This window comes from Corythoichthys intestinalis, chromosome 7 (genome assembly GCF_030265065.1).
Source record: "Corythoichthys intestinalis isolate RoL2023-P3 chromosome 7, ASM3026506v1, whole genome shotgun sequence".
NCBI classification, from domain to species: Eukaryota; Metazoa; Chordata; class Actinopteri; order Syngnathiformes; family Syngnathidae; genus Corythoichthys; species Corythoichthys intestinalis.
In genome coordinates, this window is record NC_080401.1 from 2,625,262 (window position 1) to 2,686,209 (window position 60,948).

Genomic DNA, 60,948 nt, shown 5'->3' on the forward strand with positions numbered 1-60,948 from the left:
TCTGGATCATCCAAATGCTCTCTAGCGAACCGTAGACGGGCCTGGACATGTACTTTCTTCAGCAGGGGGACACGTCTGGCAGTGTAGGTTTTGAGTCCCTGGCGGCGCATTGTGTTACTGATAGTAGCCTTTGTTACTGTGGTCCCAGCTCTCTGTAGGTCATTCACTAGGTCCGCCTGTGTGGTTCTGGGATTTTTGCTCACCGTTCTTTTTATCATTTTGACGCCACGGGGTGAGATCTTGCATGGAGCCCCAGATCGAGGGAGATCATCAGTGGTCTTGTATGTCTTCCATTTTGTAATAATTGCTCCCACAGTTGATTTCTTTACACCAAGCATTTTACCTATTGCAGATTCAGTCTTCCTAGCCTGGTGCAGGTCTACGATTTTGTCTCTGGTGTGCTTCAACAGCTCTTTGGTCTTGGTCATAGTGGAGTTTGGAGTGTGACTGACTGACTTTGTGGACAGGTGTCTTTTATACCAATAATGAGTTAAAAACAGGTGCCATTAATACAAGTAACGAGTGGAGCCTCGTTAGACCTCGTTAGAAGAAGTTAGACCTCTTTGACAGCCAGAAATCTTGCTTGTTTGTAGGTGACCAAATACTTATTTTCCACCATAATTTGCAAATAAATTCTTTAAAAATCAAACAATGTGATTTTCTGTTTTTCTTTTTTTCACATTCTGTCTCTCATGGTTGAGGTTTACCCATGTTAACAATTACAGGCCGGTCTAATATTTTCAAGTGGGAGAACTTGCACAATTAGTGGTTGACTAAATACTTATTTGCCCCACTGTATTTATATGTATATATTAGGGCTGTCAAAATTATCGCATTAATCGCGTTAAAATATTTGACGCAATTAACGCACATGCCCCGCTCAAACAGATTAAAATGACAGTACAGTGTAATGTCCACTTGTTACTTGTTTTTTGGTGTTTGGCACCCTCCGCTGGCGCTTGGGTGCGACTGATTTTATGGGTTAGTACCATGAGTGAGCATGGTGTAATTATTGACATCAACAATGGCGAGCTACTAGTTTATTTTTTGATTGAAAATTTTACAAATTTTAATAAAACAAACATTTATCTTTTAAGAACTACAAGTCTTTCTATTCATGGATCGCTTTAAGAGAATGTTAATAATGTTAATGCCATCTTGTAGATTTATTGTTATAATAAACAAATACAGTACTTATGTACCGTATGTTAAATGTACTGTATATATCCGTCTTGTGTCTTATCTTTCCATTTCAACAATAATTTACAGAAAAATATAGCATATTTTATAGATGGTTTGAATTGCGATTAATTACGATTAATTAATTTTTGCTGTAATTAACTCAATTAAAAGTTTTAATCGTTTGACAGCCCTAATATATATATATATATATATATATATATATATATATATATATATATATATATATATATATATATATATATATATATACATACATACAAGGCCGGCCCAGCCTATACGCAGACTATGCAGCTGCTTAGGGCCCCTGATCAATAGGGGGCCCCCAATCTGGCAACCTCCTTTATTACGTTGTTAATAGAGCATTGTGAATAATATGGCGCACATTGCCGTCTCTCTAGCCAAACATTCATTTTCTTGTCATTACAATCTGGCAACCTGGGGAGTGACATTGAACCTGCTTTGCGATGATTGGTGCTCAAACTTGCTTGGAAAATAGAAAAATAGATGGAAAAATATGTCGAAGAGAATTTATCTTTCTGGAGCAGAGAAACGAAAGAAGAAGAAAATCAGAGAAGAAAAGAAACAGCAGTATCAAGGCAATAGAGCATGTTGTTGATGTTGTTGTTGTTGTTGTGCAAGACACTCCGACTTGAACGTTGTTGTCAGCTGAGCTTGTCAATATGTTGTACTAGTAATTACCATTAGCCGCAGGGGAATGCCCGGAGCGAATCAAGTAAAGCCGAGTAAGTTGTCACCTGTCGGCAACGGCAAATGTACTGCTTCCGCTGATTGTAGTAAAACGAAATATTGGCATAATATGCATTTGAAATGGTGGGCCAAAAATATGGGCCCCTTGGCATTATTTTGCTTAGAGCCCCCAAATGGCCTGGGCCGGCCCTGTATATATACATATATATACTGTATATACACATACACACATATTTCATTATGAAAAATTGTTCATTTTGCCTATGTGTTCTAATTATTTTAGTTGAGTTTTATTTTTTTCTTTGACCACATTTATATCTCCATTCATCAGACGCACTCGTTTTATGTTGTTTAGTTTCTTGTCATAATCTTTTTCTTTTTATTTGAAGTAGCTTAAACGGACATTTTTGTCCGTCCCTTGACAATTTAATTAGGTTTTTACAAATCATAATTTTGAACCTTCCTGTCTAACGTTGACAATGGCAGCACAATAAACAATCCGACAGACGCACTGCTATTTAGATGTTTGGGGCTTGGCACTGCCAGTGACCATGGCTGGAAAATGTCATGCAAGCTGGCATCAAGGAGCTCTTGTTACCTCTAAAATGGGGAAAACCTCAGAGGGCAGTTATACAATGACACACACACGCAAACTCTGATTACACTTGTAGTCATGTACAATTGTTTATTTAACCCTACTTGACACAAGTTCGTAGCTGGATACTGTTCTTACTGGCTCTCATCATTTTGTCATGCAAACCAAAAAATAAACAATTAAACTCATTCAATTTTGTTGTTGGGGGGGGGGGGGGGGGGGGCATATGTCAAAAACTAAAGACCAATGAAGAAAAAAATTGGATTTTTAATCAGTGTAATTTAGTAAAAAAAAAATAAAATAAAAATTAGAGTACAGATTAGTACCAAAAGTTTGGAAATAATGTATGCTTTCCATCATTTTTTATTCTTGAATTATGCTTTGATGCCGAAAAAAAATCCTTCATGTTTTGTGAATTGATAGTGCAGCGAAGTGCCCCTCTGAATAGAATAGAATAGAATAGAATAGAATAGAATAGAATAGAATAGAATAGAATAGAATAGCCCTTTATTGTCATTATACAGTTGCACAGTTAAATTGTGGAACATCTCTCTTTACAGTGCAGACAAGTAAAAATCTTAGAGTGACTTGCAGTATAAAACTATAAAATCTGAATAAATAAAAATGTGTATGAGGTAGTCCTGTGTTCAGGCAGTGCAAATATTAAGTAGCAGCAGTTGACAGTGCAGGCATCGGAATATTGCACGTTAATATTGTACGTAAATAGTATTGCACATAGAATATTGTGAATAGAGGTGATGTAGCAGCAGTTGACAGTGAAATCCTTGAATACTGTACTTTAATATTGCACATAAATAATATTGCACATAGAATATTGCATGTAAATGAATATTGGACATGGTGATGATGTTACATATGGCAGTTCAGGGTGGAGATGGCTTTAGCAAAGAAACTGTTCCTCAGTCTCTTTGTTCTTGCTTTTAAACACCTATAGCGTCTCCCAGAGGGGAGCAGTTCAAACAGCTGGAAGCCAGGATGTGAGCAGTCCTTGAGGATGTTTAGAGCTCTGCTGAGGCATCGGGTAAAGTAGATGTCCATCAGGGAGGGGAGAGGACAGCCAATGATCCTCTGCACTGCCTTGACTGTCATCTGAAGCCTCTCCCTGTCTGCGGCAGTGCTGCTCCCGTACCAGGTGGAAATGCAGTATGTTAGCAGGCTCTCAATGGATGAGTGGTAGAAAGCCAGCAGCAGCTTCTAATCCAGCTTGTGCTTCCTGAGGACTCGTAGGAAATGCAGACTCTGCTGAGCCTTCTTTAAGATAGCTGTTATGTTTGTTGTACACGAGAGGTCATCTGAGATCTTGACTACCAGGAACCTGAAGGTGTGGACCAGAGGTTGCGCTAGACTTTTTCGTTGTCTGTCATTTTGACTGACAGGGTCATAAAAATCCGGTCATAACCCGTCAATTACATTTTTTAAATGTTAATAATGACATATTCAATAGTATTTAGTTTTCATTCATCTTTAATTAATATTCTGTCCGAACAAGCTTAACAGAGAATCCACACCGCGCCATCACACATCAAGCAGCTGTGCGTTATTAGTGCCTAGCTTGCCTTGAACACGGCTTTTTAGGTATGGTCGGACTTGACAAGTCATTAAAAAAAAAAAAAAAAAGGGTTTGAGGGTAAGCCTGAGAATGATCGGTTTTCTCTCTGCTCCATATAAGCAATATTTCAACATTGCTTACACGGCCGAGAGTCAGGGCAAACTGCTCGTATGTGTGTATGACATGCACGAACAGTGCGTGCATGCTATCGATCCATATACTTTGAATATAAACCTGTACAGGGATTATTTATGCCTGTTATTTGTGTCCTCTTTTCAATAAGCAAAATATGATATCCCTGGAATGACGGATGACAGCCAGCATGTGTGATTGCATGCATGGGTCATTTGTTTTGATGCTTCTGCTTATGCGGGTCGTCTTGCTCAGCGCATGTCGGACTGCGAATTAGTGCGCAGATATGACAAAAAATCGGATTCGTGCATTAAGACCAGTAATATGAACGTAGCCATGGGCTTGTTGCTGTTAAAAAGAGGACACAAATAACAGGCATATATAATCCCTGTTTAGGCTTATATTCAAAGTATATGGATCGATAGCATGCACGCACTGTTCGTGCATGTCACACACACATACGGGCAGTTTGCCCCGACTCTCGGCCGTGTAAGCAATGTTGAAATATTGCTTATATGGAGCAGAGAGAACACCGATCATTCTCAGGCTTATCCTCAAACCTATTTTTATTTTTTTATGGCCATTGTCAAGTCCGATCCTTCCTAAAAAGCCGTGTTCAAGGCAAGCTAGGCGCTAATAACGCACTGCTGCATCGCTACCGTAGCTACCGTACTGTCTCTCGCTTTTTGATGACGTAATTGTTGCATTAAATCCGATTTGCGGGACTGGACAGTACAGACCGCCGCGACAGTCTGCAAAAATGTGGCCCAGATCGGATTTAGATCACATACGAAAGTGACCCAGATTGGATTTGAAATGGTCCCGTTCTATGCGACGTGTCACGTTCAGACCGTCAAGTTAATGCCTCACTCGAGTCGGAAAAACACGAAAAAATCGGATTCGTGCATTAAGACCTGTAGTATGAACGTAGCCTTAGTTCGGACGCTCAGTTGCCTTGACATTTTTCCGAGAAAAGGCCAACGACGTCATGCATCAAGAGAGACAATAGCTAATTAATATGCTCACTCGCCACCCTGTGGTCTGGGGTGTGAATTGCAACCTGTCAAAATGACGGATGGACTTCAGTTTTTTCCGTCACTGTTTTAAAAAACCGGTCAACGACGGAAAATATTCGGTTAACGCAACCCCTGGTGTGGACCCTCTCCACACACTCGCCGTTGATGAACAGGGGCGGCGGGTCGGTACTGTTCCTCCTGAAGTCCATGATGACCTCTTGGGTTTGGGTGGTGTTCTGGGCCAGGTTGTTGTCTGAGCACCAGGCTGAGAGTTTGTGGACTTCCTCTCTGTAGGCTGCCTCATCTCCCTGTGTACTGTAAATGTGTACTGGATGATTATTAATCATCATCATCATCATTAGTGATTTGGTAATACTGTGGAATTGCTTGTTTCTATGTGAAGTGGAGGTCAGTCTCAATTATTCTATGGTCAAATGAAAAACAACATCTTTGATGTATTGCAGCCATGGGGAAATAAAGATATGCATGTGTCAAATTTACAATAAGAGTTCATTAAGCTTTTCTATCAGCTTCACTATCAGTTTTTCTATCTATTCTATTTATTCTGGATTACATCTGGAAATTTTGCTTGTGTGTGTAAGCGCGCGTGTGATGTTAAATTCATTTTAACGGCTTTCTTCTTATCAGTGTTTTTTTCTTTTTTTTTTTACACTGACTCATGGCATTATGCAATTTGTGTCCAAAGGTCCATTGTAGAGTAGAAAAAAGGGACACCTTTCAGATGTTGACTTACATGCTCACTAGGTATTTTAACAAAATGTTCACTTAGCTAAGGAAGCGTAGCAGTCGCCAGTGGCCAACTTTGTTGTTGTTCTTGTTAAGACTGCACGCTCTAGTGAGAGGAAGCGGAAATGCAGAGGAAACTGCTGTGGCTTAGATAGACCAAATTTTTTAAATTAAATGTCCCGATTTGAACATTTTTACTATTGTTTTTACCAGAAGCGATTTAGGTTCAAAATCGATCATTTGAACAGCCATAATCTCACTCCCCTAACTGACCAAGCTTGCCCCAACCAGTCAAAAACCCATCAGGTTGATGCGCTATTTAATGGGTTTCAAATTGCTAACCTCAAATAGAACTATTTTGCCAAACAGCTCAAACGATGATGCACTATACTTTACACTGTAAAGCAGTAAAAAACATCAACTGTGGTAACAACAGCAGTGGCTCAGTGACTCTGGACTCATGTAGGACGTTTCGCCGATGTGAGAGATTTTAGCAGAACAACGGTCCTGAAGTTAGCAACGTCAATGGTCAAAACAAGAATAAAATGTGAATAAAAAATTTCTATAAATACAAAAGTTGACCAAGTAATGTGCAAGTTCACAGTTTAGTGCAGCTTACAAACACCAGTTGAAGAGCGTTTATGGAGAATTCCGTTTTTGTGCTTATTTAGGGTAGTAATGGCCGTGTGAAAGAAGCTGTCTCTCAGCCTGTTAGTCCTTGCTTTATGGGACCTGTAGCGTCTGCCAGAGGGTAGCAGGTCAAAGAGGTGGTGGCTGGGATGAGAAGGGTCCTTAATGATGTCATCAGCTCTTTTTTGGTAGCAAGAGGAGGCGATGTCCTCAAGACTGGGCAGAGGGCAGCCGATGATCTTCTGGGCTAGCCTGGTACACCAGACTCACCGCTGTTCCGGCTATAGAGTCTGGCGACCAATGACCAGGGCGGAGCAAGCCATTGCAAACAGACAGCGGAGTGGACCAATCAGCGACGGGAAGACGTGACGTTGGTAAAGAGACAACTCTCGGAGAAGTTTATTTAACAGCCTAGCACGAGACAGACTGTTGTCAATGACTTGTGTCGATGTGTTTTTTGGTAATGTGAAACTGATTTTACCGTGGATTGGAAGATATTCTCGTCTCTCCTGTTCGCCATCTGTGTTGTTGTGGTGACAACTTCCGATGCGGAAGTGTGACGTTGCTCGTTAAGAACACGTCATGCAAATAAACAAATCTTATTGGACGGATGATTTCATACTGGCTCGAGAGGCCGTTAAGCAGGTGGGTCCCAGAGTATTCTCACAGTGTTTGAAAAATACAGGGAGATCAGTCCGGCTGTGCCAGGCAACTTCTAGGCTTTGTTGATGACTCTCTGTAAGGATCTCCTGTCTGCTGCTGTCCACCCAGCATACCACACTGTGATGCAGTATATCAGTATGCTCTCTACCGCCGCTCTGTAGAAAGACACCAGCAGCTACTGTTCCAGGTGGTTCTTCTTGAGCACTCTCAAGAAGTGGAGTCGCTGCTGGGCCTTTCCTACCACTGCTCTGGTATTAGCAGACCAGGAGAGGTCGTCGGAAATATTCACCCCCAGTAGTTTGAAAGAATTGACTCCTCGCAGTCCCCATTGATGGTAAGTGGTGCTGGGTCTGTGCCTTTCTTTCTGAAGTCGAGTAGGACTTCCTTGGTTTTTGTGGTGTTCAGAAGTAAGTTGTTCTCCGAACACCACACTGCGAGTCTCTCAACCTCCTCTCTGTATGCCGCCTCATCCCCCCCAGAGATAAGGCCGACCAAGGTGGTGTCGTTGGCGAACTTAACGATTTCATTGGAGAGATGGGTCGGTGAGCAGTCAAAGGTGTAGTGGGTGAAAAGCAGAGACTCAGTACACATCCTTGAGGGGAGCCGGTGCTCAGCGTAAGAGTAGAAGAGACGTGGTGTCCACGTTTCACAGACTGTGGGCGGTTAGATAGAAATTCCATAATCCGGTGGCAGATGGCAGAGGAGTGTCCCAGGTGAGAGAATTTCTCCACTGGGATAATGGTATTGAAAGCTGAGCTGAAGTCCAGAAAGAGCATCCAGACATAGCTCCCCCGGTTCTCAAGGTGGCCTAGTGCATTGTGGAGTGCAATGTTTATGGCGTCATCAGTGGAGCGATTTGCCCTATAGGCAAACTGATGAGGGTCTAGTGTAGGGGACAGAAGGTCCTTGATAAAACAACGATGACATTTTATTCTGCACATGCAGGCTGCTCGTGTCATCAGCCTTGTGTTTGTTGTATCCGTCACCTTTTTCTTATTCTGAATCTTCCTCCTCCCCAAATACAACTCAAACATATATTGCTGCATGTCACATCTGGATTGACAATAGCGTGCGAAAAATCAACACTTCCCACCCAATCGCTGAAAAATGCTTCCTCCTCCATTGTGCTCAATGCTAAATACTTCACCTAGTAACATCATCACCAAGATGGAGGTGCCGGAGCGCTATGATGACAGGAGGAGCTAATCGGCAGCTTTAAAGACACATTTCTCCTCATCTGCGCTTTGACAAATTTCATATGGTTGAATCGTCCCAATGTATGATTTTATCCAAATAATAATGCTATTTAAGATTTTATTTGTCAAATCATATACATTTTAAATACACAGACAAAGGGTAACGAGACAATGAGGCACAGGTGGATGACACAAGAGGCAACGGATTGGTCAACAAACAAGGAGCCGGCACATCAGGTGAAAACAATGGGTAATCACAAGGACAAGACACACTAGGGCAAACACTTGACAGAACTTCACTCAAACCATGACAAAAAAAAATGAGTGACAGGATCTTCCAGGTAACACGCTTGTTGTCCAGTCCCCCAATGGAACCCAGGACCGAAATCTACGGTTATGAAAATAGAAATGAGAAAAACACAGAAAGAGAAAGATATAAATTTCTTTCAAACACAAGGCCACAATTTGATAATTCCTCTTTGTGAATGTGGAATACAATGGCTTCAAACAGCAGATTCTGCAAAGGTTGCTTGGCAGCATTCATACTCAGAGTGAGGGGAAAAAATGATCATGATAGTGGTTAAACTGTAAGTAGACAACCCAATGCATACCAAGTTTGTTTTCTGTAAGGAGTTGCATGGTTCAGGGGAAACTGAATTCTTTCAGGTACTTTTGTTGGACATCTACAACAGACATGTCCAAAGTCCGGCCCTGGGGCCAAATGCGACCAGTGGTCAAATTTCGTCCAGCCCGCAGCCTCTTTCATAAAATCAATAGCGTCTGGCCCGCACACAGACTTAATAAATTGGGCAGCAGTACTGCTACCAGCATATGAAGTAACTTACACTAAATACTAGGGTTGTTCCGATCATGTTTTTTTGCTCCCGATCGTTTTAGTTTGAGTATCTGCCGATCCAGATATTTCCCGATCCGATTGCTTTTTTTTGCCCCCGATTCAATTCCAATCAGTCCCGATAATTTTTCCCGATCATATACATTTTGGCAATGCATTAAGAAAAAAATGAATAAAACTCAGACAAATATATACATTCAACATACAGTACATAAGTACTGTATTTGGTTATTATGACAATAAATCCTCAAGATGGCATTTACATTATTAACATTCTTTCTGTGAGAGGGATCCACGGATAGAAAGACTTGTGACTTTGTATATTGTGACTAAATATTGCCATCTAATGTATTTGTTGAGCTTTCAGTAAATGATACTGTAGCCATGCCCAAATGCATGATGGGAAGTGCAACCATGACTGTGGGTAGTGCTACTAATTTATATATCTTCTCTGCGTTGGGAAATAACATAGGGTGTTAAGAAAAAGTTCATTTGCTACCTTGCTTCCCCACGTTGCCTTCCACGATATTTCTAATCGTAGGGAGAGGGATTGTAAGGCTTTAGCCAATTAAAAAAAGGCTCCAAAGGCTGCCAAAATTCACTTATTTTACGCTGCCTTTTAGCTCTCTATATAGGTAAAACAGGCCATTACAGATTGAGTGCGACAATGCGTGAGTGGGTCGTGCAGCGCATGCATTAATTGGGTTGAATATTTTAACGTGCTACTTTTTTTTTTTTTTTTTTAATTTACCGCCGTTATCGGGATAAATTTGATAACCCTACCTTAAGCCTAAACTAAAGACTCTGGATGAGTGTAACATATTATGTCTGTAACGTCAAATTAGAAATTAGAAAATTAGAAAGAAAATTAGAAATTAGAAAGAAACAATTAGAAAACGATTTAATTAAAAAAATATATATATATTTAAAAAAGGCATGTCCGATATTTTTTTGCCGATTCCGATACTTTGAAAATGACGTGATCGGACCCGATCGATCGGGACATCTCTACTAAATACTGTTCCTCATTTACCCACTAGAGGGCAGCGGCAGTCTAAGTGACATCACCCCGTGTGACTGTTAACCCCCAATTTTCTAAAATGGCGATGATCAACATAAAAAAGGAAAGGTGACCGCGAGGGCTGACTCCTCAGGATAGGTTGAAATTGGACTGTTTCTTTGTTAAAATTCGTAATGACTCCTTTGCAAAGAGACAGAGGCTGTTTTGTAAAGAGTTCAATGTCAGGCAACATTACCAAACAAGACACGCTAGCTATTTTGGTGCCCTAGGCATAAATGCTTTGTGGTGCCCCCCCCCCCCCCCCCCCCCCCCCATGCCCCCATCCACCAATACAAGACAAAACATTCAGGGATTATACGGTGAAATATTTTTTTGAACCATGGTACAAACATTTTCTAAATTAATTTTAGTATTATGCAGGCCCATATTTAAAACACAGATACATGAAAACTTTAATATTATACCTTTATAGACATGGATTGATAGGGCACTATATAAACATTCTGGACATAATGTGGAAACAATGAATATGAAAGGGGAAATCTACATAGCTTTAAGATTTTTTTTTTTCTAATCAGTTTCACCAGTAGATGTCGCTCTTGGCCTCTGAACCTCTCGAAAATGACTACGGCTTCTTACTAATGGAAAATTTTCGGTATCAACATAGTCGTTGCATAAAACCACTACCGGTATGTCTTGTAACATTCCATTTAATTTTCATTGTGCAATGAATTTGCATGTCACATCATTTCCACCACAGCGTTTTGGAGTGGTTTTTTTTGGTTGTGCACACTAATAAACCAATCATAACCCGATTTCTGGAGTTACCAGATTATTCAAGTGGTCATGTAAAGAACATGATCCGCTATCCTTTATCTGATAAACACCGCTATTTTACATCTCTGAGCATGTGTACAAATGGAAAAACGGATGTCGCTAGAGAGGCCTTAGGGACGCCAAACTGATTTGCTTTCAGCCTATGGGCCTACTCTGCAGTTAGCGAGCTTGTGTAACGCAATCGCCACACTCGCATTTAAAGAAGTTCAGTGGGACAACTTCAAGCAAGCATGGGTTTTTGGTAAACATGGAGGAAGGCCTATGCTGAGACCAAGAGTTTTACGTCATGTACTTGGAAAGAAATCGAATTATTGACTTAACATGTAAACCATTTTTTTCCTGATTATCACATCACTGAAGTGCACGTAAATGCGTCAAATCTCATTATTGTCATTACCTGGTTATTCCCAGTTATCAGATTATTGTAGTCATGTAAGCGTAGCTGATAATAAATAAACAATTATTTAAAAAAAAAAAAAAAAAAAAAAACATTCTTACCTGCAAGAGATGCGCGGGCATCATCTCGCTGCTTTTTCCTCTTCCTTTTTTCTGCCCCCGACTCTTGTTGTCTTTTCAATGACATTTCCTTTCAAGAATAAACTTCTGCCAAATTTGCGACTGAAGCATAATGGAGCAAATCACTAGGGAATTGGGGGTGGGGGGGTGGGGGGGGGGGGCACCAAAGGTAGACTGACGAGAGGCCGCACAGGAAATTCTTTTTTTGTGTAAATAATGAGCCTATGTTACTTATATTTGTATTACTTGCATTTATCAGGCTTTACAAAGTTTTATTTTAAATACTATATATTGTTGTTATTATTACAATTACTGTTTTTTAGGATTTTTTACAAACTTGATTTTTTTTTTTGTGCCCTTCAGGCAGAGTTGGTGCCCTACGCGCAGTGCGTGTTATGCGTATGGGGAGCGCCGTGTCTGCACACTGACATGTATGACAAGGAGACAGAAGGAAGGCAGTGAGAAATTGCAACTTGAAGCTAGTGTAAGTAAAGTTTAAGCTACTTTCAGCAGCAGTATTTCGCAAGAGCCTGAGAGTCGGATGAGTACGCTGCTTAGGCTAGTTACGCAATTGTTGAAGTAGTACAGTAAAGCAGTATAGGAAAAAAGCAAATGTCAAACACAGAATGGCTTGCTAAAATTTGTTTAAATATATTGTTCTATGTAGAGAACGTCAGCTAAGGTTGGCACGAAAACACTAAAACTGGCCCCCTTTGCAAAAAGTTTGGACCCCCCCGATCTACAGTTCTCCCAGGAATGAAGTTGACCAACGCAATCAGTTGTGTCAGCTGATGCTTCATGTGTTCAAGCAGTTTCAGCATGTAAAGTTCAGCAACTGAGAGAGAGAAAAAGAACACCACCACAAAAATATAATGTGTTAACGGTTATACGTTTGGTAACACTTTACAATAAGGGTCCCTTAATTAAGATTAGTTAATGCATTTTTAGACAATAACTAATGTTTAATTAATATAATTGCTTATCTAACATTTATTAATATATTAATTAACATGAGTTAAATCATTAGTTAATGCATTAGTTAATGCATAACCAGACAGTAACTAATGGTTTGGTAAAATAAAAAATTTAAAAAAGGCCTATATAGGGTTAGGGTTTGTTAACTTAAGCATTTATAATTTCTTAGTTAAGGGGAACATTTGCTACACTTTACAATAAGGGTCCAAAAAGCATTCAGTAATGGTTAATAAAAATTAAGGGGGGGGCTTAAGCATTTATAATTTCTTAGTTAAGGGACACATGTGCTACACTTCACAATAAGGGTCCAAACAACATTCAGTAATGGTTAATTAAGGTTGAGTAATACTTTTGAGGTACGTTCACATGAAATAATCCTAAAGTTAAGGTTAGGTTAGCAGCACCCAAGGACTCACAGAGCAATGTTTCTCATTTTAAAATAACATAATTACTTACTAGTACCAGTATACATTAATAATTATTTATTAATGCACTAATGTATATGTGAATTAATGTTACGTAACTTATTATATATATTATATTACAACCTAACCTTAAGTATGGTATTATTTCACGTGAACGTACCATATATTACTAAAAGTTAAATAAGGGATTATATGAATTATTGTAATGTTACTAAAACATTAGTTATTGTCTTAAAATGCATTAAATAATGCATTAACTTAATGCATTAACTCATGTTAATAAATATATTAATAAATGTTAGATAAGGGATTAAATGGATTGTTGTCATGTTACTTAAACATGAGTTATTGTCTAAAAATGCATTAACTAATGTTAATTAAGGGATCCTTATTGTAAAGTGTTACCGTACATTTCTTTGTGAGGAACTAAATGAAGTGCACATGATTTAAAAACTGAACAATTATTGGAAGTGCTTTTAGAGAAGCATCTGTATTTGGCCGATGCCTGACAAGGGGACAACAGTAAGGGGACAACGGAAAGATTACCAACTGCAAGTACCAAACCTATGTGCCGAACTCATTCACTCCCACCCATTTTCACCGGAGCAAGGCCCTTCGCTCCCGGCCGTTTTACTGGATTTTGACTGATTTTGCAAGGCCCACCGAAAATTCTGTTCTATTGCTATATAAACATGGAACCCACCAAAAGAAAGACTAGACTCTCTTCTTTCAGCAGAAAAAAAATTTAGTTCATATCTTTTTCCATTCTTTGGAAATCAGTATTAGAAAATAGCTTACTTTGAGCAATTTTCCTATTTCTGATGAAAAAACAGAGAAATTGAGCTTTTTGTGAAAGCATACATTTCAAACATAACTTTGACTTTAACACAGCTTTTTTTCGCTTATGTGACATCCCAAACATCTGAATAATGGTTTTGTTCTACAAAATAACAAACATCAGGACAAATAGAGCTTTTGATATCAAAAGCCATTATGTTAAAGCACAGCTCTTTTGAAGAGAAGTTTCCTCCTAAATCAGAATTGAAAAGGCAAGAAATGAACAGGTTGAAGCAGTCATATCAAGAGTCAAGCAAGGTTATTGTTAAGTCTATGACACAAATTGCAACGGAGTGCTCACTCAGAGTGTTGTGTGTGTGTGTGCGTGTGTGTGTGTGTGTGTGTTGGCCAAACATAAGCCGTTCTCTGATTGAGAAATAATAAAAGGGTGTATGACTGAAGTGATGGCAGCAATGTTCGAAGGAAAAGAAAATGAAGAAATGACAACAAAAATCAAACAAATCTCACTCTCAGATTCATCAACCACAGGACGCGCTAAAGTACTGGCCAATGATGTAAGTAAACAGCTTTGTGACCCCCAAATGCCATTTCTCTCATTGAGCAGTCTTTTACAGTTAAAGTTACTGTCAATAAATATTATGTTTGCACCTTAATGACAGAGCTTGTCATTTATGTTAGGTACATGTGAACATGTACTGTACTACTTGCACATTTTCTCTTTTGTCCAGCAGTGTTTTACAGTTACAAAATGTACTGTCAATAATTATTGTTTGCACCTTAATGACAGATCTGTCAATTATCTAGTGCACATGTGTAAACATTGTACTTGCATGTGTTTTTAGTGCTGTTGTTGTTTTTTTGTTGTTGTTTTTTTCTAAGTCAAAAAACGTTTTCTCTATTTATTTTTATTTCATCAGAATGTGCACTATATTTTTGTTTGGTCAAAAGAAAACCACCTTTACCACCTTCGACCTGCCTTGTACTTGACCGACATTAATAAATGGACCCATGCTTGTATGAAAAAAAAATACTTGTGGACCTTCAAGATTTGGTATTTCAGGACCCCTGCACTAGATGGTGCTGCGCTAAAGGAAATGTCGTGCCATAATTAACCAATATTGATTCATATATAAGGCAGATTGGATTATAAGGTGCGCTGTCCGCTTTTGAGAAAAATAAAGGCTTTTGGGTGCGCCTTGCAGTGCGGGAAATACGATAGTTAAAATTGATGTTTTGCATTTAGATGTGTAGATATGAGGGAACATCAAAATTGGGATTTGGAGGTTGGGGTTACTGCTGTTTTTGTTAACTTTTATTCCACAAATCATTATAGAAATACAATTTTGAATGTAAATCTGTTTTTCTTTTTGTACGTGTTATAGGGAATAACTGTGCCAAAAGTTTTTTCTGCTTTTCAGTGGTTTTAAGAGGTTTGACACCCCCCCTACCCCCCCCCCCCCCCAAAAAAAAAAAAAAAAAAATTCCAGCTCCTTTGAACTTCAGGTCAGGCGGTTCCAGAAATTCTAGCCACTTTCACCCCTGAAGATGACACTGGACGTTTCAATGACCACGGGAGAGATGACTCTGGATGTGCTGATGCCTGACAAGGCGGTGACAAATGAGGAGAAGACCCTGGGTCTGCTGATGATCGACGAGGAGGATTTGGAATGGGGCTCAGAGACAAGCGAAGAGAAGGTGAAACTCTGTTTTAATTATGTTGATTTTAAAAAGAAAAAAAAAAGGAAGAGAAAAAGAACCAGTTGGTTAAAAGAATAACGACGCATACTCACAAATATCTTTGTTTTGTAAGTTTGACATTAGGGATAGGAATCGAGAATCAGTTCCTATTGAGAACCGGTTCCATGTGTTTCAATTCCATGGAATCGTTTGGCAGTTTATCTAAGGATTCTCTTATAGATTCCAACAGGCATGATTTACGTCACGTAATTTACTCATGTTACACACATTTGATTCAGCAAGTATGATTACCTGATTACTCAAAGAGGGACCACTCACCAAGACTTTCACAGGCCAGGTCATTATTCATGAGACTACTTAAAGAAATTGTGATTTTTTTTTTTTTTTAATCCAAAAAAAGTCTGTTAATGGGTCTATCGTATTCCTCGTTGAATATTCTATAAGAAAAATACAACATATACAGGCATGCATCTAAAATAATCCCAAACGATTCTATTATCAATTTTAATACTCCTTTTAGAAAGGTTCCCTGGGTATGCGTTCGTTCCCATAGCAACCAATCAGTTACTTCCTGTTATTGTCCTACATCACACATGCTGCTTATTCTGGGACCGAGAATAGGCGTAAGGTACGCATTTCGAGCAGAGTGTGGCCACCTGTTAAGTGTTAATCTGTGTGCGTCCATGAATGAATGTAAGTATTTCCTCTTCATGTCATAAAGTTCTTATGATAAGTTAGAGCCGTTATCAGCGCAACCGTTTCATGTTTTTCATGTTACATCGGCTGGTTGCCCCCGCTCGTCCTCGCTGCGTCGAGGAGAGCGTTGTTTACATTATATTCTCGTTGCTCATTTGTGTTAAGAGGGAATGTGTTAGTTTAGCATCTTAAGATGATGTTTTACATCCATATGAGCGTAGAGTGCTTAGTTTTTGCCACTTTTATGGCTAAGATGACAGCACGTGCACGAAGCATGCTTCCTGGTTGTCGCGTGCACATCCCCCCCCCCCCCCGCCCCCCCCCCACACCTTTGTGTTCATTATACTGTGCAAGTCATATAGTATGTGTGTTACTGACTGCTTTACAGTCAATTTGCATTGTTTATTTCATCAGCACTAATTTTCTTTCCTTTGAGAACCACACATACAGTACGTATACCCACACCAGGAGTCGCGTTAACCGAATATTTTCCGTCGTTGACCGGTTTTTTAAAACGGTGACGGAAAAAACTGAAGTCCATCTGTCATTTTAACAGGTTGCAATTCACACCCCAGACCACAGGGTGGCGAGTGAGCATTTTAATTAGCCATTGTCTCTCTTGATGCATGACGTCGTTGGCCTTACTCAGAAAAATGTCAAGGCAACAGAGCGTCCGAAGTTGAGAAGAGCACTCTCTTGGGAAGAAGTTTCTTCAAAAAGCCCCAAAACGACGATGGTGTTGATAAAAAAGGTGAAAAACAGAGTGTGGCCGCAGAGCGCGGATTCAGCCTCCAGAACAACATCAAAACGGCCATGAGAAGTCGTCTGTCCGAGGCAAAAGTCCAAAACCTCATGACAATAGCCTCTGCAGCAATCCCACTTGAGACATTTGATTATGCACAAGCGGGCACGCAATTCAAGTCCATGCGCACCAGGAGGAAGGTGTGAACAGCAGGTGAACTGGTAATTTAATTTCATTTGGTAATTCCATACGTAGCCTACCTACTGGGGCCACAGTCAGCTGTTTTTGTCACTGCGGAGAAAAAGTTACATATTCATCTGCTTGATGTGTGATGGCACGGTGTGGATTCTCTGTTAAGCTTGTTCAGACAGAATATTAATTACAAATGAATGAAAACTATATACTATTGAATATGTAATTATTATATTTTTAAAAATTTAAGTGACGGGTAAAAATAGATTATGACCGGATTTTTATGACCCTGTCAGTCAAAATGACAGACAACGAAAAAGTCTAGCGCAACCACTGACCCACACATTCCAGTCTTCTTCCACACACATACAAATACATCAACATCTTTCCACGCATGCTCTCATCTGCTCATTGAGTGAGTTCATATCAAGTGCCATTGCCTGTATATAGTTGTGCCTGTTGCCAAATTGGATTAAAAGTGCCAAAGACCAACTCCACTCTCCGCTCCTTGTGTCTTGTGCCGAGGCGAATGAACCATAAAACATATTGAACCCAGAACCTCATACAATCCATTAGTCCATATTAGGATCGATAAGGGAATCGATAAAAAATCGAATCATTGAGCAATATCGATAATGGAGTCGGAATTGTAAAAATCTTATCAATTCCAATCCCTATTTGACATGAATTTTATTCACTTAGGAGCTGCTTGAGGAGATAATAAAATAAGAAAATTCATGATTGTACTGGCTTATTAAATGGTGACAACCCATGAGGAGATGACACAGATGGTGGTGGTTGTGGTGACAGCGATGAATCATGAAGTGGGGATCTGTAAGGAGATGGCACTGGCGGTACAGAGCATGACAAGAACTGCTGATTTTCACAAGACTTGGATGTTGGAGGCTGTTGTGATTGGGCCTGTTTATTTTGAGGAACCTCTGCCTTCTGAGTTTCAAAATCTGTTTCACCTAAGCGGTAATGCAGACATTAACATATGTTTTCACGACTAAGAACGTGTCATTTATACTGTAAATTTGAGTGCCTTACAAACTCACGTTGGTTTACGTCTCCTCTTAAACCATTGGAGTGCATCTTCCTCACCATGGTCACTGTCAAGCTTAGAGTTTTGATAGGTCAATGATTTCTTCATCGCTTGCCAAGCTGACATATAATCATGTAAAAATACATTTTACAGTACAACTATTGACGATGACCTTGCCTCTTTATTACTACTCATGTAAATCTATTAGATTAATGTATGCAAATGATTCAATTTTAATGAATTGAAAAAATTAGCATCTCAACTTGTCCATCCTACAGCTAGAGTTGATGTTTAATAGGAAAAAAAATATTTATCACGTCTTTAGCACTCTGATATCATCTTAGGTCCAATGTTGGCTTGGCAGCTCTACCAATCCTGAAGCTTTTTGGATTTTTTTGTCACTTTCATAGGATGGACAGTATGTTGCTCCATTATTGTACAACAGCTGAAATTCATGCTACTTTTAAAAGTAGGACATTTTTTTGGTCAAATGTCATTGTAAGGTCACAGGCTAAATCATTTGCCATTATTTTTCAGGAATACAATATGAATGTCAAAGAAGATGATTTGACACCAAAAATGTGGACCTATTTGTGAATCTTTATTTTGATTGATAAGAGGTCGAGAGTTTTTCCAAATGAGGTCAAAGGTCAAGTTGTCAGGTCAAATGTCAAGTTCATGTTATAAACATTATGAACTGAAATTTTGATAAAATAAAAATTGACTGAGATATAGCTGAAAACATTCAGAACTCATTATAATGTAACCTTCTTTTGTGTCACAAAAAGTAATGGGGTTTATCATTGGGTCAATGAGCCAATTATGACTGCACTTTCCCCCCTATAACTTTTTTTTTCTGTTTGGAACTTTTGAATGAAATGAAAAGTGACATCATTTTGTCAGTCAGCCTTGTAGGATTCAAGCAAAAATAAAGTGAAAAAGATGACTTCAAAAAAAATTTTCCAAGTGCTTTGAGCCAGCTACTTCCATTTATTTAAAATAGTTATGGAAAAAAAAACTTGCTCATAGCCATGATTTTAGAGCCGAAAAAATGTGGTTAGCTACCTCATGCGGCAGAAATCAGAATCCTGCGCAGGTTAAACAGTGTCGTAAGTGTATTTCATGGTGCCCTTGGAGAGGTCAAAGCTGTAATTTGAGCCTCTCCAACTAACCACTCCCAATCTCTAATATCTACAAAGTCAGCTCCAGGAGAAACACTCGGATTTGTGATCGCCACTACAGACGTTTTCAATATACAGTAGGTATACAGTATCTGTACAGAAACCTATTCATCTAGCCTACAGTTGATACAGTTTTGTCATTTTCATCATCAGCTCATCTACTTTGTACATATCATACATCTCTCCCATACTTTGAGGTAAGTTTTCAATTTTCAAAAATAACACGAGTTTGTTGGATTCCCTATCCAGCGTCTTTTCTCAACTGGTTTTGTGCGTACAATGCTTAAAGTCATTTTACATTGACACCCAGCCAGTATGCATGTGTACTTTTGTGAACATGTTAATCCAGGCTTCAAAGTATAAGTAAAGCTTAATGATATCTGTTTTTTTGTTTTTGTTTTTTTTGCTATTATGTAATAGATAAAATGTGCCACTTTAAATTTGCTAAAGTGATGATGGTCCTCTCCAACCTGCTAATTTTGGTGAGTACTGGATGTGTCTGCTTTCATTATAGATAATAAGATAAATGAATGCTCTTTCCCATACAATGTTTTTACGCTCAATATATACATATATAATTTGGCATATGTAATTTGAAAGAATGACTATTTGCTGATTTTGTGCTTTGGCTAAAGCTCAATCTATAATACAGTGTATCACAAAAGTGAGTACACCCCTCGCATTTCTGCAGATATTTAAGTATAACTTTTCATGGGACAACACTTACAAAACTAGGCCTGCAAGCAGGACTGAACGGGCCCTCGCAATCTAGCGCAACTCGGACGTCATGCAACTCGGACAGTGTGCAGGTCAGGGTGGTGGCAGATCGTCCTCTCTAATCATCTCATTAGAACCTAACATGCGCGAAAGTTGCCTCTTTACATTCACACACCTAAGAGATAAAAACCCCTATTGGACAGAGGACTACAAAAAAGGAGCGAATAAAGGGTCATCACAGCAACAGACAGAGACATGTGGACATGGGCCGTAAAATAAGTATTTTAAAAGGTCTTGAAACTACAATGACCAACCTGAAAAGAACTGGACATATATTTAAAAAAATGAGTGACTTTCTATTGCCACTAGTTGGCGCTGTAGGGTTGATGCAAATGACCCCTACAGGACCCTTCAGACTATGACTCAACAAGCACGATATGTTTGGCGCAGATATGTTGTAGAAGTTATGACTGTTCAAAACTTGTGGTGAGACGAAATGGCTTCAGTCATTTTTACTTCTCCTGTTGGACCCTTCTGCTTCAACCAAACCTCAGTATTTTTCATCAGGCACCTGAACACATGTCTTCAGGCTCCCCTGATGCAGGTTTGAGGTGAATAGATTTTTTTTTCCTTGGAGGAGGAGCCTGTTTCGTAAAAAAGGCATTTCCTGTTCCCACTAGGGGGCGCTAGGCCTAATGAGTAATATTTCAATGCACTCGTGTTCAGGGTGGGATCCCGCACATACATGCCAGATATGAAAAAGATTGAACGTTGTTTCAAGGAGCTATTAGTCCTTTACTGAATTTGTCATTTTGCCGAAAAAATGGCCGACTTTGGCACCACGCCCAGGTCAGACCCATGAATGAAAACACACCATTTTGAAAAGTTTAGATTTCATAGGTCTCCTGAATTGTCTAACCAATTTTGAAGATGATCCAATTGATTCCCTCTGTGACAAGGTCTCAAATGTGCACCCTGTTAATTGATAAAAATTTCACATTCGATCCAAAATACCCGATTTCCTGTTGGGTTTGGAATATGGGTGCAAGAGACTTTTTGGAGCAGTTTTGCACAAGGTATCGACTCCCCAAATTTCATTGCTCTACGTTAAAAAAACTTAATAGGAAACGCCTTTTTGAAAAATTCAAGGGGGCGCCACTGAGCCATTTTGTTACATTTTTTTGTAACGTTGCAAGATTATCGAAATCCACACAAAGCCGCATGTATGTGCAAAATTTGGTGAGTTTTCGTGCATGTCCAGGCCTCCAAATGTAAACTGTACTAGAAATGGACAGAAATTTCACATTTGATCCAAAATACCCGATTTTCTGTTGGATTTGGAATATGGGTGCAAGAGGCTTTTTTGAGCAGTTAGGCATAAGGTATCTACTCCCCAAATTTCATTGCTCTACGTTGAAAAAACCCAACAGGAAAGGCCTTTTTTAAAACTTCTTTCTGTCGCCACTAGTTGGCACTGTAGAGTTGATGCAAATGACCCCTACAAGAACCTTCAGGGTATGACTCTCAACAAACACGGAAAGTTTGGCGCAGATATGTTGCATATCTGCCGAGTTATGACTGTTCAAAGTTTTTGGCGAGACAAATTGTTGACGGTCATTTTCACTTCCAGTTTGGACCTCTCCGCTTCAACGAAACCTCAATATTTTTCATCAGGCACCTGAACACATGTCTTGAGTCTCCCCTGAAACAGGTTTGAGGTCAAAAGATTTTTTTCCCTTGGAGGAGGAGCCTGTCTCGTAAAGAAGGCCATTTCCTGTTTCCACTAGGGGCGCCAGGCCTAATGGGTAATATTTCAATGCAGTCGTGTTCAGGCTGGGATATCTCATAAACATGCTAAAAATGAAAAAGATTGAACGTTGGATCACGGAGTTTTTAATCATTTTCTGAATTTGGTATTTTGCCTAAAAATGGCCGACTTTGGGACCACGCCCAGGCCAGACCCTTGAATGAAAACACACCATTTTGAAAACTTAAGATCTCATATGTCTCCTGAATAGTCTGACCAATTTTGAAGACGATCCAACTTTATCCTTCAGCGACAAGGTCTCAAATGTAAATCGATAAAATTTCGCATTTGACCCAAAATTTCCAGCTTCCTGTTGGGTTTGGAATATGGGTGCAAGAGACTTTTTGGAGCAGTTTTGTACAATGTATCGACTCACTAAATTTCATTGTTCTACGTTGAAAAAACCTAATAGGAGAGGCCTTTTTGAAAATTTCAAGGGGGCGCCACTGAGCCATTTTGTTAAATTTTTTTGGAGATTATCAAAATTTACGCAAAGTTGAATGTATGTGCAAATTTTGGTGAGTTTTCGTGCATGTTCAAGCCTCCAAACGTAAACTCCAACTGTGAACCGAAAAAATTTCACATTCGATCCAAAATACCCGATTTCCTGTTGGATTTGGAATATGGGTGCAAGAGGCTTTTTTGAACAGTTAGGCATAAGGTATCTACTCCCCAAATTTCATTGCTCTACGTTGAAAACCTGAGAGGAGAGGCCTTTTTGAAAATTTTAAGGGTCAAGGGGGCGCCACTGAGCCATTTTTTGACATTTTTTCAAAACGACGCAAGATTATCGAAATTTACGCGAATCTGCACGTATGTGCAAATTTTGGTGACTTTTCGTGCATGTTCAGGCCTCCAAATTGGCCATTTTCATTTGCCATGAAGAAAGAAGAATAATAATAATAACTAGGCCTGCAAGCAGGACTGAACGGGCCCTCGCAATCTAGCGCAACTCGGACGTCACGCAACTCGGACAGTGTTCAGGTCAGGGTGGTGGCAGATCGTCCTCTCTAATCATCTCATTAGAACCTAACATGCGCGAAAGTTGCCTCTTTACATTCACACACCTAAGAGATAAAAACCCCTATTGGACAGAGGACTACAAAAAAGGAGCGAATAAAGGGTCATCACAGCAACAGACAGAGACATGTGGACATGGGCCGTAAAATAAGTATTTTAAAAGGTCTTGAAACTACAATGACCAACCTGAAAAGAACTGGACATATATTTAAAAAAATGAGTGACTTTCTATTGCCACTAGTTGGCGCTGTAGGGTTGATGCAAATGACCCCTACAGGACCCTTCAGACTATGACTCAACAAGCACGATATGTTTGGCGCAGATATGTTGTAGAAGTTATGACTGTTCAAAACTTGTGGTGAGACGAAATGGCTTCAGTCATTTTTACTTCTCCTGTTGGACCCTTCTGCTTCAACCAAACCTCAGTATTTTTCATCAGGCACCTGAACACATGTCTTCAGGCTCCCCTGATGCAGGTTTGAGGTGAATAGATTTTTTTTTCCTTGGAGGAGGAGCCTGTTTCGTAAAAAAGGCATTTCCTGTTCCCACTAGGGGGCGCTAGGCCTAATGAGTAATATTTCAATGCACTCGTGTTCAGGGTGGGATCCCGCACATACATGCCAGATATGAAAAAGATTGAACGTTGTTTCAAGGAGCTATTAGTCCTTTACTGAATTTGTCATTTTGCCGAAAAAATGGCCGACTTTGGCACCACGCCCAGGTCAGACCCATGAATGAAAACACACCATTTTGAAAAGTTTAGATTTCATAGGTCTCCTGAATTGTCTAACCAATTTTGAAGATGATCCAATTGATTCCCTCTGTGACAAGGTCTCAAATGTGCACCCTGTTAATTGATAAAAATTTCACATTCGATCCAAAATACCCGATTTCCTGTTGGGTTTGGAATATGGGTGCAAGAGACTTTTTGGAGCAGTTTTGCACAAGGTATCGACTCCCCAAATTTCATTGCTCTACGTTAAAAAAACCTAATAGGAAACGCCTTTTTGAAAAATTCAAGGGGGCGCCACTGAGCCATTTTGTTACATTTTTTTGTAACGTTGAGAGATTATCGAAATCCACACAAAGCCGCATGTATGTGCAAAATTTGGTGAGTTTTCGTGCATGTCCAGGCCTCCAAATGTAAACTGTACTAGAAATGGACAGAAATTTCACATTTGATCCAAAATACCCGATTTTCTGTTGGATTTGGAATATGGGTGCAAGAGGCTTTTTTGAGCAGTTAGGCATAAGGTATCTACTTCCCAAATTTCCTTGCTCTATGTTGAAAAAACCCAACAGGAAAGGCCTTTTTTAAAACTTCTTTCTGTCGCCACTAGTTGGCACTGTAGAGTTGATGCAAATGACCCCTACAAGAACCTTCAGGGTATGACTCTCAACAAACACGGAAAGTTTGGCGCAGATATGTTGCATATCTGCCGAGTTATGACTGTTCAAAGTTTTTGGCGAGACAAATTGTTGACGGTCATTTTCACTTCCAGTTTGGACCTCTCCGCTTCAACGAAACCTCAGTATTTTTCATCAGGCACCTGAACACATGTCTTGAGGCTCCCCTGAAACAGGTTTGAGGTCAATAGATTTTTTTCCCTTGGAGGAGGAGCCTGTCTCGTAAAGAAGGCCATTTCCTGTTTCCACTAGGGGCGCCAGGCCTAATGGGTAATATTTCAATGCAGTCGTGTTCAGGCTGGGATATCTCATATACATGCTAAAAATGAAAAAGATTGAACGTTGGATCACGGAGTTTTTAATCATTTTCTGAATTTGGTATTTTGCCTAAAAATGGCCGACTTTGGGACCACGCCCAGGCCAGACCCTTGAATGAAAACACACCATTTTGAAAACTTAAGATCTCATAGGTCTCCTGAATAGTCTGACCAATTTTGAAGACGATCCAACTTTATCCTTCAGCGACAAGGTCTCAAATGTAAATCGATAAAATTTCGCATTTGACCCAAAATTTCCAGCTTCCTGTTGGGTTTGGAATATGGGTGCAAGAGACTTTTTGGAGCAGTTTTGTACAATGTATCGACTCACTAAATTTCATTGTTCTACGTTGAAAAAACCTAATAGGAGAGGCCTTTTTGAAAATTTCAAGGGGGCGCCACTGAGCCATTTTGTTAAATTTTTTTGTAGATTATCAAAATTTACGCAAAGTTGAATGTATGTGCAAATTTTGGTGAGTTTTCGTGCATGTTCAAGCCTCCAAACGTAAACTCCAACTGTGAACCGAAAAAATTTCACATTCGATCCAAAATACCCGATTTCCTGTTGGATTTGGAATATGGGTGCAAGAGGCTTTTTTGAACAGTTAGGCATAAGGTATCTACTCCCCAAATTTCATTGCTCTACGTTGAAAACCTGAGAGGAGAGGCCTTTTTGAAAATTTTAAGGGTCAAGGGGGCGCCACTGAGCCATTTTTTGACATTTTTTCAAAACGACGCAAGATTATCGAAATTTACGCGAATCTGCACGTATGTGCAAATTTTGGTGACTTTTCGTGCATGTTCAGGCCTCCAAATTGGCCATTTTCATTTGCCATGAAGAAAGAAGAATAATAATAATAACTAGGCCTGCAAGCAGGACTGAACGGGCCCTCGCAATCTAGCGCAACTCGGACGTCACGCAACTCGGACAGTGTGCAGGTCAGGGTGGTGGCAGATCGTCCTCTCTAATCATCTCATTAGAACCTAACATGCGCGAAAGTTGCCTCTTTACATTCACACACCTAAGAGATAAAAACCCCTATTGGACAGAGGACTACAAAAAAGGAGCGAATAAAGGGTCATCACAGCAACAGACAGAGACATGTGGACATGGGCCGTAAAATAAGTATTTTAAAAGGTCTTGAAACTACAATGACCAACCTGAAAAGAACTGGACATATATTTAAAAAAATGAGTGACTTTCTATTGCCACTAGTTGGCGCTGTAGGGTTGATGCAAATGACCCCTACAGGACCCTTCAGACTATGACTCAACAAGCACGATATGTTTGGCGCAGATATGTTGTAGAAGTTATGACTGTTCAAAACTTGTGGTGAGACGAAATGGCTTCAGTCATTTTTACTTCTCCTGTTGGACCCTTCTGCTTCAACCAAACCTCAGTATTTTTCATCAGGCACCTGAACACATGTCTTCAGGCTCCCCTGATGCAGGTTTGAGGTGAATAGATTTTTTTTTCCTTGGAGGAGGAGCCTGTTTCGTAAAAAAGGCATTTCCTGTTCCCACTAGGGGGCGCTAGGCCTAATGAGTAATATTTCAATGCACTCGTGTTCAGGGTGGGATCCCGCACATACATGCCAGATATGAAAAAGATTGAACGTTGTTTCAAGGAGCTATTAGTCCTTTACTGAATTTGTCATTTTGCCGAAAAAATGGCCGACTTTGGCACCACGCCCAGGTCAGACCCATGAATGAAAACACACCATTTTGAAAAGTTTAGATTTCATAGGTCTCCTGAATTGTCTAACCAATTTTGAAGATGATCCAATTGATTCCCTCTGTGACAAGGTCTCAAATGTGCACCCTGTTAATTGATAAAAATTTCACATCCGATCCAAAATACCCGATTTCCTGTTGGGTTTGGAATATGGGTGCAAGAGACTTTTTGGAGCAGTTTTGCACAAGGTATCGACTCCCCAAATTTCATTGCTCTACGTTAAAAAAACCTAATAGGAAACGCCTTTTTGAAAAATTCAAGGGGGCGCCACTGAGCCATTTTGTTACATTTTTTTGTAACGTTGAGAGATTATCGAAATCCACACAAAGCCGCATGTATGTGCAAAATTTGGTGAGTTTTCGTGCATGTCCAGGCCTCCAAATGTAAACTGTACTAGAAATGGACAGAAATTTCACATTTGATCCAAAATACCCGATTTTCTGTTGGATTTGGAATATGGGTGCAAGAGGCTTTTTTGAGCAGTTAGGCATAAGGTATCTACTTCCCAAATTTCCTTGCTCTATGTTGAAAAAACCCAACAGGAAAGGCCTTTTTTAAAACTTCTTTCTGTCGCCACTAGTTGGCACTGTAGAGTTGATGCAAATGACCCCTACAAGAACCTTCAGGGTATGACTCTCAACAAACACGGAAAGTTTGGCGCAGATATGTTGCATATCTGCCGAGTTATGACTGTTCAAAGTTTTTGGCGAGACAAATTGTTGACGGTCATTTTCACTTCCAGTTTGGACCTCTCCGCTTCAACGAAACCTCAATATTTTTCATCAGGCACCTGAACACATGTCTTGAGGCTCCCCTGAAACAGGTTTGAGGTCAATAGATTTTTTTCCCTTGGAGGAGGAGCCTGTCTCGTAAAGAAGGCCATTTCCTGTTTCCACTAGGGGCGCCAGGCCTAATGGGTAATATTTCAATGCAGTCGTGTTCAGGCTGGGATATCTCATAAACATGCTAAAAATGAAAAAGATTGAACGTTGGATCACGGAGTTTTTAATCATTTTCTGAATTTGGTATTTTGCCTAAAAATGGCCGACTTTGGGACCACGCCCAGGCCAGACCCTTGAATGAAAACACACCATTTTGAAAACTTAAGATCTCATAGGTCTCCTGAATAGTCTGACCAATTTTGAAGACGATCCAACTTTATCCTTCAGCGACAAGGTCTCAAATGTAAATCGATAAAATTTCGCATTTGACCCAAAATTTCCAGCTTCCTGTTGGGTTTGGAATATGGGTGCAAGAGACTTTTTGGAGCAGTTTTGTACAATGTATCGACTCACTAAATTTCATTGTTCTACGTTGAAAAAACCTAATAGGAGAGGCCTTTTTGAAAATTTCAAGGGGGCGCCACTGAGCCATTTTGTTAAATTTTTTTGTAGATTATCAAAATTTACGCAAAGTTGAATGTATGTGCAAATTTTGGTGAGTTTTCGTGCATGTTCAAGCCTCCAAACGTAAACTCCAACTGTGAACCGAAAAAATTTCACATTCGATCCAAAATACCCGATTTCCTGTTGGATTTGGAATATGGGTGCAAGAGGCTTTTTTGAACAGTTAGGCATAAGGTATCTACTCCCCAAATTTCATTGCTCTACGTTGAAAACCTGAGAGGAGAGGCCTTTTTGAAAATTTTAAGGGTCAAGGGGGCGCCACTGAGCCATTTTTTGACATTTTTTCAAAACGACGCAAGATTATCGAAATTTACACGAATCTGCACGTATGTGCAAATTTTGGTGACTTTTCGTGCATGTTCAGGCCTCCAAATTGGCCATTTTCATTTGCCATGAAGAAAGAAGAATAATAATAACTAGGCCTGCAAGCAGGACTGAACGGGCCCTCGCAATCTAGCGCAACTCGGACGTCATGCAACTCGGACAGTGTGCAGGTCAGGGTGGTGGCAGATCGTCCTCTCTAATCATCTCATTAGAACCTAACATGCGCGAAAGTTGCCTCTTTACATTCACACACCTAAGAGATAAAAACCCCTATTGGACAGAGGACTACAAAAAAGGAGCGAATAAAGGGTCATCACAGCAACAGACAGAGACATGTGGACATGGGCCGTAAAATAAGTATTTTAAAAGGTCTTGAAACTACAATGACCAACCTGAAAAGAACTGGACATATATTTAAAAAAATGAGTGACTTTCTATTGCCACTAGTTGGCGCTGTAGGGTTGATGCAAATGACCCCTACAGGACCCTTCAGACTATGACTCAACAAGCACGATATGTTTGGCGCAGATATGTTGTAGAAGTTATGACTGTTCAAAACTTGTGGTGAGACGAAATGGCTTCAGTCATTTTTACTTCTCCTGTTGGACCCTTCTGCTTCAACCAAACCTCAGTATTTTTCATCAGGCACCTGAACACATGTCTTCAGGCTCCCCTGATGCAGGTTTGAGGTGAATAGATTTTTTTTTCCTTGGAGGAGGAGCCTGTTTCGTAAAAAAGGCATTTCCTGTTCCCACTAGGGGGCGCTAGGCCTAATGAGTAATATTTCAATGCACTCGTGTTCAGGGTGGGATCCCGCACATACATGCCAGATATGAAAAAGATTGAACGTTGTTTCAAGGAGCTATTAGTCCTTTACTGAATTTGTCATTTTGCCGAAAAAATGGCCGACTTTGGCACCACGCCCAGGTCAGACCCATGAATGAAAACACACCATTTTGAAAAGTTTAGATTTCATAGGTCTCCTGAATTGTCTAACCAATTTTGAAGATGATCCAATTGATTCCCTCTGTGACAAGGTCTCAAATGTGCACCCTGTTAATTGATAAAAATTTCACATTCGATCCAAAATACCCGATTTCCTGTTGGGTTTGGAATATGGGTGCAAGAGACTTTTTGGAGCAGTTTTGCACAAGGTATCGACTCCCCAAATTTCATTGCTCTACGTTAAAAAAACCTAATAGGAAACGCCTTTTTGAAAAATTCAAGGGGGCGCCACTGAGCCATTTTGTTACATTTTTTTGTAACGTTGCAAGATTATCGAAATCCACACAAAGCCGCATGTATGTGCAAAATTTGGTGAGTTTTTGTGCATGTCCAGGCCTCCAAATGTAAACTGTACTAGAAATGGACAGAAATTTCACATTTGATCCAAAATACCCGATTGTCTGTTGGATTTGGAATATGGGTGCAAGAGGCTTTTTTGAGCAGTTAGGCATAAGGTATCTACTCCCCAAATTTCATTGCTCTACGTTGAAAAAACCCAACAGGAAAGGCCTTTTTTAAAACTTCTTTCTGTCGCCACTAGTTGGCACTGTAGAGTTGATGCAAATGACCCCTACAAGAACCTTCAGGGTATGACTCTCAACAAACACGGAAAGTTTGGCGCAGATATGTTGCATATCTGCCGAGTTATGACTGTTCAAAGTTTTTGGCGAGACAAATTGTTGACGGTCATTTTCACTTCCAGTTTGGACCTCTCCGCTTCAACGAAACCTCAATATTTTTCATCAGGCACCTGAACACATGTCTTGAGGCTCCCCTGAAACAGGTTTGAGGTCAATAGATTTTTTTCCCTTGGAGGAGGAGCCTGTCTCCTAAAGAAGGCCATTTCCTGTTTCCACTAGGGGCGCCAGGCCTAATGGGTAATATTTCAATGCAGTCGTGTTCAGGCTGGGATATCTCATAAACATGCTAAAAATGAAAAAGATTGAACGTTGGATCACGGAGTTTTTAATCATTTTCTGAATTTGGTATTTTGCCTAAAAATGGCCGACTTTGGGACCACGCCCAGGCCAGACCCTTGAATGAAAACACACCATTTTGAAAACTTAAGATCTCATAGGTCTCCTGAATAGTCTGACCAATTTTGAAGACGATCCAACTTTATCCTTCAGCGACAAGGTCTCAAATGTAAATCGATAAAATTTCGCATTTGACCCAAAATTTCCAGCTTCCTGTTGGGTTTGGAATATGGGTGCAAGAGACTTTTTGGAGCAGTTTTGTACAATGTATCGACTCACTAAATTTCATTGTTCTACGTTGAAAAAACCTAATAGGAGAGGCCTTTTTGAAAATTTCAAGGGGGCGCCACTGAGCCATTTTGTTAAATTTTTTTGTAGATTATCAAAATTTACGCAAAGTTGAATGTATGTGCAAATTTTGGTGAGTTTTCGTGCATGTTCAAGCCTCCAAACGTAAACTCCAACTGTGAACCGAAAAAATTTCACATTCGATCCAAAATACCCGATTTCCTGTTGGATTTGGAATATGGGTGCAAGAGGCTTTTTTGAACAGTTAGGCATAAGGTATCTACTCCCCAAATTTCATTGCTCTACGTTGAAAACCTGAGAGGAGAGGCCTTTTTGAAAATTTTAAGGGTCAAGGGGGCGCCACTGAGCCATTTTTTGACATTTTTTCAAAACGACGCAAGATTATCGAAATTTACGCGAATCTGCACGTATGTGCAAATTTTGGTGACTTTTCGTGCATGTTCAGGCCTCCAAATTGGCCATTTTCATTTGCCATGAAGAAAGAAGAATAATAATAATAATAATAATAATAATCCTTTGCATTACAATAGGGCCTTCGCACGTCTAGTGCTCGGGCCCTAATAACTAGGCCTGCAAGCAGGACTGAACGGGCCCTCGCAATCTAGCGCAACTCGGACGTCACGCAACTCGGACTGTGTGCAGGTCAGGGTGGTGGCAGATCCTCCTCTCTAATCATCTCATTAGAACCTAACATGCTCGAAAGTCGCCTATTTACATTCACACACCCAACAGATAAAAACCCCTATTGGAGAGAGTACTACAAAAAAGGAGCCACGACTGAGCTGTGCAGCCAAGCCCTTATTCAAAACCAAAATTAATCTTCTAACTGGGCCAATTCGACCAAGCGTGCCAAATATTGTGGCTCTATAAACTGCCTGTGTCTCTGAAAAAAAATATTTCCTTTAAATGGCGAACAAAGGGTCGTCACGGCAACAGACAGAGACACGTGGACATGGGCCGTAAATACGTATTTTAATAGGTCTTGAAACTACAATGACCAACCTGAAGAGAACTGGACATGTATTGGAAAAACGAGTGACTTTCTATTGCCACTAGTTGGCGCTGTAGGGTTGATGCAAATGACCCCTACAAGGCCCTTCAGGGTATGACTCTCAACAAGCACGGGAAGTTTGGCGCAGATATGTTGTATATCTGCCGTGTTATGACTGTTCAAAGTTTTTGGAGAGAAAAATTGTTGACAGTCATTTTCACTTTCCTGTTTGGACCCCTCCGCTTCAACGAAACTTCAATATTTTTCATCAGGCACCTGAAGACAGGTCTTAAGGCTTCCCTTAAGCATGTTTGAGGTAGATTGATTTTTTTCCCTTTAGAGGAGGAGTGTGTCCCGTAAAAAAGGGCATTTCCTGTTCCCACTAGGAGGCGCCAGGCACAAATGGTAAATTTTCAATCCAGTCCTGCTCAGGCTGGTATACCTCACACACATGCCAGATTTAAAATAGATTGAACGTTGTATGAGGGAGTTATCAGTCATTTTCCGAATTCGGTGTTTTGGCGAAAAAATGGAAGAATTTGGCGCCCCGCCCAGGTCAGGCCCGTGAATGAAAACACACCATTTTTATAACTTAAGATTTCATATGCCTCATGAACAGTCTCACCAATTTTGAGAATGATCAAACTAATTCCCTAGGTGCCAAGGTGTAAAATGTGCACACTGTAAATCGATAAAAAGTTCACATTCAATCCAAAATACCCGATTTCCTGTAGGATTTGGAATGTGTGTGCAAGAGACTTTTTGGAGCAGTTTTGCACAAAGTTTTGACTCTCCAAATTTCATCACTCTATGTTAGAAAAACCTAAATGGAGAGGCCTTTTTGAAAATTTCAAGGGGGCGCCACTGAGCCATTTTCTTAAATTGTTTCGTAACGTTGCAAGATTATCGAACGTTATCCAAAGCCGCATGTATGTGCAAATTTTGGTGAGTTTTTATGCATATTCAAGCCTCCAAATGTAAACTCTTACTGTGAACCCATGAAAATTTCACATTCGATCCAAAATACCCGATTTCCTGTTGGATTTGGAATATGGGTGCAAGAGACTTTTTGGAGCAGTTTTGCATAAGGTATCTACTCCCCAAATTTCCTTGCTCTATGTTGAAAAAACCCAATAGGAAAGGCCTTTTTTAAAACTTCTTTCTGTCGCCACTAGTTGGCACTGTAGAGTTGATGCAAATGACCCCTACAAGAACCTTCAGGGTATGACTCTCAACAAACACGGAAAGTTTGGCGCAGATATGTTGCATATCTGCCGAGTTATGACTGTTCAAAGTTTTTGGCGAGACAAATTGTTGACGGTCATTTTCACTTCCAGTTTGGACCTCTCCGCTTCAACGAAACCTCAATATTTTTCATCAGGGACCTGAACACATGTCTTGAGGCTCCCCTGAAACAGGTTTGAGGTCAATAGATTTTTTTCCCTTGGAGGAGGAGCCTGTCTCGTAAAGAAGGCCATTTCCTGTTTCCACTAGGGGGCGCCAGGCCTAATGGGTAATATTTCAATGCAGTCGTGTTCAGGCTGGGATATCTCATATACATGCTAGAAATGAAAAAGATTGAACGTTGTATCACCGAGTTTTTAATCATATTCTGAATTTGGTATTTTGCCCAAAAATGGCCGACTTTGGGACCACGCCCAGGTCAGACCCTTGAGTGAAAACTCACCATTTTGAAAACTTAAGATCTCATATGTCTCCTGAATAGTCTGACCAATTTTGAAGACGATCCAACTATTTTCTTCAGCGACAAGGTCTCAAATGTAAATCGATAAAATTTCACATTTGATCCAAAATTTCCGGCTTCCTGTTGGGTTTGGAATATTGGTGCAAGAGACTTTTTGGAGCAGTTTTACACAATGTATCGACTCACCAAATTTCATCATTCTACGTTGAAAAAACCTAATAGGACAGGCCTTTTTGAAAATTTCAAGGGGGCGCCACTGAGCGATTTTGTTAAATTTTTTTGTAGATTATCAAAATTTACGCAAAGTTGCATGTATGTGCAAATTTTGGTGAGTTTTCGTGCATGTTCAGGCCTCCAAACGTAAACTCCAACTGTGAACCGAAAAAATTTCACATTTGATCCAAAATATCCGATTTCCTGTCAGATTTGGAATATGGGTGCAAGAGGCTTTTTTGAACAGTTAGGCATAAGGTATCTACTCCCCAAATTTCATCGCTCTACATTGAAAACCTGAGAGGAAAGGCCTTTTTGAAAATTTTAAGGGTCAAGGGGGCGCCACTGAGCCATTTTTTGAAATTTTTTCAAAACGACGCTAGATTATCAAATTTTACGCGAATCTGCACGTATGTGCAAATTTTGGTGACTTTTCGTGCATGTTCAGGCCTCCAAATTGGCCATTTTCATTTGCCATGAAGAAAGAAGAATAATAATAATAATAATAACTAGGCCTGCAAGCAGGACTGAACGGGCCCTCGCAATCTAGCGCAACTCGGACGTCACGCAACTCGGACTGTGTGCAGGTCAGGGTGGTGGCAGATCCTCCTCTCTAATCATCTCATTAGAACCTAACAAGCTCGAAAGTCGCCTCTTTACATTCCCACACCCAAGAGATAAAAACCCCTATTGGAGAGAGTACTACAAAAAAGGAGCCACTACTGAGCTGTGCAGCCAAGCCCTTATTCAAAACCAAATTAATCTTCTAACTGGGCCAATTCGACCAAGTGTGCCAACTATTGTGGCTCTATAAGCTCCCTGAGTCTCTGAAAAAAATATATTTCCTTTAAATGGCGAACAAAGGGTCGTCACGGCAACAGACAGAGACACGTGGACATGGGCCGTAAAAAAGTATTTTAATAGGTCTTGAAACTACAATGACCAACATGAAAAGAACTGGACATGTTTTGGAAAAACGAGTGACTTTCTATCGCCACTAGTTGGCGCTGTAGGGTTGATGCAAATGACCCCTACAAGGCCCTTCAGGGTATGACTCTCAACAAGCACGGGAAGTTTGGCGCAGATATCTTGTATATCTTCCGAGTTATGACTGTTCAAAGTTTTTGGAGAGAAAAATTGTTGACAGTCATTTTCACTTTCCTGTTTGGACCCCTCCGCTTCAACGAAACTTCAATATTTTTCATCAGGCACCTGAAGACAGGTCTTAAGGTTTCCCTTATGCAGGTTTGAGGTAGATTGATTTTTTCCCTTTAGAGGAGGAGTGTGTCCCGTAAAAAAGGGCATTTCCTGTTCCCACTAGGAGGCGCCAGGCACAAATGGTAAATTTTCAATCCAGTCCTGCTCAGGCTGTTATACCTCACACACATGCCAGATTTAAAATAGATTGAAGGTTGTATGAGGGAGTTATCAGTCATTTTCCGAATTCGGTGTTTTGGCGAAAAATGGAAGAATTTGGCGCCCCGCCCAGGTCAGGCCCGTGAATGAAAACACACCATTTTTATAACTTAAGATTTCATATGCCTCATGAACAGTCTCACCAATTTTGAGAATGCTCAAACTAATTCCCTAGGTGCCAAGGTGTAAAATGTGCACACTGTAAATCGATAAAAAGTTCACATTCAATCCAAAATACCCGATTTCCTGTAGGATTTGGAATGTGTGTGCAAGAGACTTTTTGGAGCAGTTTTGCACAAAGTTTTGACTCTCCAAATTTCATCACTCTATGTTAGAAAAACCTAAATGGAGAGGCCTTTTTGAAAATTTCAAGGGGGCGCCACTGAGCCATTTTGTTAAATTGTTTCGTAACGTTGCAAGATTATCGAACGTTATCCAAAGCCGCATGTATGTGCAAATTTTGGTGAGTTTTTATGCATATTCAAGCCTCCAAATGTAAACTCTTACTGTGAACCCATGAAAATTTCACATTCGATCCAAAATACCCGATTTCCTGTTGGATTTGGAATATGGGTGCAAGAGACTTTTTGGAGCAGTTTTGCATAATGTATCTACTCCCCAAATTTCCTTGCTCTATGTTGAAAAAACCCAATAGGAAAGGCCTTTTTTAAAACTTCTTTCTGTCGCCACTAGTTGGCACTGTAGAGTTGATGCAAATGACCCCTACAAGAACCTTCAGGGTATGACTCTCAACAAACACGGAAAGTTTGGCGCAGATATGTTGCATATCTGCCGAGTTATGACTGTTCAAAATTTTTGGCGAGACAAATTGTTGACGGTCATTTTCACTTCCAGTTTGGACCTCTCCGCTTCAACGAAACCTCAATATTTTTCATCAGGGACCTGAACACATGTCTTGAGGCTCCCCTGAAACAGGTTTGAGGTCAATAGATTTTTTTCCCTTGGAGGAGGAGCCTGTCTCGTAAAGAAGGCCATTTCCTGTTCCCACTAGGGGGCGCCAGGCCTAATGGGTAATATTTCAATGCAGTCGTGTTCAGGCTGGGATATCTCATATACATGCTAGAAATGAAAAAGATTGAACGTTGTATCACGGAGTTTTTAATCATTTTCTGAATTTGGTATTTTGCCCAAAAATGGCCGACTTTGGGACCACGCCCAGGTCAGACCCTTGAGTGAAAACTCACCATTTTCAAAACTTAAGATCTCATATGTCTCCTGAATAGTCTGACCAATTTTGAAGACGATCCAACTATTTTCTTCAGCGACAAGGTCTCAAATGTAAATCGATAAAATTTCACATTTGATCCAAAATTTCCGGCTTCCTGTTGGGTTTGGAATATGGGTGCAAGAGACTTTTTGGAGCAGTTTTGCACAATGTATCGACTCGCCAAATTTCATCGTTCTACGTTGAAAAAACCTAATAGGAAAGGCCTTTTTGAAAATTTCAAGGGGGCGCCACTGAGCCATTTTGTTAAATTTTTTTGTAGATTATCAAAATTTACGTAAAGTTGCATGTATGTGCAAATTTTGGTGAGTTTTCGTGCATGTTCAGGCCTCCAAATGTAAACTCCAACTGTGAACCGATAAAAATTTCACATTTGATCCAAAATATCCGATTTCCTGTTGGATTTGGAATATGGGTGCAAGAGGCTTTTTTGAACAGTTAGGCATAAGGTATCTACTCCCCAAATTTCATTGCTCTACGTTGAAAACCTGAGAGGAGAGGCCTTTTTGAAAATTTTAAGGGTAAAGGGGGCGCCACTGAGCCATTTTTTGACATTTTTTCAAAACGACACAAGATTATCGAAATTTACGCAAAGCCGCACGTATGTGCAAATTTTGGTGACTTTTCGTGCATGTTCAGGCCTCCAAATTGGCCATTTTCATTTGCCCTGAAAAAAGAATAATAATAATAATAATAACTAGGCCTGCAAGCAGGACTGAACGGGCCCTCGCAATCTAGCGCAACTCGGACGTCACGCAACTCGGACTGTGTGCAGGTCAGGGTGGTGGCAGATCCTCCTCTCTAATCATCTCATTAGAACCTAACATGCTCGAAAGTCGCCTATTTACATTCCCACACCCAAGAGATAAAAACCCCTATTGGAGAGAGTACTACAAAAAAGGAGCCACTACTGAGCTGTGCAGCCAAGCCCTTATTCAAAACCAAAATTAATCTTCTAACTGGGCCAATTCGACCAAGTGTGCCAACTATTGTGGCTCTATAAGCTCCCTGAGTCTCTGAAAAAAAATATTTCCTTTAAATGGCGAACAAAGGGTCGTCACGGCAACAGACAGAGACACGTGGACATGGGCCGTAAAAAAGTATTTTAATAGGTCTTGAAACTACAATGACCAACATGAAAAGAACTGGACATGTTTTGGAAAAACGAGTGACTTTCTATCGCCACTAGTTGGCGCTGTAGGGTTGATGCAAATGACCCCTCAGGGTATGACTCTCAACAAGCACGGGAAGTTTGGCGCAGATATCTTGTATATCTGCCGAGTTATGACTGTTCAAAGTTTTTGGAGAGAAAAACTGTTGACAGTCATTTTCACTTTCCTGTTTGGACCCCTCCGCTTCAACGAAACTTCAATATTTTTCATCAGGCACCTGAAGACAGGTCTTAAGGTTTCCCTTATGCAGGTTTGAGGTAGATTGATTTTTTCCCTTTAGAGGAGGAGTGTGTCCCGTAAAAAAGGGCATTTCCTGTTCCCACTAGGAGGCGCCAGGCACAAATGGTAAATTTTCAATCCAGTCCTGCTCAGGCTGGTATACCTCACACACATGCCAGATTTAAAATAGATTGAACGTTGTATGAGGGAGTTATCAGTCATTTTCCGAATTCGGTGTTTTGGCGAAAAAATGGAAGAATTTGGCGCCCCGCCCAGGTCAGGCCCGTGAATGAAAACACACCATTTTGATAACTTAAGATTTCATGTGCCTCATGAACAGTCTCGCCAATTTTGAGAATGATCAAACTAATTCCCTAGGTGCCAAGGTGTAAAATGTGCACACTGTAAATCGATAAAAATTTCATATTCAATCCAAAATACCCGATTTCCTGTTGGGTTTGGAATACGCATGCAAGAGACTTTTTGGAGCAGTTTTGTACAAGGTATCGACTCTCCGAATTTCATCCTTCTACGTTGAAAAAACCTAAATAGAGAGGCCTTTTTGAAAATTTCAAGGGGGCGCCACTGAGCCATTTTGTTACATGTTTTCGTAACGTTGCAAGATTATTGAACGTTATGCAAAGCCGCATGTATGTCCAAATTTTTGTGAGTTTTCGTGCATGTTCAAGCCTCCAAATGTAAACTCCTACTGTGAACCGATAAAAATTTCACATTCGATCCAAAATACCAGATTTCCTGTTGGATTTGGAATACGGGTGCAAGAGACTTTTTGGAGCAGTTTTGCACAAGGTATCGACTCCCCAAATTTCATCACTCTATGTTAAAAAAACCTAATAGGAAACGCCTTTTTGAAAAATTCAAGGGGGCGCCACTGAGGCATTTTGTTACATTTTTTCGTAACATTGCAAGATTATCGAACGTTATCCAAAGCCGCATGTATGTGCAAATTTTTACGAGTTTTTGTGCATATTCAAGCCTCCAAATGTAAACTCCTACTGTGAACCCATGAAAATTTCACATTCGATCCAAAATACCCGATTTCCTGTTGGATTTGGAATACGGGTGCAAGAGACTTTTTGGAGCAGTTTTGCATAAGGTATCTACTCCCCAAATTTCCTTGCTCTATGTTGAAAAAACCCAATAGGAAAGGCCTTTTTTAAAACTTCTTTCTGTCGCCACTAGTTGGCACTGTAGAGTTGATGCAAATGACCCCTACAAGAACCTTCAGGGTATGACTCTTAACAAACACGGGACGTTTGGCGCAGATATGTTGTATATCTGCCGAGTTATGACTGTTCAAAGTTTTTTGCGTGACAAATTGTTGACGTTCATTTTCACTTTTCTGTTTGGACCCCTCCGCCTCAACGAAACCTCAATATTTTTCATCAGGCACCTGAACACAGGTCTTAAGGCTCCCCTGATGCAGGTTTGAGGTCAACAGATTTTTTTCCCTTGGAGGAGGAACCTGTCTCGTAAAAAAAGGCATTTCCTGTTCTCACTAGGGGGCGCTAGACCTAATGGGTAATATTTCAATGCACTCGTGTTAAGGGTGGGATACCACAAATACATGCCAAATATGTAAAAGATTGAACGTTGTGTCAAGGAACTATTAGTCATTTACTGAATTTGTCATTTTGCCGAAAAAATGGTCGACTTTGGCACCACGCCCAGGTCAGACCCGTGAATGAAAACGCACCATTTTCAAAACTTAAGATTTCATATGTCTCCTGAACAGTCTCACCAATTTTGAAGATGATCCAACTAACTCCCACGGCGAAAAGGTCTCAAATGTGCACCCTGTGAATCGATAAAAATTTCATATTTGATCCAAAATAACCGATTTCCTGTTGGGTTTGGAATATGCGTGTAAATGCTTTTTTGGAGCGGTTTTGGACAAGGTATAGACCCCCCAAATTTCATTGCTCTACGCTGACATACCCTAATGTTATAGGCCAATTTTAAAATTTCAAGGGGGCGCCACTGAGCCATTTTGTTATATTTTTTTGCAACGTTGCAAAATTATCGAAATTTACAATTTTCCGGACGTATGTGCAAATTTTGGTGACTTTTCGTGCATGTTCAGGCCTCCAAATTGGCCGTTTTCATTTGCCCTGAAAAAAAAAAAAAATAAAAAAAATAAAAAAAAAAATAATCCTTTGCAAAACAATAGGGCCTTCGCACGTCTAGTGCTCGGGCCCTAATAATAATAATAATAATAATAATAATAATCCTTTGCAAAACAATAGGGCCTTCGCACGCTGAGTGCTCGGGCCCTAATAATAATAATCCTTTGCATTACAATAGGGCCTTCGCACGCCTAGTGCTCGGGCCCTAATAATAACTAGGCCTGCAAGCAGGACTGAACGGGCCCTCGCAATCTAGCGCAACTCGGACTGTGTGCAGGTCAGGGTGGTGGCAGATCCTCCTCTCTAATCATCTCATTAGAACCTAACATGCTCGAAAGTCGCCTATTTACATTCCCACACCCAAGAGATAAAAACCCCTATTGGAAAGAGTACTACAAAAAAGGAGCCACTACTGAGCTGTGCAGCCAAGCCCTTATTCAAAACCAAAATTAATCTTCTAACTGGGCCAATTCGACCAAGTGTGCCAACTATTGTGGCTCTATAAGCTCCCTGAGTTTCTGAAAAAAAATATTTCCTTTAAATGGCGAACAAAGGGTCGTCACGGCAACAGACAGAGACACGTGGACATGGGCCGTAAAAAAGTATTTTAATAGGTCTTGAAACTACAATGACCAACATGAAAAGAACTGGACATGTTTTGGAAAAACGAGTGACTTTCTATCGCCACTAGTTGGCGCTGTAGGGTTGATGCAAATGACACCTACAAGGCCCTTCAGGGTATGACTCTCAACAAGCACGGGAAGTTTGGCGCAGATATCTTGTATATCTGCCGAGTTATGACTGTTCAAAGTTTTTGGAGAGAAAAATTGTTGACAGTCATTTTCACTTTCCTGTTTGGACCCCTCCGCTTCAACGAAACTTCAATATTTTTCATCAGGCACCTGAACACAGGTGTTAAGGTTTCCCTTATGCAGGTTTGAGGTAGATTGATTTTTTCCCTTTAGAGGAGGAGTGTGTCCCGTAAAAAAGGGCATTTCCTGTTCCCACTAGGAGGCGCCAGGCACAAATGGTAAATTTTCAATCCAGTCCTGCTCAGGCTGGTATACCTCACACACATGCCAGATTTAAAATAGATTGAACGTTGTATGAGGGAGTTATCAGTCATTTTCCGAATTCGGTGTTTTGGCGAAAAAATGGAAGAATTTGGCGCCCCGCCCAGGTCAGGCCCGTGAATGAAAACACACCATTTTTATAACTTAAGATTTCAAATGCCTCATGAACAGTCTCACCAATTTTGAGAATGATCAAACTAATTCCCTAGGTGCCAAGGTGTAAAATGTGCACACTGTAAATCGATAAAAAGTTCACATTCAATCCAAAATACCCGATTTCCTGTAGGATTTGGAATGTGTGTGCAAGAGACTTTTTGGAGCAGTTTTGCACAAAGTTTTGACTCTCCAAATTTCATCACTCTATGTTAGAAAAACCTAAATGGAGAGGCCTTTTTGAAAATTTCAAGGGGGCGCCAGTGAGCCATTTTGTTACATGTTTTCGTAACGTTGCAAGATTATTGAACGTTATGCAAAGCCGCATGTATGTCGAAATTTTTGTGAGTTTTCGTGCATGTTCAAGCCTCCAAATGTAAACTCCTACTGTGAACCGATAAAAATTTCACATTTGATCCAAAATACCCGATTTCCTGTTGGATTTGGAATACGGGTGCAAGAGACTTTTTGGAGCAGTTTTGCATAAGGTATCTACTCCCCAAATTTCCTCGCTCTATGTTGAAAAAACCCAATAGGAAAGGCCTTTTTTAAAACTTCTTTCTGTCGCCACTAGTTGGCACTGTAGAGTTGATGCAAATGACCCCTACAAGAACCTTCAGGGTATGACTCTCAACAAACACGGAAAGTTTGGCGCAGATATGTTGCATATCTGCCGAGTTATGACTGTTCAAAGTTTTTGGCGAGACAAATTGTTGACGGTCATTTTCACTTCCAGTTTGGACCTCTCCGCTTCAACGAAACCTCAATATTTTTCATCAGGCACCTGAACACATGTCTTGAGGCTCCCCTGAAACAGGTTTGAGGTCAATAGATTTTTTTCCCTTGGAGGAGGATCCTCTCTCGTAAAGAATGCCATTTCCTGTTCCCACGAGGGGGCGCCAGGCCTAATGAGTAATATTTCAATGCAGTCGTGTTCAGGCTGGGATATCTCATATACATGCTAGAAATGAAAAAGATTGAACGTTGTATCACGGAGTTTTTAATCATTTTCTGAATTTGGTATTTTGCCTAAAAATGGCCAACTTTGGGACTACGCCCAGGCCAGACCCTTGGATGAAAACTCACCATTTTGAAAACTTAAGATCTCATATGTCTCCTGAATAGTCTGACCAATTTTGAAGACGATCCAACTATTTTCTTCAGCGACAAGGTCTCAAATGTAAATCGATAAAATTTCGCATTTGATCCAAAATTTCCGACTTCCTGTTGGATTTGGAATATAGGTGCAAGAGACTTTTTGGAGCAGTTTTACACAATGTATCGACTCACCAAATTTCATCATTCTACGTTGAAAAAACCTAATAGGACAGGCCTTTTTGAAAATTTCAAGGGGGCGCCACTGAGCCTTTTTGTTAAATTTTTTTATAGATTATCAAAATTTACGTAAAGTTGAATGTATGTGCAAATTTTGGTGTGTTTTCATGCATGTTCAAGCCTCCAAACGTAAACTCCAACTGTGAACCGAAAAAAATTCACATTCGATCCAAAATACCCGATTTCCTGTTGGATTTGGAATATGGGTGCAAGAGGCTTTTTTGAACAGTTAGGCATAAGGTATCTACTCCCCAAATTTCATTGCTCTACGTTAAAAACCTGAGAGGAGAGGCCTTTTTGAAAATTTTAAGGGTCAAGGGGGCGCCACTGAGCCATTTTTTGACATTTTTTCAAAACGACGCAAGATTATCGAAATTTACGCGAATCTGCACGTACGTGCAAATTTTGGTGACTTTTCGTGCATGTTCAGGCCTCCAAATTGGCCATTTTCATTTGCCCTGAAAAAAGAATAATAATAATAATAATAATAATAATAACTAGGCCTGCAAGCAGGACTGAACGGGCCCTCGCAATCTAGCGCAACTCGGACGTCACGCAACTCGGACTGTGTGCAGGTCAGGGTGGTGGCAGATCCTCCTCTCTAATCATCTCATTAGAACCTAACATGCTCGAAAGTCGCCTATTTACATTCCCACACCCAAGAGATAAAAACCCCTATTGGAGAGAGTACTACAAAAAAGGAGCCACTACTGAGCTGTGCAGCCAAGCCCTTATTCAAAACCAAAATTAATCTTCTAACTCGGCCAATTCGACCAAGTGTGCCAACTATTGTGGCTCTATAAGCTCCCTGAGTCTCTGAAAAAAAATATTTCCTTTAAATGGCGAACAAAGGGTCGTCACGGCAACAGACAGAGACACGTGGACATGGGCCGTAAAAAAGTATTTTAATAGGTCTTGAAACTACAATGACCAACATGAAAAGAACTGGACATGTTTTGGAAAAACGAGTGACTTTCTATCGCCACTAGTTGGCGCTGTAGGGTTGATGCAAATGACCCCTACAAGGCCCTTCAGGGTATGACTCTCAACAAGCACGGGAAGTTTGGCGCAGATATCTTGTATATCTGCCGAGTTATGACTGTTCAAAGTTTTTGGAGAGAAAAATTGTTGACAGTCATTTTCACTTTCCTGTTTGGACCCCTCCGCTTCAACGAAACTTCAATATTTTTCATCAGGCACCTGAAGACAGGTCTTAAGGTTTCCCTTATGCAGGTTTGAGGTAGATTGATTTTTTCCCTTTAGAGGAGGAGTGGGTCCCGTAAAAAAGGGCATTTCCTGTTCCCACTAGGAGGCGCCAGGCACAAATGGTAAATTTTCAATCCAGTCCTGCTCAGGCTGGTATACCTCACACACATGCCAGATTTAAAATAGATTGAACGTTGTATGAGGGAGTTATCAGTCATTTTCCGAATTCGGTGTTTTGGCGAAAAAATGGAAGAATTTGGCGCCCCGCCCAGGTCAGGCCCGTGAATGAAAACACACCATTTTTATAACTTAAGATTTCATATGCCTCATGAACAGTCTCACCAATTTTGAGAATGATCAAACTAATTCCCTAGGTGCCAAGCTGTAAAATGTGCACACTGTAAATCGATAAAAAGTTCACATTCAATCCAAAATACCCGATTTCCTGTAGGATTTGGAATGTGTGTGCAAGAGACTTTTTGGAGCAGTTTTGCACAAAGTTTTGACTCTCCAAATTTCATCACTCTATGTTAGAAAAACCTAAATGGAGAGGCCTTTTTGAAAATTTCAAGGGGGCGCCACTGAGCCATTTTGTTAAATTGTTTCGTAACGTTGCAAGATTATCAAACGTTATCCAAAGCCGCATGTATGTGCAAATTTTGGTGAGTTTTTATGCATATTCAAGCCTCCAAATGTAAACTCTTACTGTGAACCCATGAAAATTTCACATTCGATCCAAAATACCCGATTTCCTGTTGGATTTGGAATATGGGTGCAAGAGACTTTTTGGAGCAGTTTTGCATAAGGTATCTACTCCCCAAATTTCCTTGCTCTATGTTGAAAAAACCCAATAGGAAAGGCCTTTTTTAAAACTTCTTTCTGTCGCCACTAGTTGGCACTGTAGAGTTGATGCAAATGACCCCTACAAGAACCTTCAGGGTATGACTCTCAACAAACACGGAAAGTTTGGCGCAGATATGTTGCATATCTGCCGAGTTATGACTGTTCAAAATTTTTGGCGAGACAAATTGTTGACAGTCATTTTCACTTCCAGTTTGGACCTCTCCGCTTCAACGAAACCTCAATATTTTTCATCAGGGACCTGAACACATGTCTTGAGGCTCCCCTGAAACAGGTTTGAGGTCAATAGATTTTTTTCCCTTGGAGGAGGAGCCTGTCTCGTAAAGAAGGCCATTTCCTGTTCCCACTAGGGGGCGCCAGGCCTAATGGGTAATATTTCAATGCAGTCGTGTTCAGGCTGGGATATCTCATATACATGCTAGAAATGAAAAAGATTGAACGTTGTATCACGGAGTTTTTAATCATTTTCTGAATTTGGTATTTTGCCCAAAAATGGCCGACTTTGGGACCACGCCCAGGTCAGACCCTTGAGTGAAAACTCACCATTTTGAAAAATTAAAATCTCATATGTCTCCTGAATAGTCTGACCAATTTTGAAGACGATCCAACTATTTTCTTCAGCGACAAGGTCTCAAATGTAAATCGATAAAATTTCACATTTGATCCAAAATTTCCGGCTTCCTGTTGGGTTTGGAATATGGGTGCAAGAGACTTTTTGGAGCAGTTTTGCACAATGTATCGACTCGCCAAATTTCATTGTTCTACGCTGAAAAAACCTAATAGGAAAGGCCTTTTTGAAAATTTCAAGGGGGCGCCACTGAGCCATTTTGTTAAATTTTTTTGTAGATTATCAAAATTTACGCAAAGTTGCATGTATGTGCAAATTTTGGTGAGTTTTCGTGCATGTTCAGGCCTCCAAATGTAAACTCCAACTGTGAACCGATAAAAATTTCACATTTGATCCAAAATATCCGATTTCCTGTTGGATTTGGAATATGGGTGCAAGAGGCTTTTTTGAACAGTTAGGCATAAGGTATCTACTCCCCAAATTTCATTGCTCTACGTTGAAAACCTGAGAGGAGAGGCCTTTTTGAAAATTTTAAGGGTCAAGGGGGCGCCACTGAGCCATTTTTTGACATTTTTTCAAAACGACACAAGATTATCGAACTTTACGCAAAGCCGCACGTATGTGCAAATTTTGGTGACTTTTCGTGCATGTTCAGGCCTCCAAATTGGCCATTTTCATTTGCCCTGAAAAAAGAAGAATAATAATAATAATAATAATAATCCTTTGCAAAACAATAGGGCCTTCGCACGCTCAGTGCTCGGGCCCTAATAATCCTTTGCATTACAATAGGGCCTTCGCACGCCTAGTGCTCGGGCCCTAATAATAATAATAATAATAATAATAATAATAATAATCCTTTGCATTACAATAGGGCCTTCGCACGTCTAGTGCTCGGGCCCTAATAATAATAATAATAATAATAATCCTTTGCATTACAATAGGGCCTTCGCACGTCTAGTGCTCGGGCCCTAATAATAATAATAATAATAATAATAATAATCCTTTGCATTACAATAGGGCCTTCGCACGTCTAGTGCTCGGGCCCTAATGACACTTTGACACAATGAAAAGTAGTCTGTGTGCAGCTTATACAGTAGGGTTCATTTATTTTCCCCTCAAAATAACTTAAAATACAGCCATTAATATCTAAACCCCTGGCAACAAAAGTGAGTACATCGCATGGGAACTACGTATGTACATCCCTAAATGTCCAAATTAAGTACTGCTTGTAATTTTCCTTATAAAATGTCATGTGACTCGTTACACGAGTGCTGTCAGCATTGCTGCAGATATTGAAGAGGTGGGGGGTCAGCCCGTTAGTGCTCAGACCATACGCCACACTCTACATCAAATTGGTGTGCATGGCTGTCACCCCAGGAGGAAGCCTTTTCTGAACACGGTACACAAGAAAGCCCACCCGTCTCAAGAGACCATAGGACATGGTTCCAGTCATATGCTACTGTTTGTGGGCTTTCTTGTTTTGTCCTTTTTTTCAAAGGAGTGTACTCACTTTTGTTGCCAGGGGTTTAGATAATAATGGCAATATTTTGAGTTATTTTGAGGGGAAAATAAATTAACTCTATTATATAAGCTGCACCCAGACTACTTTTCATTGTGTCAAAGTGTCATTTTGTCAGTGCTGTCTCATGAAAAGATATACTTAAATATCTGCAGAAATGAGAGGGGTGTACTCACTTTTGTGATACACTGTAAATGTATGTAAGTAATCCCAAAAGACGTCTTGTTTTTGTCTCATACAAGCAAAGCGATTAAACTCGGACAAGAGCAGCACTGATAAACTAATCTTCAACTACTTATATAAAAAGGAGAAACAACAACATGGTACATCTACCACCCAAGTAGATGGATATCAATTTAAAAACAAACAACTAACAAACATTTTAACTAGTGCTTTCAAGCGGTTAAAATTTCTAATCGTATGAAGTCTTTATTGAACTTACTATTAATCAAGAAAACACATTTTTGAAAAAAAATTTAAAATGATGATATATTTTCAGTATTTAATACACCTATTAACACAGTAGTTGACCAATGTGCTTACTTTACATAATTCAAATCTAAGCCTCATCAGAAACAAGAGTTTGGCAACTTTACAACTGTAAAGATGAATTAATGCATCCCGACAGTATTTCTCTACATTTTTTTTGTGTGTTCAATGTATTTATTCAGATTTAGCATATATAAATCTAAAAAACTATACTGTAACAGCCGCTAAAGGATGAATATCCTGCCGAAATGAATCCCTTAGTAATATTCCGGAAAATTGTACTTTTTTTTTTTTTTTTTTTTTTTTAAATCCAGCGTCTTGTTGTGGAGCAGTGTTGTTTTCATCAACGATGACTAGAGGTGGGTAGTAATGCGTTACATATACTCCGTTACATTTACTTGAGTAACTTTGAGAAAAATTTAATTTTTTCTTTTACTTGAGTAGATTTGTGAAGAACAAACACTACTCTTACTCCTCTATTTTGGGCTACACAAGTTGTTACATTTTTCCTCTTTATCCTACATATTACATTTATTATTATTTGCCGGCGATGTCAAGAGTAGCGCTATAGATGTTAATAGAACGCTGCCCTCAACATGACTCGAAAGCGTGGATTTAAACCTCTCTCCCAGTTTTTATTTGGCACCAATTGACCACGGAAAACCAGAGATATGATCCTTTTAATTTCATAATAGAAACTATGAAGGAAGTACAGTATTCACTATTTAAACTAGGAAATGATCATGGTCTTTGGACGAATAGTGCTTCATTTCTTTTTTTTTTTTTTCTCTCTTGCTGGAATTCAAAGATTTTTTTTTTCTATTTCTTTGGCTTAATGTGCTTGTCTAATAGGTTATTGTACAATGTCATTATAACAATAGTTCAAATAGATAAGTTTGTGCTGAGAGAAAAAACACAATTGTTTAAAAAAAAAAAAAAATCAAACAAAAATAAGCAGTTACTCAGAATGTTACTCATTACTTGAGTATTGTTTTCACTGGATACTTTTTACTTGTACTTGAGTACATTTTTTGGATGAGTACTTTTACTTGAGTAATATTATTTTGAAGTAATGCTACTCTTACTTGAGTAAAATTTATGGCTACTCTACCAACCTTTGACGATGACTACAACGAAAATATTTCGTCAAAGCAGAATTTTTTCATGACAACGACAAAATGATAACGAGCTAAAAATGTGTTTTGGGAGACTAAAACATGACAAGACTAGTGCTAGTTTTTGTCTGGCGAGACGAGAACGAGAGAAAAATGCGAAATAGTTTCCGTCACATGTTCATAGTGTGTGACATTTAATGTGTAGTTAGCCTGCATCGTAGCAGTGTCTGGTTGTGTCACTCATGTGACATGCTGCTGCTCTCCAGTCTCCAGGCTTGCATACAAGCACACACAGTAAGAGTTGTTTTCTTATCTTGGCCAGAGAAAATATGCAATGTTGCTTTAACCTTAAAAGGACTGTGCTGAATGATCCTCTCACACTCAATGTAATTCTTAACGTTAGCATTTCATTCGCGTTAGCATTAGGTTAATGCTAACGAAAGCCGAGTGTCCTCTTAAACTCTTGGACAACTTTTTTTTTTACATACAGTTCTTGGCATCCAGGTGGCTATCATTTATTGAAAATAATGTATTGTTTTCCAGCTGAGTGTGTATTATCCCCAAATTGGTGTTGGCCTTGTAGACACTACAATATGTGCTCGTCTGTAAATGTTTATTCAAAATAGTTGGAAACCTTTATTTATTTATTTCCGGAGGGCTTTTTTTTTTTAATTTTACAGACGAAAACATTTTTAGTAAACTACACCACACTACACTCCTAAACTAAACTACTATTACAACTAGACGAAATTAGTCTTGAGTTTTCGTCTACAAATACTAGACGAAGACAAACACATTTTGAGATGACAAAAAAGACTACGAGTAATAAGTATTGTTGTCCAAAAGACTACGACCAATGACGAAAATAAAAAAAGCTGCCAAAAACAACAAGTACTCGAAGCCACAACGTATAATCACAGCACATTTAAATTTGTAAATGAAACCGTTTGAACGCCAACTGCGAGATTGCAATCGTAAAGGACAAAAGACGGCGCTGTCATCTTCAGTCCCCAAAACGACAGCGTCTTTTGGCCACAATCAGGGATTATGTTTATTTATTTATTTTTTTCAAATTAATTTTCTGCTCTAAATGGTGGCCTACATAGATCAAACTATTATCTTAGAACACTCCCAGACACATAAAGTACAACTGTAAAATTTCATCAAAATCCGCCCAGCCATTTCGGAGTCCACAGAGAACGAACACACACACACCCACCGAAACACACACAAATTTCCATTTATATATAAATTTAGATCAGATAGATATTGTGGGAGGAGAGACATTTGTTTTCTGCTCAATTGTGCTGCTATTATTGTCCCACCTGTCACGAGTGTCTGAGCAGACTTGACAGGGCTGAAGTGTGCAATCACTGCCTTGCTCAGGGGTTTGAAGATGCATTTTTACAAATTTATGCATTCATCTTCGGTTTCACCAATCCGCACACGGGTGCCGGACCCTATCCCGGATAGCTATGGGCAGTAGGTGAGAAACACCCTGAATTATCAATCACAGGGTGCAATGAGAGAAACACGCGCACTTATCTCTAAGGACAATTTTGAGCAGGGGTGGCCAACCCTGGTCCTCGAGAGCCGCAATCCAGCTTGTTTTCCATGTCTCCCTCCTTTAACACACCTGAATCAAATGATCAGCTCATCAGCAAGCTCTACAGTTGCCTGATAAAAATCCTGATAATTTGATTCAGGTGTGTTGGAGGAGGGAGACATGGAAAACAAGCTGGATTGCGGCTCTCGAGGACCAGGGTTGGCCACCCATGATTTAGAGCGTTGGTGTCCAAACCTGTCCTCAAGCGCCGCTGTGGGTCCTGGTTTTTGTTCCTACCAATCGAGCAGACAGTTTAACCGATGAAATTTGTGCTAAAACAAGCAGCACCTGAGTGCAATCAACAGATTACACTTGTGAGACACCAGATTGGTGAAGAGATTTCATCTTGTTTTGTAGGAATGAAATCCAGCACCCACTACGGCCCTATGTGGAATAGTTTGGACACCACTGATTTCGAGTGTTCAAGCAGCCTACCATTTTTGGGACGTGGGAGGAAATCAGAGTAGCCGGAGCACTGCCAACTCCGCACAGGAAGGCCAACATGGATTGAACTCTTGATTTCAGAACTGTGAATGGGACATGCTAACCACTCTTCCAATGTGGTGCCCTTTAATGTCAACAATGATATGATATGATATGATGTTATATGATATTATATGATATGATATGATAGAAAAACTGATGGTTAATTATCTTTACAAGTGTTAAGTTGTCCAACCTGTGTTTTTTATTAGGCTTAAGTTTGAATTATGTAAGGTTAGCACATTGGTCCACTGCTTTTTGAATAGGTTTATCCAAAACCGATTATATGGACCGCATTGGATTAGTTGTGATTAAAAACTTTAATTGCTTGACAGCGCTATTAGATAAGACTGTACAGTAGGTTTTTTTGGTGTGTTTTTGTTTTTGTTTTATTTTTAGCACAGGAGGACCAGAAATTTGATATGTGCCATATGTATAACCTGTATAACTTGTGTGGGATATAATGCAATCTTTGTTGGACAGAAATTTTATTTGTACTGGTAAAAAGCAACTGAACTGTTGCTGAGGATGTTTACATGATATAAATTTTTGCCCTCCTGAAAACAAAAAACACATTTTCTTGCAGTCGGGTGGCCTGACCTTACTGGCCATGGGAATCTGGGCAAGTGTAGACGGGACATCGTATCTTAAGATCCTGGCACCATTCTCCAGCCAAGGCATGCAGCATGTCAATGTGCGTTATTTCTGCATTGCAATTGGGACCTTACTGGTACTGCTGGGATTATTGGGCTCCTTTGGAATGCATAAGGAGAGTAAATGCCTTCTGCTCACAGTAAGTGTGTAGGTGTGAGTGGTGCATATTCATTAGCATTCTTGGGTCATAACGGACCAAAAAGGTGACTTCAACTGTTCCTACTTTCCTTAGTTTGCTATGATTGCTCGGATTTAATTTTTGCAACGAAAAAAAAAATCTCACTGCGATTGACTGAATGATTTAGAGGGTATTCATTGGCCAAGATACTCAAATAGAAACAAAACGCTTAGTTAGATTTTGGAAGAAAAATATTTTTTCACAGTAATTGAGACCTCAAAACATGCCCTTTAAGAAACAATGACAGAATTTTCTTTCTTTCTTTTTTTCTCAAAATGGCATCATTTAAAAGGTGTCCTCTTGTATGAATTCATCCTTGAAATCAGCTGTGGACCACTATTGAAAAAATGAGATTTTTCGAAGTGCAGACATGAGCAAGTAGCACGTGGCAGCACAGCAAGACCTTGAGCAAGTAGATAGTCTGCAATTTTAGTCACAATAGTGAATTCAAGATGAAATTCACAGTATCCCATCTGAAATGTTTCAGCGGTCAATGAGAAATCTCAACAGTGGATGTTAAGAATGCGTTCGTTCAGGAGGACGCCATTATAGGACATAACTAAAAAAATAAAGAAAGAAAAAGACAGAGAAAGAAAAAGAACATTCCGTAATTGTTGCTTAAATTGTGTTATTTAAGGTTTCAGTCACTAAGAATAAAAAACAAAAATCTTCCATCACTCTTGGTTTTATTGGATTGTTAAGAAGTTCCCGTTGTTTGGGGTCATCCTGTACAAACCCTGGCAAAAATTGTGGACTCATCAGTCCTGATGGATGTTCCCTATATCAACAGCGTGAGACCAATTTGAGCTGCTCATATTTATCTTCTTTTCCAAAGAGTCCCGTGGGACCAAGACATGAGCTAGAGAGAGAGCACATCGCTGAGACAAAAACCAGATGTTAGCAACACTTCAGATGTAGGAGAATCAGACGAGACAATGAAGTCTAATCAGTTTCATCTGCTGCTTTAATCTGGTTTATTCAAATCCATCTCATTTGATTCAGTGATGTGTCGTCAGGTATTTTAGCTTATCGCTTGCACTGTTAAGAGAAGTAATTTAGAAAAAAGTGGTGAAAGAATGAGACAAATATAAGAAGCTTGTTTATTATATTTTAGGATGTCGTTACAAGTCCAAGCTTTAATATAAAAGTAGAATGTAAAATATTCAAGAAATTATCATTCTCAAACAACGGTATTCTCTTCTTTCTGTAGTTCTTCTGCATCATCTTCATCATTTTTATTGCTGAAGTAGCAGCTGCAGTCGTGACTCTGGCTTATTCATCATTTGTAAGTTCTACATATCACCACATTCAATGTCCCCCACCTTCTTGACATCACTTGTTCTCTTTTGCCATTGCTCCTCACTTTATTTCCTTTGACCCTTACTATATCCTCCCTTATCCCTGTCAACTTCTCATCCCACTCTTTGTATTTTATCCCCATGTGAATTTGCCATCTGCAGCCATCATTAAATCGCAGGTTTGGAGTAGGCCTCACTGCTTTTGAGTGCTTAATAACTCCAGGATTGCTTGAGGTTGTGTGTGCCTTCTTCCATTTTGAGAAATGTATTACTTTGGAGCAGGGGTCTCCAAGTCCGGTCCTCGAGAGCCCCTATCTAGCTCGTTTTCCATGTCTTCCTCCTTTAAAACACGTGAATCAAATGATCAGCTCGTAAACAAGCTGGACAAGGGCTCGCAAGGACCTGACTTGGTGACCCCTGTTTTGTAGAATCGAAGGTTAAGCATATTATACACAAATCAAGCCATTTACAGTGATATGAAAATGTTTTGGCACCCCTACTCCTTTTTCAAGATTTTCCTTTTTTATTTAAAATTAGTTGTATGGATCAGCAATTTCATATATCATATTGTGTTTGCACCCATGAGAAGCATACAGTTGGTGGGGTATTAAACAGTGGGCAACAACAGTTGACTAAAATCACCTATGAAGGAAATGCAAAAAGTAAACATGTACTGAAGGGAAATAAGCCTGAACTAGAGGAGTAGAATAGTCATCCTCCTATCCAAAACCTCGATCCACCACCCGGGTAAACTTGTTGAAATATCCGTGCATAGCCATCACTGAACCCCACGTTGCTCCAGATGCTGTGTCGCGGCTATAGCGCTTTTCTAATTTAAAGTACTCAAAGCGCTTTGATATTGTTTTCTACAGGCCGGAGGGATCCTCAGAGAATGGGCTATTTCTGCTTTACAAAGGCATTACTGTAGTATGATCACTACATTTTGGAACACCACCATGACAGAGGTGAATTTTGCTTCTCTGTAAACCTAGGTTATTTCAATAATTATGTTTTAGATATAGGAACAACTTCACAAGGCAACCACACTACAAAGAAATGTGGCTGTAATACAGATAAAAACCTGAACACTTTGTAGAGTTGTTTTGTATGTATATTGTAGAATATTTGGTGATAGAGCTGGTGGGGGGCTAGACAATGTTCACCTGTGGGTGAACCAGTAACACACAAAAACTGGTTTTACATATTCAATTCAATTTTATTTGTATAGCCCTGGATCACAACAACGTTGTCTCAAAGGGCTTTGCAGAGGCAATATGATACACAATCAGAAACAGCAATTGAAGCAACAAAGATGAATAAATAAATTCAAGTCCTGGGTTTCCCCCATCCTTAGACCCTCCATATCGGCAAGGAAAAACTTCAGAGTCTTCGGGAGAAAACGAGAAACCTTGGGGAGTACCACAGTCAGGAGAGATCCACTCCCAGGACAGATAGACAGGAAGCCCCAGGACCGCTAATGGGAATTAGAAGGCAAAGTTACAGTTCATAAAGATGCAGTGGAGTAAAGGAACAAGAAGCGGTCCATCTAGCCAGATGAGACGGGGGTAGCAACGAGGACGTCCATCCAGCTTGGGGTCCGGACAGTCAGGAGTCTGCAGCTGAAAAATAGCCCCTCCCCAGAGGGGAGGGGGGAAAGGGGACACCGGTTGACTAGTGATGAAGAGACTAGACAACTAGATATTAACATTGGAAAATAGAAATAAAGTAAGATAAGTGGTAGGTAGAGTGAGAAAAAGGAGACAGAACTCAGTGGCTGTACTTCCCCCAGCTTTATAGCTTCTAGTGCAGCTTAGACTAAACTTTGAGTCTACTCCGACTTTAACTAGCCTGACCATAAGCTTTGTTGAATAGGAACGTTTTTAATCTAATCTTAAATGTGCAGACTGTCTCGGCTTCTTTAATATTAGCTGGAAGCTGATTCCATAAAACGGGCTTGGTGGCTAAAGGCTCTAGCTCCGACAGTACTTTTAGAAACCCTGGGAACTACCAGTAGACCCGCATTCTGAGAGAGGAGTGTTCTGTTGGGGCGGTATGGAACCAGAGCATCGGTGAGATAAGATGGCCCCAACCCATTAATGGTCTTAAATGTAAGAAGGAGGATTTTAAATTTAATTCTAAACTCGACTGGAAGCCAGTGAAGGGCCTGGAGCACAGGGGTGATGTGCTCTCTTCTATTGGTTCCTGTTAAAAGTCTTGCCGCTGCGTTTAGGACAAGCTGCAAGTAGGGAGTTACAGTAATCCAATCTCGATGTAACGAACGCGTGAATTAATTTTTCTGCATCGCTTCTAGATAAAATATTTCTTATTTTGGCTATGTTGCGCAGGTGAAAGAAGGCCGTTCTGCAGGTTTGTATAATGTGAGCTTTAAACGATAAGTCTGGGTCGAATAAAACTCCTAGGTTTTTTACTGTGGTGCTGGAGGCTACACTTACATTGTCCAGAGTGACTATCTGGGCAGCTAAAGAGTCTCTCACACTTTTCGGGCCTATTATAAGGACTTCTGTCTTTTCAGGATTAAGTAGAAGATAGTGCTCATCCAGGTATTTATATCTCGGACACAGGTGCTTAGTTTGTCCACTTGCCTGATCTGCTCAGGTTTAATTGATAAATACATTTGTGTGTCGTCAGCGTAACAATGAAAATTAATGCTCTGTTTTCTGATATTACCTAGAGGAAGCATATACAGCGTAAACAAGATGGGCCCGAGGACCGATCCTTGCGGCACACCATAACTAACTCTAGAGTACGGTGATGATTGCTGGTTTACATTGACAAACTGGTACCTATTAGATAAATATGATTTAAACCAGCAGAGGGCTGCTCCTCTAATGCCTATGTCACATTCTAATCTCTGCAATAAGATATTATGGTCGATTGTGTCAAAGGCTACACTCAGGTCCAAAAGAACCAGGATCGAGACTAATCCAACGTCGGCGGCTAGTAACAAGTCATTAGCTACTTTGACTGATGCTGTTTCAGTGCTATGATGAGCTCGAAAGCCAGACTGGAAATGTTCAAATAAACTATTGTCCATATGCATTAGGCTACGGCATTACACATACTGTCACAAGGCATACATGAATAATTGATTTTCATTGAAAATTGTATAATTTGCAAAATAACAGTTTACAAAAACACCATATGTAACCCCAACCTCCATCTCCTCACTTTTAATTTCCCTTTTTTCCCCACATCTGATGCAAAATCTTAATTTTAACTACTAAAGAACTTAGGATGGACATTAAAATTAAAGATAATGTAAACATTTACTGATTTTTTTAATAAAAATATAAGTACCATACATTAACAAAAATACTGTACGTACTGTAAGTACAAATGACTTGCACTATGCACAGTGAAATTGAATATATTTTGAAGATCCGGCAAGCACTGACCTTTTAAATTATAAGGAAATAAAGAAGTAGCTTAACATAAATCAACAAAAAATAAGTCCAAAGTGCACATTGGCATGAAAGATGTTCTGACCCCCCCATCCAAGCAAATAAAATAAAATGAAATAAACCTCTTCAACTCTTTACTTTCTCTTAAAGACGTGATCAATTTTGCGTTGCATTGCCCTTTTTTTCGCATTAATTCAAAAAGCTTATTCTTTTTGTGCTGTTTCAGAAAACGTGCATTTCAGAAAACGTCCATTTGAACCAATCAAAGCTAACTATCTATGCTGATCATATGTCAGTATGTCAGCCAATTGAACAGATAACTGAGTCCAGGGTAATTTTCTGCGCGTGTGCGCACATCGACGCGACTCGTCAGACTCTTTGGAATAAATAAATAATAAATATCGGTGGAAATGGATGACGCTACACCAGCAGTTTATTATGCTTGTTGTTAACTCTTGTGTATGTAAATCTGACATTGGTAGATTGTTTTCTACTTAGAGATGAGATGCATGTGTGGCAGCCTGGCTCTATTCCAGCCCCAAATCTTTTACCGGAACGAGGATCCAGACCGTTCTGGCCCACTTTCAGGCATTTTGAGTTGGTGCCAATTGATAAACATATCAGTATAGACCAGGGGTCCCCAACCTTTTTTGCACCACAGACCGGTGTTATTTGGGTCTTTTTTTTTCACGGACCGGTGTTCTGACAAATTTTGCAACCCATCAAAAATTGCAACGATGCGGTTCTGCGCATGCGCGTAACGTTAAACATAGCCGCAAAATGCGCAAATGCCGCGATTCCAAAGTAAACACTACAAACTTTCTTGAAAGAAAGGAATATTAACTTGCGTATTATCATGGAAGGACTTGTAGAAAAGTTCTCCTCAGATTCATCCTGCCATGTAAGCTTCACACAACAGCTGCACCATTAACCATTAACGACTTCGCCTTGTCGTTAAACATTAATTAAGAAGCCCGCTTCACAAAGATACGATGTTGAAAATTGTAGCAAGGTTTTCAACGCTCTTGTCGCGATGTCAGGATATTCCAGAATGACTTTAATCCAGAGCCTCGGTAGAGTTGTTGTCTCAAATGTATGTTTAATAAGGTCGCCGTCATTTGCGATCTCTCTGTTTATTCACAAACGGGTCACGAATCCACTCCTTCGCAGTTCGTGGGTCTTCTGGGTTGTAGGCTCGTCAGGTGCCCTTTTTGCCGTAAAAATATTTCCAAAGACGTCTGTTTTCCTGTTATCTTCGCTCGTGTGGGGGCTAATTATTTCCGGGAACAAATGTGCTGCGCCGCGGCCTAGTAATACGCTATTATCGAGGACAAGCGCACATAGATATATTATATACACAAACAAGATGTACTACTAGCAGTCCAATCAATGGACTTCTATGACAACTTTGTAATCTATCCCGTTGTATTATATCTAGAATAGACAGAGATATTGGTGTGTTAAGCAGGGGCACAGGGTTAATTCGGCCAGAATGCGGTCGTTATTAAATCATTTTTTCTTTGCGGCCCGGTCGCAAATGCGCCACGGACCGGTACCGGTCCGCGGCCCGGCAGATGGGGACCCCTGGTATAGACCATGGAGCTTGTACTTTTGAATAGTTATTGCTATCGGTCAATATTCAACAAGTACGTTTACTGCATATTTCAAATCAGAATCATAGCCATATGCTTTATTATGAATCAAACCATATGTAAATTTGTCAAGAATTAAACGAATTAAGTGTATTTGGGTGAAGAAATCACTCACTTTATGAGCCCGCCACAGAAGTCTCCTGATGCAAGATGGCCATCAATTACTTACAACACCATTTTCGCCTTTTGACATCTAAATATGTATTACACTTCAGGGCAGATTTTACTATGGTTTACCAATATTGAATCATGCATGCATGAATCAATGGAATGAGTGGTGAAAAACAGAACAGTACCGTTCTGGTGGTAAAATACTTTGTAATATAGTGAGTAAAGTAAGACATGACAACTCTCTTTCCTAGGGATGTTTTGAATATATCTTGAAGACCCTTAAAGAGCATGCAAACATTGTGGGAGGAATTGCAGGAGGTGTCTGTATACTGGAGGTAAATATCCATAAAATATATTATGCAGTGTTACGTTATAGCAACACTCCTTTGGAAAAACAATTAGCACTCTAAAATTTAGATTTTAGATATTTTTACATAGAAAATAATTTCATTTTGATACACTCACATTACTCAGTCCTGTGTAACTATAATCCAGATCTTTCCTGGTGGCAGAAAAAAATCAAACATTTTGATCTCCAACATAACCTCAATTGCCAGAGGTTCCAACAAGAACAGTAATTCACAGACATACTGTTTATCATGTTCTTTAGATAACGTAAGCTATACATAGTTTGATTGCCAAAATCTTTGAAATAATTTGGTTGGCATATCCCATTATTTTATTTTTACTTTTTTTGCAGGCTATGTTCAGACCGCAGGCTGAAGTGAGCCAATTCTGATTTTTTTTTGTTGCATTTATCCTACTCAAGTGAGGCATTTTCTTCACGGTCTGAATGGGCTGAGACGCATAGAAGTGGACAATTACTGAGCCGATCTACGCCACTTTCGTATGTGATTTTGAAGCCGATTTGGACCACATTTTTCAGCTCTTGGGGAAGTAAAGGTTAACACACTAGCTCCAGAATCCTCATATTGCTGTGTAAATGTCCTGCTACACCTCGCAGAGGAACAAAAAGACCTTAGCTGAACATGTTGATCTTGTTTACATGGCCGAGCTTCTGGGCAAACTGACTATATGTGTGTTTGTGTGTGTGCGTGTTGGTAGGATTATTCGAATCTGTTATTTGTGTGCTCTTTTTTGGAAATCAAAATGTGGCCACCCTAGATAGAAAAACGTAAAGCCACCATGTGTCGCCTGTAGTTTGTTTTCGTGCATCCACGCATGCAGCTCAGTTTGCTCAGCGCGTGTTAGACTGCAAGCTAGTGCGCATGTGTAATACTTGAACTGGCTTAATGGAAAAAGACACTGAACGGGCACGTAAAAAGACCAGACATGACCAAAAAAAATCAGAATTGTGCATTAAGACCTGTGGTCTGAACCTATCCCATCTTACCAACGACAGATAAAATATTCTGTATTTTCTTTCCTCAGATGTCTGCATTGATATCGTCAATGTACTTATACTGTTGCATGGACAATAGAGGAAGGTGAGACAGCAAATGGGTAAACATCAAGCAATAAGAATGGATCACAATGATCTCTTAAAGTAATCCTGGAAGTTTCATCTAAAATTTTTGAGATCTTGTCAACAATAATTGTGAATAAAGTCATTTAGCAATATAATGCATCTGTTCTGTAAATTGTATTTCTTCAATGCTTTCTTCAATTTTCTACTCAAGATGACATCAGAAAATAACACTGATGTTTGGTTGGGGCGCAAGATGGATGTGAAGGCACAAGACAATATTAGGGTTCTAGCACTTTAGTACTATACGTTTTAAAAACATTAAACTCAAAAATAAAATGAAAAAAAAACACATTTTCCTCGTGTTTTGTACGCAATTTATTATAGAATTTCATAGGAGGAATGGCTTTTTTTGGAATTTGATGGACTCTTGTTCTAAACAATTCTCAATTGTGAAAAAGTAGGATTTGCACCCCCCCCCACACACACACACCTAAAAAAATGAATTAAAAAGTTTGAAGTAAACTGTATTTATTTACATGTATTTACATATTGAATACTTCAAATATACAGTAAAGTACGGTATTTACTTGAGATGTGACCGAAAATTTGGCACCAAAAACTTTCGCCCAAAAATAGCTAAAATTGCATTTTCGGTTAAAAGACCAAAAGTTTACCATCGTGTGTGAAGAAACATAGTCCTCTTGTAATGATGTCATCAAAACACGGCAAGAAGCAAAACTACTGGCTCACAGGCAACATTCTGCAGTTTAGAAGTATTTTGAGGTATCAAAGGAATAAACTACTAAATGGAGGAAAATATAGTAAATTTGCTTCATAGCTGTTACACACACGTTCTGAAGTTGCTTTCCATTGCTGTCCCACGCAACATCAAAAATACACACGGTCCCAGTTGAAGCCTGGGACCGTGTGCTTTGGTCAGATGACCAAGATTGAGCTTTTTGGCAACAAACACTCTAAGTGGGTCTGGCGTGCCACGAAAGATTTGCATGCTGAAAAACACCTCATACCCACTGTGAAGTATGGGGGTGGGTCAGTGATGCTGTGGGGCTGTTTCACTTCCAAAGGCCCTGGGAACCTTGTTAGGGTGCATGGCATCATGAATGCTTTGAAATACCAGGACATTTTTTTTAGATCAAAATCTCTTTATTTTCCAAAATTTCACACTAGTTGTGCATGGATTTCCAGTTCAAAAAGGAAAAGACAAAATGTGATGAAAAGCGGGACTGACATCCAACACCCACACAAATAAATAAAAGAATAATCATAATAATAAGATAAAATGAAAAAAAAAAAAACAACAACAAAAAACAAGAAACAAAAAGAAAACCAACAAAAATAAACCATTAAATTAATCCCCGTCACTGCCAGTGAACTTCGTGACCATTGAACATTGAGTTTTACTAATAGCTTTGGATAATAAATATCAATACAATAAAGAAAAGAGTTGCCAGATTGTGGAATGCCAAGGGCTTAAGAGGCCTGACAAATGTTTAAAAATGGTCCCCAGGCACGTAAGAATCTACCATTAGAATAATGGAGAGAATATCTGATCTTTTCAATTTTCAAGCATGTCATTAAGGCCGTCAGCCATTCGGTATGTGTGGGAGGGAGGGGGTCCACCCACCTTAGAAGGACCGACCTACGAGCCAGGAGGGAGGCAAACGCTAGAGTGCGGCGCTGTTCAGAAGATAGTCTTGAGTCCTCTGTAACTCCAAATAAGCCAATAAGGGGGTTCGGTTCCACCCTCACTGTTAAAATCTGTGAGAGGGAATGAAAAACCTCTGTCCAGAATTTGCCAAGTTTAGGACAAGTCCAAAACATATGAAAGAGTGAGCCGTCTGAGATATTGCATTTGGTACAAAGTGGGCTAATGTCAGGATAAAAAGTGGCCAGTTTGGCTTTGGAGATGTGAGCTCTGTGGACCACTTTGAATTGGATTAAATTATGACGAGCACACAGAGATGAGGAGTTGACTCGTTTTACGATGGATAACCATGTTTCCTCAGAAAAGGGGGTACCAAGGTCTTCCTCCCATTCTGCCCTGACTCTATCCATAGATGCAGTCTTCAGGGCCAACATCATGCTACAAAACACAGAGACATGCCTCCTCTGGTTTGGATTTGAGGAAAGAACTATGTCAACAATAGTCTTGTCAGAGCTTAGCGTGGTGGGTAAGTTAGAAAGTATAAAATGTCGAATTTGT

The 60,948-nt window shown here is 39.8% G+C and overlaps 1 protein-coding gene across 1 annotated transcript; it reads left to right on the forward strand.

The window, feature by feature from the left end:
• Positions 1 to 19,489: 19,489 nt before the first annotated feature.
• LOC130918992 (tetraspanin-1) lies at positions 19,490 to 59,069 on the forward strand. Its single transcript, XM_057841341.1, has 7 exons — positions 19,490 to 19,516; positions 19,593 to 19,636; positions 19,860 to 19,921; positions 50,567 to 50,773; positions 52,023 to 52,097; positions 57,547 to 57,630; positions 58,688 to 59,069. Exons 3-7 carry the CDS (start codon positions 19,865 to 19,867, stop codon positions 58,745 to 58,747), a joined length of 483 nt encoding a protein of 160 aa, XP_057697324.1. The 5' UTR covers positions 19,490 to 19,516; positions 19,593 to 19,636; positions 19,860 to 19,864; the 3' UTR covers positions 58,748 to 59,069.
• The last annotated feature ends 1,879 nt before the right edge of the window (positions 59,070 to 60,948 follow it).

Bases quoted from the DNA above. Each gene is read 5' to 3' on its own strand.
- LOC130918992 (XM_057841341.1), top strand. From the start codon at position 19,865: ATGTGCCACTTTAAATTTGCTAAAGTGATGATGGTCCTCTCCAACCTG. The intron at 52,098-57,546 runs GTAAGTTCTACA...TCTCTTTCCTAG, and splicing joins CTCTGGCTTATTCATCATTT to GGATGTTTTGAATATATCTT. The intron at 57,631-58,687 runs GTAAATATCCAT...TTCTTTCCTCAG, and splicing joins GAGGTGTCTGTATACTGGAG to ATGTCTGCATTGATATCGTC.